This window comes from Cucumis melo, chromosome 8 (genome assembly GCF_025177605.1).
Source record: "Cucumis melo cultivar AY chromosome 8, USDA_Cmelo_AY_1.0, whole genome shotgun sequence".
Taxonomy (NCBI): Eukaryota; Viridiplantae; Streptophyta; class Magnoliopsida; order Cucurbitales; family Cucurbitaceae; genus Cucumis; species Cucumis melo.
In genome coordinates, this window is record NC_066864.1 from 20,084,148 (window position 1) to 20,156,092 (window position 71,945).

Genomic DNA, 71,945 nt, shown 5'->3' on the forward strand with positions numbered 1-71,945 from the left:
TAATCAAAGGAGAAAGTCTCTCCAGACATTTTTTTACAGTGTCATTTTCCATGCTTTATCTTGGTATAAAATGAAGTTTTTCCTCTCTTTTGTTCAATAGGAGATGTTTATTTTAACTCCCTGGGATCGGGGCTCTTATCTCATCTTTTTTTTTTAGGGAAAAGAAGCTATACATCAATGAAATTATTTATTATCGAAAAACAAAATATATTGGCAAAAAGGTCTGAAATGTTCAAGGTATGGGGTATTTTACTGTACTGACCTTGATACCGTTATTAATCGATGGAAGTGGAGAATAGTTGCGAACCTGATGCAAATCAATGATTACAAGCTTAAATGTAAGTATCCGCATAAGCTAGCGATTTATGGCAATCAACATGTTAGCAGAGAAATAACTACAATAAACAAGTTCATTCTTGTACCACCAACCTCCGTAATTTATGAAAAATGGAACTTCCATGCTAGAGATACAAGTACAAGAGATAACAGCATAAGTTAAAAACGACAGAGCAGACAAAATAACAATAATAATAATAATAATAATGAAACAAAGCCTAGAAGAGGGGAGGGGGTAAAAAAGCAAATGAATTAAGCAACCTAAAAATCTAAGCAAAGTCCAATCACAAGAAATCACAAAAGAAATAATCTATAATCCCGTAGCAGTAGAAGTCCAGTAAATGAAAAAAAGGGAATGGAACTCCAATAGCTCGCTGTCCTCCTACCAAATCCGTCTGCTACTGCCTTTTATCCAAAAATCAAACATATGCCAGAACAGAACAATGCTACAAAATGTTTCCCTAGTTATAGATTCAGAAAACAGTAAAAAAAAACTAAGGGCTTTTTCTAGCTATTATTATCATAATGACACATAATAAGGATAAGAGACATTGATGAGGAACCTCATTTGGTGGGGAGGATTTTTCTATGGGAAGGAATCAAGAAGGGTGGGAGATCTCATTCACATAGGTGAGAAGTGGTTTCAAAACCAGTGGAGCCTGGAGGATTAGGCATAAAGAACCTGAGATTACAGAATGAAGCTATGCCCACTAAATGGTTCTAGCGGTTCTTCGGAGAACCACATGTTCATTATTACAAAATCATAGCAGTTGCGGACCACACCCTTTTGAGTGGGTTCCAAGTGGTGGTTTGGAAGGGCTTGAGCAAAAACCTTTAAACTGCTATTCTTGTGAGCTTCCATTGTTTTTACTGCATTCATCAAATGTTCTATTGAGGAAGAGTCTGAGACCTATTTTGAGAGGATTGTTGTGTGGGCGAGAAGCCCTATGTGTGTTGTTCCCACAACTTTACCACTTTTCTGAAAAGAGGTTGTACCTCGCGGCCAATATTTTGGCTTCCTCATTGTTGTCTTCTTCACCTTCTGTGGGCCCTCGTCATCCTCTTGCTAATGGAGAGACTCTATTGGTGGTAGGTCTTTGAAAGGCATCCTTTACTATTCTCTACTGCAAAAATAAGTTCTGCCACCTACTAATTACTTGTCCCTCATGTACAAACACAAACACCTTCCACTGACTAACGAGTGAATTCTCACTTTTACCTTCTTGCATAAGTCTTCACAATAGAGGCCTCACAACCTTCTCTCTTATTTTGGGTTAAAGACTCAAGATTGAGTGCTTTCTTTTAAGGAGATTTATTGCCGTTAACATTTCATATTTTTTGTTCCCCTTTTCTTGACCAAGGGAACTTTGTTAACTTCTCTCATTGGAAGGTTAAAAGCCCAAGCATTGGAAGTAAAAACTCATGACCGTATCCAGCAGCACTCTTCCCTTGTGTCGCACCTGCAATGGTGTGTTCTATGTAGATATCATGAGAACAATCCAAATCATATTTTGTGAAGCTCTCAGCTACCTCGTTTTCTTTGGAGTCATTGCTTCAGTGTGTTTGAGGATTTGGGTGTGGATCAAGAATTGTTGTTCTATAATTGAGGGGAGATCCAAATGAACTCTCCCAAAAAGAGGAGTGTTGTGGCGAAGCTTTTTCCTTCCCTGTTTTGTGGGAGTGGCTAGAGAGGAATAGTAGAATCTTTAGAGTTAGAGGTTTTTGGAGATGTGAGAGGTGGTGAGGTTAAAAGTTGCTTTATGGGTGTCAGCAATTTGAACGTCTTGTAATTATCAATTTATCAGTTGGGAATTATTCTTTTTCTATTTGAGTCTTTTCTTGTAGGTAGTGAATTAAGGACTCCTTTTGCGGCCTTATTCTTTTTATTCCCTTCTACATCCTTTCATGTTCCTCAGTAAAATAAAAACTTGGTTTCATATTAAAAATAACAATAATAGTAATAAACCAAAGAAAATCCAGTACATATACTGAATGAGGAAAATAAAACAATGTCCAACATTCTGACATCTTTTATTATGCCACAAGCAGGTTTTTTTGTGTAGTTGAAATGTCCAGAAATGGTCTTTATAGTTTAAAGGTCCTATACACTGCATACAACGATGAACATGTTCTTGAGATAGTTGATGAAAGCACCATAACAGCGTTTCAAAGAGTACTTCTGCTAGAACTCTATAAACACTTGAGACCAAATTAAATGGACAGAAATATCCTTAACACTTGAGAATTTAGGTATGAGGCACACAAACATTTTATCAATGCGTAAGCTAATGATGCCATTTCCAAAATAATAATAGTAACAAATAAACTGAAACGTTTTTTTTCTTGAACTTCAAAATGGTCTTATGAATTTTTGGGAATTCAATGAACATGTTCGTGCATGATCAACCTGTCCATCCAGTGCCATTACTAAAACCAGTATGCTATGCAAAGGAAATAGTGGTTAGTGTTACCACAAAGTCTTGATATTCCACAATGCTACCAGCATACCCACGACTGATGGTAACTTTGAGAACATACCTAGGGAAGGAAATTCAGAAAACAATGGATCAAAAAAATCGTAGTTGACAAAAATTGAAATATTAAAAGTAGAAAATGTTCTAATATCATGATCCACCGTTTAACAAATGACCATAATGTATAAATAACAATCAAATAAATAATTGTGCATCAATATCAATAACAAGAAATGGATTAGAAGTGTGAAGCTGCAAACAATTTACACGAGTCACATGCAGGAAAGACGATAGCCACATTATTAAAAAAAAATATTTTAATTGCAAACGCCTATGTACCTCAGCCTCACATTCACCCCATTATATGTCTCATAAGGCATTTCAACTGTAGAAAATTCGAATGGGTATGTTTTCCTTTCATATATTTCTCCCGGAACATCCAATTCACGAACTGGACAAAATTAAAAAAAGTTAAATACTGAAGAACATGTCCCACATGCACAATAACAATTCAGCGGAAAACATCATAATGAACGCGTCAAAGATTACGAAAATTTCATTTGCCTCCCCTTGCAGTCTCATAATATTTTTTCACCGTAGCAAGTCAATTTCAAACAGTGACAAGGATGAGACACATATAATACTTACCAAGAGAAGTAAAGTCGTAAAAGTTGCCTCTATCAAAATACATCTCTGCAAAAATAAATAAATAAATAATAAAGATTATAAAAAAAACTTAATATAAGATACTCATAGTAAGAGCGATGGTATCAACGTAACAAAGTTTGATGGATAGAAAGCAAGGTTTTTGAATTGGATGGTTAAAAGGACAAGAAAGCAAAAAAAAAAAAAAAAAAAAAAAACATGTGTATACATGTACACACACACACAATAACATATGTATAGTATTGAGACCATAAGTAAAGTATGCATGTATACACACAAATCTGAAGCCAATAAGAATAACCTACAAGCTAGAAGATAAAAGAGAATGATTTGGTGCTAAAGAGACAAATTTGCTGATATTATAAATGTATATATTGAGAAATACAAGAAAGTTATCATGATGTGAAAGAAGAAGTGCAAACCGATTTGACCAAGAAGCTCAATTTTAACACCATTGTGATCAACCTTTTTTCCTTGTAGAGGATCTATTGTTATCTGAAGCACAATATAAAAAATGAAAATTGGAATCTAACAGTCTCCAGTGAATAAACAAATTTCATAAAAATTGATGAAGAAAATGGTAACATCACAAAATAAATATACCTTCCCAGTAATATTCTCTTGACTTTGGAAGAGGGGAACCAAAACTGTTTGACCATTTTCCTTCTTTAGTGGAACCTAAAGAACAAATGTTTTAAAAAACTGCCAATTAAAACAACTATATTCTGTAAAGTATTAAGTCTAAGCAAAAAGCATTACAATACTCACTAGCTTACAAAGGCAGTAAGCTTATATTGATACTACCTGTTGTTTTAAAAACCCATTTGAAATGATAATTGGAATGAACTTTTTCTTCATTCATCCAATATCTAATTACTGTAAATAGGATACCTGCTTGCGTGTTTTTCCATCTGAAAATGCAATTGATACATTGCACGATGGCTTAAAAGCTCCAAGCAGGTAATTCTGAAAATAAAAAATAATGTTATTAAAAAATACGACACATCACATCTTGATACCCATGCAAGACATATTTTGAATAAAATAAAATAAATATCAGTAAACTTCACGTGTGATAAATGCCAAGTGGTGCACTTTTCTGCAACTCCTTTTGGCAGTTTAGTCAATGCCTTCTTTTATACTTTTTTCTTAACAAGAAACAAAACACATTATAAATAGAAATAGGTCTTTTATACTTCTCATATGCAAACACGGAATAATTTCCTCAGAAAATAATAAAAAAACTAGCATATGCAGTCAACATAAGTACTTTAATATATATTACCATAATGGTCGGCAGTGAAATTTAGCTCCCAAACCTGGCGCAATCAGCCTGCATACGTCAAGTACAACATCATGACAAGAGATATACGTTCAAACTCATACATGGCCAACAAAAAGCATCAAAGTTCTAAAATGAATTGCTAGTGTCTGTGGAAGTTCAATTGTTCCTCTCCAACCGTAGTTTCCAATTGAAAGCTCCACTGTCATAGTCCAAAGTGTTCATTTTTCTTTGTTTAATGGATGACCCACTGAGATAAGTATTGAAAGCAATAAACACGAAACCGGCTTACGTGGAAACCCGAGAACCAAGAGAAAAACCACGACTTTTTTAGTTTTATTATTTTCTGATAATCATACAATAGATACAAGAGGGAATAAATAGAAAAGTACAAAAGAGATAAAAAAAAGGAAAGAATATTTAGGGTAAATCTTCTCAATGAGCTAAGCCCACTAATTCTAACACCCCCTCAAATTGGGACGTAAATATCAATGAGGCCCAACTTGCTAATACAAAAGTCGAAGTTTGGTATGAGAAACCCCTTGGTGAGGACATCAGCAACCTGTCGACTTGAAAGGATGTACGGAAAGCATATGCTTCCACTATCAAGTTTTTCTTTGATGAAATATCGATCAATCTCAACATGTTTAGTTCTATCATTCTGAACTGGGTTGTTAGCAATACTAATAGCAGCTTTATTATCACAAAAGAGCTTTAATGGAGTCTCACATTCCTGATGAAGATCAGACAGGACTTTCTAGAGCCAAATTTCCTCACATATTCCCAAACTCATAGCTCTATATTCGACCTTAACACTGCTCCTAGCCACAACACTTTGCTACTTACTGCTCCAAGTTACAAGATTGCCCCAAACAAAGGTACACATAACCAAAGGTAGACTTTCTGTCAACAACAGATCCTGCTCAATCCAAGTCGATATATGCCTCAATGGTCTTTGTGTCAGTCTTTCTAAACATCAATCCTTTACCAGGTGTCATTTTTAAGTATCTCAGAATTCTTTTGACAACTTCCATGTGTTCCTCAAAGGGAGCCTACATAAACTGGCTGACAACACTTACAGCAAAGGAAATATCAGGACGAGTATGAGATAAGTAAATCAATTTACCCAAAAGGCGATGATATTGTTCTTTATCAACTGGAACTTGATCATCAGAGTTTCCTAGTTTACAATTGAATTCAATAGGAGTGTCAGCAGGACGACATCCCAACGCACCTGTCTCGGTTAGCAGATCAAGGGTGTATTTTCTCTAAGACACGGAGATGCCTTTTTTAGATCTAGCCACCTCCATATTTCAAATTTCCCAAATCCTTGATTTCAAATTCATTACCCATTCTCCGCTTAAGTTGACTGATTTCTGCTTGATTATCTCCAGACAAAACAATATCATCCACATAAACTATCAGAACTGCAATCTTCCCTATCTCGGAAACTTTTGTAAATAAAATATGATCAGAGTGTCCCTAACTGTATCCTTGGGACTTGACAAAAGTAGTGAATCTGTCAAACCATGCTCTAGGTGACTGTTTTAGACCATATAAGGATTTCTGGAGTTTACAAACCTATTGACCAAACTGGGCTTCAGAGCCAGGCGGGGGCCATGTAAACCTCCTCTACTAGATCTCCATTCAGAAAAGCATTTTTAACATCCAGCTGATATAGAGGCCAATCTTTGTTTACAGCAACAGAAAGAATGACTCTGACATTATTCAACTTAGCAACAGGACAAAAAGTTTTTGAATAATCAACACCATAGGTCTGAGTAAATCCTTTTGCAACTAACCTTGTCTTGTGTCTGTCAAGTGTTCGATCTACTTTGTATTTGAGAGTGAACACCCATTTGCATCCCACAGGCTTGTGTCCCTTGGGTAGAGAAAAGATCTCCCAAGTGTTATTCTTTTCAAGAGCTTTCATCTCTTCCATGACAACATTCTTCCATTCAGGACACTCTAAAGCAATATGAATATTTTCGGTATTGTGGTAGAGTCAAGGATGGCTGTAAAAGTTCTGAACTGTAGTGAGAGATTCTCGTATAACACATAATTAGATATGGAGTGCTTTGTATAGAACCTAGTACCTTTTCTCAGTGCAATAGGAAGATCAAGAGAAGAATCATACTTGTTAAGTTTTCCTGTATAACCTGTTCAGCTTCATTGTTACTGGTTTCTGTTCTAACCTCAGTCTCATCACCACTGTTCTTTTCTTCCACATTTTCAAGAACAACATCAGAATTGTCATCCTCATTCATTGTATTATTAGTACAAGGTTCAGTAGGATTTTTCATACCTTGATCTCGAGGAGGTTCGAAGTCCTGGACTGGAGCCGGCTGTTGACTAATAGAGGACCCAACTTCCTTTTTGAGATTCCTCCTGTAATACGTTTTCCAAGGGACTTGGTTTGTAGGTAGGATTATAGGGTGAGGATCAATGTCAGACACAGTACTAGGAGTAGGTTCAATAAATTCAATGGTGATGTTAGACTCTTCACTCACACTCTCCCCCTGAAGATGGCTAACAGGAAAATAGGGTCGGTCCTCACAGAAAGTAACATCCATAGTAACAAAGTATTTCCTGGATGACGGGTGAAAACATTTATAACCGCGCTAGTGAAGGGGATACCCAACAAACACACAAGCTTGAGCCTGAGGGGTAAATTTGGTCTGATTAGGGCCAAAATTAAGAAAATAAGCGGTACACCCAAACCACAAAGAGGAACCTCTGAAACAAGACAAGTAAAGGGGTAGGACTCCTTAAGACATTCTAAAGGATTCTGAAGGTGGAGGATATGAGAAGGCATTCTATTGATTAAATGAACTGCTGTAAGAATAGCATCACCCCACAGGTATGAAGGGAGGAAAGTGGAAAGCATAAGGGAACGGGCTACTTCCAGAAGGTGACGATTTTTTCGCTTGACCACTCCATTTTGTTGAGGAGTGTAGGCGCACGAGTTTTGGTGAAAAATCCCCTTGTAGGCTAGAAATTCACTAAGGTTATGGTTTTGGAATTCCCAACCATTATCACTCCGAAGACAATTTTTTTATGGAATAGTGTTTCAATGGTGTGATAGAAGTTTTGGAAAATAGCGAAAACCTCAGATTTATCAGTGATAAGATAAACCCAGGTAAGACGGGTATGATCATCAATGAAAGTTACAAACCACCTTTTCCCAAATGAGGTAGTGACCTTGGAGGGACCCCAAACATCACTATGGATAAGGGTAAACGGTTGTGTGGGTTTATATGGTTGTGAAGGAAAAGAAACTTGATGTTGTTTTGCGAAAATGCACACATCACAAAATAACGAGGAGACATCTATTTTAGAAAAGAGATGGGGAAACAAATATTTCATATACGTAAAGTTCGGGTGACCTAACAGAAAATGCCACAACATAAAGTCATGTTCAGAGGTGCTAAAATAGAAAGACAGTAAACTAGTCGTATAGATACTACTATCGGAGGTATCATCATTAAGGATGTAAAGTCCCCTGCTAGGCCGGGCAGTCCCAATCATCCTCCCCAAACTCAAGTCCTGAAAGCAAATAGACTCAGGTAAGAAAATAGCTTTACAGTGCAGCTCACAGGTGATCTTACTGATAGATAACAAATTGTTAGAAAGCTTAGGCACATGCAAAACATTCTAGAGGGAGAAACCGTCAAAGAGGACTATTTGTCCTTTCCCAGCAATCGGGGCTAAAGAGTCATCGACTATCTGGATTTTCTCATTACCGACACAGGGTGTATAAGAGACAAAGTGCTCCGAGAAACCTGTCAAGTGATCTGTGGCCCCCGAGTCCAAAATCCAGGGATTCTTCCCATCAACACTAATAAGGCCAAGGGACTGAGACATACCTGACTGAGCAATGGCGCTTAGAGTAGGAGAGCTAGTCTGGCTAGTAGTAGGGATAGTTGACTGAGAGGTGCTGGCTGTCTCCCTAACATCGATACGCTCTGAATTCTGTTGCTCGTTGGAGGAGCGTTGTTACCTCTTCGGGGCCGACCATGGAGTTTCCAACATTGATCCTTGGTATGTCGTTGTTTCTTGCAGTGCTCACAAACGAGAATTGGTTTCCCATTATCATGGACCAGGGATCGAGCACTAAAGGCAACAACGTTAGTTATATAATTTGAAGGCACGTTAGGAAGCGAAATTACCGAGTTCTTGGAATACATCGGTAGATCGGTCTGTGACAAGGATGCACCAACTTCGAAAACAGCTCTCCTGTAGGTTTGGTTAATCCCAAGACCACAAACATGTGGTTGTCCAGCCGGAGGGTGCCGATGACTCAGTCGCTTCAATCCCCGATCTGTTATGGTGTTGGTCAGCCCCATTCTTATAGAAGAAAGGTTACTGTAAAGGGTTGACGAACATATTTGCACTGTTGTATAGATTTGACAGTTTTAAAGGTTGTTGTCCAGCGGCGATGGGCGATACGTGCGGCGGCAGATGACCGGAAAGGTGAGACGGTTAGACAGGCGACGATGCGTAGAAGTGGATGGGACGAGCAGTAAGATTAACGAACGACAACGCGTGAAGTTGTTTCTGGCCGGAAGGTTGCACGGACGGCGGCGAGGTTTGGCCCATTGGATAGATTGGCGGCGTCTGAATCTGTTGGAGTAGTTTTTCATGGTGGTGTCCACGGCGGCGACTTCTGTTTTGGTCTGGGTGTTTCCTAAACTTTTTTTCTAAGGTTTCGTTGTTGCTTCGCTCTAATACCATATCGAAAGCAATAAACACGAAACCGGCTTACGTGGAAACCCAAGAACTGGGAGAAAAACCACGATTTTTTTAGTTTTATTATTTTCTGATAATCATACAATAGGTACAAGAGGAAATAAATAGAAAAGTACAAAGAGATAAAAAGGAAAAGAATATTTAGGATAAATCTTCCCAATGGGTGAAGCCCACTAATTCTAACAAAGTCATTTATTCAAATAGGCAAGACATTACTCTTAGTGAAAGTCGTCGAGCTGAGGAACCTTGTGCAAAAGGAAAGAGGATCAATATTGATGTGTAAAAGAAAAGAGCAGAAAAAGTTAACTTCGTAGTTTATTCTACTTGTAGCACATTTCACACCAGTTTGGCAAAAGAACAAGGGAATAGGGATCTAGATCACGCCCTATCACTTTATCTAGAACCCCCTCACACCTGCATGACTCAGCTTCCACATAAAAAACCATCTTTTTATGAAGTGGCAACCCTCAAAATCAAGAAAGATGAGAGAACAGTTTCGAAGTTTAAACCTACAAATATTGAAAATTTAGGAATTTTATGGTTCATACGCACAGATACAATCATATAAAACAAAGATCTCTATATACCCATGTCATAATTCATTAGTATATGAATAATACAAATAACTTGCTTGCCCAACCTCTACACAGTTTAAGAAGACAAGGTCGCATAAGCAATTTCTCTCCTGCACTCCTCATCGATTCAATTGTAAACTCTAGACCAAATGGAGTCCTCCCATGACTAGGAGTAGTTTCCATGTTCCACTGGAGGTAATGAAATAGATGGGAGCTAAGACAGCCGGGAAAAAAAGAGTTTGAGCCATTTTTCTTATTGTTGGAGGCAACAAGCTAATAGCTCATTAGGGCAATAGAATTACTTTCCTGAAGGCTGAAGTTTGAAAGTAGATATTAATTGATTGCTCAGGTTTTAAAACGTATACTTTTAGTTCCTAAGGTTTGAAAATAGTTTTAAATGGTCACCACACCCATTTGACTGTTAGTTGAATTGACAGATTGTTGACTGAGCTATTAAATGCTAAAGTCGACTCTGCTTACATGTCATTTTTACTCTAATATTAGATGAACTAAAAATTATTAAGTTAAAAATTAAAATAGAAAAATGTTATAAACATCAAAGGAACTCCCTTTTTTCTCTCCCCATCCCTCCTTCCCGTCTTGTAAACCCATGAAGACACTCTAGACAACTCTTCCCTCCTTCCTGTCCTGTAAACCCATGAAGACACTTTAGACTAATCTTTCGTGATAACTAGACAAAAATTTCCAATGACTAAAAGCACTTTGGACCAATTTTCAATGATCACTTTCGGCGATACCAGGTCATGCCAGTAGCTAGATCACCATGTTACACTCCAAATTCTTGGATTGGGTCAACTTAGAGCTTGTTTGGTAACATTCTCGTTCCCTATTTCTTCCTTGTTTCTTTTTTTTTAGAACAAGAAACAAGAATATGTTTGATAACTGTTACAACTGTTACTTGTTTCTTGAAAAAATGAAACAGAAAACGTGTTTGATAATTGTTTCTTATTTACTGTTTCTTATTTCTTTGTTTTCTTAATAATGTCCTCTATTAAACATATGTCAACTCACATCTAAATCAATTAAACATTAAACAAAAATATATATATCGATAAAAACTCTTTCTCTAAAATCTACCTCACTAACTTGAACGATATTTATCAACCATGAATCATTTTTGCACTTTAACGATATTTTGTCATTTGTATAAGTTCTTGTTCTAAACATTTTACACATTACCTTGAATATGAGAATGGAATTGGAAGAACGAAACTTTCTATAAAATTTGAGATGGAGAAGATCTTTAATCCATTTTTGTTCTGTATAATCCTTACAATTATATTTATATGAAAAATACTTAACACCACCATTCAATTCCTCTGTTTCCCCCTTTTCGAACATTACAATGAAAGCTTCAACTCTTTCATTCAATTCCTCTTTTGATAACCCAATTTCTTCTTCTTTTTTGGCCTCCTTGAACTCTATGTTTTCAATTTTCTTCTGCTTTGTTTTACCACTTGTCTCTTATTTTTGGGTTTCACTATAATTTGCGGGATTTGAAGTGAAGAATATTGCAACATGAATAAGATTTAAAACAAGGAAATCCCAGATCCGCCATTGCTCCACTAAGAACATAACAACAGCTTTCTTCAAGCAAGTTGCCATTAACAATGCTGTTCCAACTGATAATAAAGCATTTCTTATTGAATCTTTATCTTCAAATTCTCCTCCTTGCTTTAATTCTCTTAATTTCTTCTACCCTCCATGTGTTTGATGAAATTACTCACAGAAAAATTTTAACTATTGAAAGGAGACGTACCTAGCCGGAGAGAAACGGAGAACAAAGAGAAAACCTAGCCGGAGAAGAGAGAAACTTTTTCAGAAGAGACACGGAGAAGACCTAGCCGGAGAAACTTTTTCGGAAGAGAGAAGATGGAGAAACCACGAAAAGAGAAAGAAAATCTGAGAACGAAGAGAAAAATCTTTTTTTTTATTCCCACAGATTCCTTAATTCTCGAATTCCTTACTCCTTGCCTAACTATGCTAATCTCAAATGCTCGCCATTATCGGTTTCAATCATCATCACGTACTTCGACGAATCGCATTCCTTTGTTTGTAGCATTCCAAACGTTTGATCCTATCTTTAAAATCTTCACTGTCCTTCAAGAACTCTCCCGGCTTATCTTGGCTGACAATCTTTTCATGACCATTATGGTTTCAAGCACCTTCTCATTCCCCAACCTAATACCTCTGTTTCCTTTCAACATTTGCGGTTTCCAAAGAAGAACCTTGATAGTAATATACCCAGTTGCGGTTTCTTCATTAAAATTGTATCAGGAAATTGATCGTGAATTTGGGCAAATTTTGAGAATCGAACAGGTTGGGGCTCCTCTCTGAAGTTTAGGGATTTCATTATCAATAATCGTTCTAGTTTTAGAAACACAATGAATTCCTTCATTTGGATGGAAGCAAGGACGAGTGATCGAACAAAAAACAAATCTCAGATATAAAATGAAAAGTAAATCCTAAATAGCATTTGGACTAAATTTTCAAACCCTTCAATTCAATTTGTACCTGAATCCAGCAGCTATTGCCCCGAGTCTGGCGTTGCCGGAAGTCGCCGGAAGTGATTGATGGTTGCCAGAGATGGTTGTTCACCTGGCGCTGACGATTTAGTCTGAATAGTCTATCGAAGCCGCGAGATTCAGAAGACAAAAAAAAGACTTATTTACATTTTTGTCTATATTAATTTTAAAGCACTAATTTTCTAATTCATCTATTATAAAATTAATAGTAAAATTTTCATAAATAAAACAAGCTAATAAAATATTTACAACACATAACAAAATAAAAAATGGACGAAGTTTGTTACTTTTTAAATATTTCATATTTGGTCTTCCCTCTTATTATCCTTGTGTGATTTTTTTTATTTTCATCCTCTTTCTTCTCTTCTTTTTTTTAAACGGTTATTTGGTTCAAGTTCGTGTATCAAATATAGATCTAAATAATCATATAGCCAAATCTAAATCAATAATCTTCAAAAAAAAAAAAAAAAATCGTTTAGCCCAAATCAAAACGATCCTATACTAAAGAATCTTGAAAAAAAATCGTCAAATGTAAATAATCGTGTATCAAATATATTTCGCATGTGATTGACGGGTTTTTTTTTGTATTTTTCATTATGGATCTGTGGATTTTTTTCGTTTTTGGAATTATTCTATACATTGTAAATGTTTTATCGCTTTGTTATATTTTTGAAATGGCTCCAAATTAATAAGTAAGCAAAACTATATGACATCCCAATTACTACTTTTTTATTATTATTATTAGCTTTAGTTAAATGGTAATTATAATAGGTAGAACTTTAAAAATAATAATTAATTGTATGGCAATGGTTAAAAAACATTGCAAAAGTATAGCAAAACTTATTGGCCATAAACCTTATCGATGTGGTCTATCAGTAATATACCAATATTTTCAACATATATTAGTGATGGATTTCTATCATTGATAGACTTTGACAGATTTTGCTATATTTGCAATTTTTTAAGTGTTTTATGTATATATGCTAATATTTTGAATCTAATTGTTATATTTGCAAATATTCTTTAGTAATAATAAGGATTAGGCTAAATTATAAAAAAAATGACCCTCTAATTTGCATTTATGTCAAAAATACCCCTAAATTTTAAAAAAATTTAAAAATATCCTCAAACTTTAAAAAAAAAAAAGAATAAAAATGTGGAGTCTTTTAAAAATTATAACAAAGCACCAAAATATTTGAACAATTTCGATAATGGAAAAAGTCTACGGGCTCACAATAGGAAATACAAAAAATGCTCATGATTAATTGGCACCCAACATACCTAATATATTTGGTAAACAATCGTTTAGATTTAGGTATTCCTTCCTACACGATCGTTTAGATTTTATCTCTAGACGATTTTTTATAAGATTCTTTGGTACACAATCATTTATATTTGGTTATTATTTGGTACACGATCCTTTATCTTTAACCGTTTAAATTTGGGTAGCCAAATTTAAACTATTTTTTTCAAGATTTTTTTGGTACAGATCATTTAGATTTGATCGTTTAAATTTAACTAGTCAAATCTCAACGATTTTTTTCAAGACTTTTTGGTACAGGATCATTTAGATTTTTTTCATGATCTTTTATATTTGGTACACGATTGTTTAAATTTGGTTTTCCAAATCTAAACGATTTTTTTAAGATTCTTTAGTACGTTTAGATTTGGCTATTTTTTGTACGCGGTCGTTTATATTTGACTATCCAATATCAAAATGATTTTTTTTCACGATCTTAAACAACCAAATAACTATTTGAAAAAAATTAAAAAAAATAAATCTTTTATATTTGGTACACGATCTTGAACCAAATAACGGTTTCAAAAAATTGCAGAAGAAGAGAAAACGAAGATGGAAAGGAAAAGGAAAATTGCAGAAGAAAAAAGATGGAAAGGAAAGGCAAATAAATATATTTAAAAAAATTGCAGAAGAAGAAGAGAAAAAAACGATGGAAAAAAAATTGCAGAGAGGAAAAGAAGAAAGATAATAAAAAGGAAGGGCAAACCTGAAATATTTTAAAAAAATGGTTAGCTTCATGGGCTTTTTCATTTTGTTATATGGTTAGTAAATATTTTGACAGTTCGTTATATTTATGAAAATTTGCCTAAAAAGTATCCATACCTTTAGTTTTGGAGGGAAACCATTAAACTTTTGTGTTCAAAAATACTCTTGAGCTAAAACAAAAGTTAAAAAATAACTCTCGCAATTAGTATATGAACTAAAATTGTTAATATCTCGTTAAAAAAATAACTTCGATTTAAAAATGTCTCTATCATTAGTATAGTGATAAATTAATTTGAAGTTGTTAGATTTTATTAGATAAACAATATTTTTTATGGCTTCAAATATTGGAAATGTCATTGTATGTTGTTGTTTTGGAAAAGGGATTGTTAATTTTGAAAGATACTTTTCTTATTAGCGATTGTTTTTTTTTTCTTCTGCCAACATCTTCCTTTATTTAATGTCTAATTGCTATGAAAGCTAGGTTGCTCATTGTGATTCCACTATGCATATTTAAAAGGCTCTTAGTCCTCCGATTAGTGTTGGTTATTCAGTTTGTCTTATGAACAACATTTCTATTATCTTGTTGTAGTTGTTTCGACTTGTGTTAGAAGAAGGAAATATTACATGTATTGGAGATACTTCATTCTTCTTACTTATGATTTATTGTACAACAGAAAGATACAACATTGTGAGAGAGAGTCTAAAAATTTGGGAAGCTCAAGTTCTTCAGAGATGGAGTGTCTCTCTTAGAAGGAGCCTAAGACCATTTTCACTAAAAAGTAGATAACAATGAAGAAATTTGGATGTGGAAGTTGTCACTCCCCCTCCCTAACATCCTCTCTAGCTACAATAAGAGGTGTGAAGTCAACATATGCTGACTCTCTAACGACACATACCAGCCCTTTACACTTAAATACCTTTTGTTATTATAATTCACGTTAACATGTTAAGGGAAAACTTCCTTAATAAAATGCAACAGAAAAACTTATCACACATTCAGTAATAAAATTTTCATTGAAAACAATTTAACTACACCAAACTCTTTACAAAACATTTAAATGTTCCATTAGGTCACATTGGAACATCACAAGTCCACCGAGGACAATAAGAACCTAAATCTATTTGACAAATTGGACGACTAGCAGCGGTAAGCTCAACTTTGGGATCACAATTATTACTTGGAAAATAAAACATTTTGAACGAGTGACTAGTTTTAAGGAAACATGAATAAACTTAACTTAAACTTTATTTCCTAGATTTAAAGAAACCTTCATATACAGTTCTTGAAATAAAGCTCTTAAAATGATATCTCTTAATTTTACTCTTTGCGGTGAGCTGGAAGGTTCGGTAAGTGACTACTTACTTGTTCTGCTACTAACTCAGTAACTCATTTAACTTCATTGTGGTGGAGATTACTCGACACAAACAATGATAATCTCGATGACTTGTGGTTTCTAGCTGACTTTGTTGTGGTAGGGATTACTCGATACAAACAACGATGATCGCCCTACTGGAAATAAGGTAACACCTAACTACCTCGAAATACATGCTTCTACTATGTCTCAAGATAAATTCTTTAGCAAAGAAACTTCTATCTAAAAGTAACTAGCATGTCTTTTCTACGTTGTAGTAGGGAACGTCAAGTACTCCCAACGTTTGCAACTAAACAATAATCTATACGATGTAGTAGGGCACTGTTGGGTTTTATGTCTTATCGTAGATAGTAAATGTAATTCATTGACTGTTATTAATAAAGTGTTATCATTATAAGTTCAATGAGTGATATTAATTATATTATTAGTTTTGTCTTAATAACCTAAATCCAATAAACTAGCATCTTAACATGTTTGATGAGTCTTGAACAATATATAGAGATATATAGGAATCTATGTTTGAGATATAAGTGGCCAAAGAGTTTGTTTAACAACGGATACGTGGACTTCTGTGCAAAATATTAATTATATGGTTATAACGGCTCATTTCATTGATGATGATTGGAACTTGCACAAAAGAATTTTGAACTTTTGTCAAGTAGCTAATCATAAAGGAGATACCATAGGTAGAGCCATTGAAAAGTGCTTAGAAGGTTGGGGTATTGATAGGCTCTTTACTGTAACGGTTGATAATGCGAGTTCAAATGATGTAGTCATTGCCTACTTGGTTAAAAAGTTTAAAGGCAGAAATGGGTTGGTGTTGGATGGTGAATTTATTCACATTAGATGTTGTGCCCATATTCTTAATTTAATTGTTAGTGATGCCTTAAAAGATTTGCATGTGTCTATCATTCGAATCAGAAATGCTGTGAAGTATGTTAGGTCATCTCCTGCTAGATTGCAAATATTTAAAGATTTTTCTAAAGAAGATAAGATGTCAACAAAAAATTGTCTTACAATGGATGTCACGATGGAATTCTACATTTACTCTGTTGGATGGAGAAATTAAGTGTCAAAAGACTTTTGAAAGATTGGAGGAGCATGACCATAGTTATTTGCCAAAGGATGATATTCCTACTACTGAAGATTGGGATAATGCAAAGTGTTTGTAAAGTTCCTAAAGACTTTTTCAGAGGTAACAATGAAGTTTTCTGCATCTATGTTTGTGACTTCAAACATATTTTTTCATGAACTTTGTTTGATCCAAGAAATAATTCGTGAATACTCATCGTATGAGAATGCATTATTGAGTCAAATGACATTAAGCATGCAGACAAAATTCAACAAGTATTGGGGTATAACTACAAGTGAGAAGACCAATTTATTATTGTATGTTTCTGTAGTTCTTGACCCTAGGTACAAGCTAGCTTATGTGAATTATTGTTTTATTGAATTTTTTGAGGAAGATTGTGCTAAAATATGGACGAATAAAGTTGAAGAAGCATTTTGTCAATTGTGTGATGATTATTATATGAGAATGTCAAAAGAAAAATATTCACAAACACAATCATGAACACCTATCGAAGGATTTGGCTTTCAAAGTCAAAGTGAAATACCTTCTATCTCATCTAGTGGATCTTATAAGGCACGTGCTATTGTTCATGATAGATTTAAACAAAGTAACAAAACATGTCTAGATGATGCTAAAACATAGGTGACTCATTATCTGGATGAGGCTCGTATAGATTGTATGGGCAATGAATATTTAGATTTGCTAACTTGGTGGAAGGTGAATTCCTCTCGATTTAAGATCATTAGCCAAGTAGCTAGGGACATCTACAGTATTCCTATATCAACTGTGCCTTCTGAGTCCGTCTTTAGCACTGGAGGACGGGTGTTAGATTCTTTTTGAAGTTCTTTAACTCCTCAAACTGCAGAGGCACTCATTTGTGCTCAGAATTGGATTCAGTCTAAACCTTTTGATGACATGATTGAAGAAATTGACGGGGCTGAAGAAATTGATGAAGGTAATATTCTTTTTGAAGTACGCATTTAAAATTTTCAATTATCCCATATAAGCTAACTGTTTGTCATTTTGATCTAGAATTCATAAACATAGGAAAGGAGATGGAAGTTGCATTTGAGAATTTGAATAATGACTCTATGGTTTAAATCCCTACTCTCAAATCTTTATTTACATTTTTTTAAAATTATTAACTTGTTAAATATCGAATCTTGTCTTTTTAGAGTCTTGAAGCTCAGTGATGGAAGCACTTTGGGTTATACGAACAAGGTGGTCTCTTGAAGATGTTCATTAATTCATACCTTCACAATTGTATACTCTGTTCATTTTAAGATAAATAATTAGTTGGATCTTTGTGATTGATTCTAATGTTGCAGTATTATTTTGAACCCTCAAGTCAAATGAGATTTAATTCTAGGGCAGAGGTGTTTAGATACCTGAAAACTGCAGCAATCTGTCATCCTAAATCTGAAGAAAGCAGAACCGTCAAGGAACCAAGGAACAATGTCTGTCAAAAAAATCTACCCTCTACTCTAATTTTTGTGTTCCAATTTGCTGGTCTTTTGGATTATGAACTTTATTGATTTTTCTTTAAAAACTTCTATTATTCAAGCAATCTAGGTGGAAGTTAAGAAGACTATAGCAAAAGATTTATCTACTGGATGGATCGGAGAAATCAGAGAAATGAAGACTGCTAACAGAATAAGAAGAGATTCAGTAATTTATCATCTATTTCTATTTGTTGTGTCGTTTGGAATTTGGATATACTATCTAACCGTGCACTTTGTTTCATTTATCTATTTAGTGCCTTAAAGCTAGTGACATGCTAAACAACATGAATATTAACAAATGAACTTCTGTTTGCAGTCTTACATTAATCCAGTAAATGGACATGCACTTCGTTCAATAAGGGATGTACATCAGTATCTAACAAGTGGCAAGGTGAGCCGATTAGCACATAAATCAAGGAACCAGAGAGATAGCACCATTGACCTTCAACATGATGAAATCTCTGTAAGTGTTCTTGAGGTACTCGAAGTTAAAAATGATTATAGTCCCAAGAGTGTTCATCAATTGGTCCAACTATCACTTTATGAATTGAATGTAGTATTTTGGAGTGGTGCCCCTCTTCGATTCCCTCTCTCCAATGTGGGCCCTTGCTAATCACACAATTCAATATTTATGCCCCTCATTGATTCCCTCTATGTATCATGGGTGAATTCATCTCGTCTAAAATATGTAATCAAGATTACGTTGAAATGTTAAAACCAATATTGAAATAGGATTGTGAAACATGATAGCAGTGGAGAATAGGGCTGGGGGGTTGGTTTGAAAACGGTAGGAAGGAAATGTAATGGAGATTATTGCAGGTTTGTAAGTATAGTTGTATTACAATATTGCAGGGTCTCTTTCTCTCTCAAGAATTACACTTTAGAGTTGAGATTTTAAGGTTTCAGAAACAATTTGGTTACTTGTTTACCCCTAAACATAGATAGATAAGTAAATGACCTCATTTCCTTCTTAATTATTCTGTTTCTTTGACTAGTTGCACTAAACATTCCCTGCTTCTGAAGTATTTGAAATCCGAAAAGAAAACTGTTGCAAACTTAAGTTTGATTGTTCTTACCTTAACACTAAATTTCTTATTTCCTTCTCTATTAGTCACATGTTGTCTCCAAGAAAGAGGTGCTAACTATTGGCAAAGCAAGGAGACAGATTATATGGAGTGAGAACTCATCAGAACCCAGTGAAATAGTGGATGATGAAGCTATGTTTCCAAGTGCTACAAGTGTTGGAGAAATTGTGCCGTTTCAAAAACCTGATTCAAGCCTTGGTATTGTTCTGAACATGCAGCTTTAGTGTGACATACTTAATTTGACAAACACCCCATTCTTTCCTATCTCCATCACTTATCTCTGAGTTAAGTAGAGGTTTGTTTAGAGTGGAAGTTCATGCTTTTTAAACAATCTAGCTAAAGATTTCAGTTTCTGTTGTAGAAGAGGGGTTTTTCTTCCTTTTCTTAATTTTTCTAAAAAAATTGAAATGAAAATGTTGAATGCTTCTGCCAAATGAAGATTATTATCTAATGTGAATTTTTAAATTACCGCAGAGGAGATAAGTGCTAAGAAAGAAAGAGAAATAAAAAAAGACCTGACCCGACCCGAATGTGGGTCGGGTCGGATTTCAGAATTAACCGTACATTTTAGGTCGAGTCGGTTTTGAAGAAAACCCGATCCGTCCCGACCCAATTACACCCCTAGTTTGTATATCAACCAAGAATACAATAAGGAGTTGTGTACAGGATGGTCTTCTCAAAGGAAGAGCGTATTTAATTAAGCTTACCACTATCTCGACCCGGGAACCTGTTGGGAGTTGAAGTAATAATTAAATCACTAAGTTGATATTCAAACAAGGAAGAACTTTAAAACGCTTATAGAATTCCTTCATCTTTTAACCCTCTTTTAAGTGTTTGAGGAACGAAGGAGCTTAGAAGGGAAGTGGTGCGAGAAAAAAACAAAGGATTTGGAAAATTAAAAGACTAATGAGGTGATAAGAATGCGACCACATCAATTTAAATTCTGATATTAAAGTAGTGTGATGCTTAGTATTAGTGGTATATAATTAATTTTGCTTTCAACCTCTAGCTTCCTTTCAAATATCTCAAATCCACAAGTAAGGTAAGTGTTAATGATATATAATTAAATTTTTCTTCAACCACCAGCTTACACAAGCCCAACGTACAGCATGTAATGCTATATTGAAGAGATGAAAAAATGAAATTAGATTGGGGGACGTTTGATAGCATTGTAACGCTATGTTACAATGTTTGTGGCAATTATCGAAAACTCTTCTCCACACCACAACACCATGATGTTGGACATTGTGAATACCCTGTAGTACTGGGACGGATGTTAGTCCTATTTTCTGTTTTGCTACCTCGGATGGGTTTCTAGTTCTGACCCTACCACTAAGACATCACTTCCATGCATTTTTCAACTCATTTGTGCTTATATTAGTTTGTTTTTGTCTTTGGACCATTTAGCCTTTCCTAAACATATTTTTTCAATGTTAAAATATAATTTCATTTTAGTTTCTGCAAATTCAATTTTGGTTCTTTTACTCTGAATAAAACTTAAATAGTTTCTAACTATTAAATTGAAATTGAAAAAAAAAAAAAAAAAAAAGAACTGTAACTTAAAAAGTCATAGTTTTACTTGCCATTTTCTCTCTCCGTTCTCCTCCCATCTTTGTAGGAACAATGTGTGTTAGCTTATATTTTCTGTAAAAGCCATTTTCTTGGAATTTTCACCATATAGTTATATTGAAGAACCATACTTCTTAGTTTTGTGGAGAAACAACCGCTAAACAAAGCATGCTTTTCACTAATATTGGTCCTCAACAATAACAGAAAACATTTTTGTTGAAAAGACCAACTTTTAAAGGAATTTTGATGGTTTGTTGGGTAACCAAAGCTTGGACATCCATGGCGAAGATGATGAAAAGAAAAAAGAGAGATAGATTAAAAAGTCTTAAATCACCAATTCATCCAGAAAATTAGGCTCGTGAGTGATTAAACAATCCAAGACGACTTTTCTGGACTGTCTATTTTGATACTCTCCTAAATCACAAATTGACCAATTAATATAATATCAAAAAGAAAAAAAAAATTGTTTGATTACATTTATGGTTTCTTATTACTTATTTTATTGCAAGTAATAATAGTTAGGGACTACTTTTAAACTTTATTCCAAGTACATGGACCAAAAATTAATATCTAAATGTACAGAGACTAAAAAGAAAAAAATTATCAAAAAACAGAGATCAAAATAATATTAAAACTCCAAATTTTTGGAATTTTGTCCAATACTGATTTCTTATATCTCAATATAAAAGTACATCAAAGAACGGATTTAAATTATGAAACAAACAAAAAGAAAAGGAAATGAAAGCCAAATAAAGCAGTTGCCTTTCCGAGTTCTTTCCACTTTCCAGCTTGTGCATACGTTAGGGCAGCCTTGCATGGGAGAGTGAAAGGGTGATTGGGGGGATAGTCTTAATTTATTTATTTTATTTTTCTTTCAGAAAAGATAATTAAATCCCATCAAGGGAAATTGAAATTAAAGCTCTAAACGAAAATACTTTTTCTCATAATTTTTCATTGGTTTAATTTGACTACCTTCAAACTTCTTACAACTAACACGATTCCAAAAATCTATGAATAATCCATACAAGGGGATTTACATTAAAGAAAATACTCGAGTTTTTTAACTTTGTTCCAATGTTCTAAAAGTTTCAATTAACTTTTAAACTTTAAAAATAAAAAATAAAAGATACCCTTATGTTAGTAAAATCGAGATAGAAATAAAGAGTTGTTCTCAACTGTGATGCTGAAAATCAATTTTGGGTCATAGCTTCAACTTATTATGGGATCCCCATCCCCTTCAGTACAAGAAATCTTTAAACGCAACGCCACAACCATAGCCAAAAGACAGACTGAAGCATATTTGAAAGCCAATGCCTACATTTACATTGAAAATGAATTCTCTCATAAAACAAGCAATGATGAAGAAGAGGACAAAAGAAACAGTAACTTTTTCTGATGAATGAAAGCAGCCCTACCTTGTTATACACAAATGCACCAATGTGATGGCGCTGAACAGTTTTTTCTTTTTTTACATCTCACACACACACTCTTCTTTCTCACTCTCACACACATACACACAAACCAGCAACATCCTTGAGCATTCACCTATGATGTTTGCAGTTACTTCATATCAACCTGTCATCATCAAGCCGCAACGTGTCTAGAGTGGAGTGGTCATCAGTGTCATTTCCATGTGATTTTTTCAATTTTGCAACTAGAACCCACATGTTGGCAAGTTCATTTTCTAGATAAGCTTCTCTCTGCTTTGATTCCTCAACCCTCCGATGAAGTTCGGCCTCTCTATGATCCTTTTCGAGAAGAGCAGCTTCATAGGATAGTTCTCTTTCCTTACTAATGGCCAGATCTCTCTTCAGTTCTGCAGCAGATGGACCAATGTCAGTGCGCTTTGAAATAACTTCTCTCCGACCATTCCGCATTCCAATAGTAGATTTTCTCTGCGAAGGGGAGCTCTTGGATGCAGCAAGTTCGGATGATAGTCTCTCATTTTCATTCATGAGCTTCGCAACTTCTTCTGATAAGGCTTTGAGCTCAACAGCTGCAGCTGAGGCTAGACCCTTAGCATATGAACTCTCCTCTGCAAGTTTCTGGTTTCTTAGCTCAAGCTGCTCTTTTGACTCCGTTAGTTCAGCCAGTTTATGCTTCAGATCATCAACCTCCTGTCATAGGGGAAAGAATAAAATTAATCTTTTCATTATTTATTTACTTTTACTTTTTAATATGAATTGACTACTAAGGTAGATCAAATAGATTTAGATCATTCGGAGATAATAATAATCACAAAACTCAGTTCAGAATCAATTGGCAAGAGGTCAAGGATTACTTGAGAATCCCACACAGTAGAAAACAGGAGTTTGGCATATTGGTTCTTTTATTTGAAAATGCAATAAAAAAAAACATCGGAAAAACGTTCTTAATACAGAAATAACCCGTAATATTTCCTCTGAACCTGCTAGAAAGTGAGTTGTGATGATCACTCAACGATGGAGATGTTGGGACTATAAAAGATACCTGTGCTAATCTTTCATCCTTTGGTGTATTTCGCAATTCAAGTGTATCAGCTAGCTGTTGCTTTAAGGAGGCTACAGTTTCCTGTAGCCCTTCACATTCAGAGATCTGATAGAAGAATGTTAGTCACAACCAGTAAAAGAAATCATGACTCTTGGAGAAGCTATCTTAATAAGATTTGCCAAAGTAGTTATTTACCTTTTGGTTTAGCTGCTCCTGAATGATCCGATTATCTGCAGCTTTAACCTGTAGAATTGAACAGAAAGAGAAAGTTCAATATTCATACTAACGAGAGAAGCATTACTATACTTGAGAAACACCTCGGAGAAATTGATGCCTGTTTTTTTCATGCTTCCATCTTTAAAACTCTTTTTGTAACCATGAGCCAATTTATCGATATGAATGCAAAAAAGAAGTTGGACTGAACTAAAGACTTGTAGATACGGAAAACCCACTGTGACCACCAAATCAGAAAGCAAGCACCAACAACAGTGCACTTCGATTTTTTTTGTTTTTCTCTTATGGTCCGCAGACAGGAAAACAATAACAGTTGATGAGAAGCTCCTTGCATTATTTTTTTAAAAAAATAATTCATGATGCTGACCATAAATTCAAATCTAAAACAAAAGTTCGAGATTATTCATAATATCCAATTCATCAATCACCTCAAGTTCAAACGACTTCTCATTCAACTGTGCAGTCAGTTCGTCAATTTCCTGCAGCAGTAAGACAAGCACGCAGGCTTCCATAAGAAAAACTGAGGTTGCACTTAAAAGAAAATTGAATATATAAAAACTATCGAAGACCTTACTTGCATTATCTCCAGGTCCGTCATTTTATTTGGTGAAGCATCTGCAATTTTCTTTTCGAGAAAAGCTATCTGCTGATTCTTTTCGTTGATATCATCTTTCAACCTTTTCATCTCAAACTTAATAGCAAAAGAACCATAAGACTAAAGTGCTTTGACAAATTGATAGAGCGTAAACATTTAGCTCTAGGATAATAAGCTCTTACATGAATTTGGTCTTTCTGGGGGTTTCTTGCAGCCTCATCAGACAAACGCTTCAAAGCACTTGAATGAAGTGCCACCTCTCCGGACAAAATCTTTTGCTGTTCCCTTAGAAGATCAATCCGATCGCTTGATTTTATGCTAGTCTGGCAAAACGGATGAATCAATTTTGACATAAGAAAAACATTCTTATATCACAGTATGGAGAATAATAAACATCTTTTTATTTTATTTTATAATTTATTTTATTTTTTAAAAAAGTATATGGTGAAGCAATTACGAATATCTTGCAAAAAAATGGTAATTACATTTATTTTCAAAATAAGAAAGGAATTTGAACTTGTAATTCTTAGATATATAATAATACACTAAAGAAAAAAAAAATTATTGGTTTCATGCAGGAGAAAGAAAAATCAAGAAGAAAATGCACGCAAGAAGAAATGATATACATGGTTTGATTTATTTTAACAAAGAAAGTAGAATAAGAATATCAATTGTCCTTCTACTTCTGCATCATTCACGTCTACACCTCTTTACTTCTAACAATCTAGCTAATTTGACTCTCTTGATCACAAAAGTTGTAATTCCAAGGAAGAAATTCAACTCAAACGAGAAACAATTAAGTTTGTATACTAAAACAGTTTCTTAATAACATTAAAACTTTTGGGGAAGAGTCATGGGCAATGCTGGTGTCTAAGGATTGCACTACTTTCATTTGTTTCACCAATGAGAGGTTGAATTACTCCATTGTGGATATCAACAAAGGCAACAACTATCTCGGATCTAATAGAACTTTCAACATAAAATGCAATCACATGCATACCAAAGGTGTCTCTGGATCAAAAATATTTTCCTCAGGAGCTTCTTTCTCCTCTCTGGCGTCGGATAAGAGATCTGCAGATGGGGAGCTTTCTGTTTGTAAAGAATGGGATAATCTGGATTCTGTCGGAACATTATTCTGATCAGCTCGAGGTGTGGAAGGAATGCTTGTTGACTTCATTCCACTTGACCTATCACTTGTGTTTGTCAAAGTTCCCAAACCACTATCTCGTTTCTGATCAAGAGAAGTAAATAGAAAACTTGTAAACTTCTACACAATAAAATATCATCATGGATACCATAAAGAAAATCCATAAAAAATAGCATACTTAGGCAAGTTATATATATTTTCAATTTAAGCGTACTCAAAGACATTTTGTAGGTTGAAATATATATATATATGGGAAATTATCAAAAATAGAAAATTTGACAAACTATTTACAAAATATAACAAAATTTTAGATTATATCAATAATAAACATTGATAGATACTGATATGCTTCTACTAGTGATAATGATAGAAGTTTATCGATTTCTATCATTGATAGAATCCAAAATTTTGTCATATGTTGTAAATATTTTAGTTTATTTTATTATATTTGAAAATGTCTCTCTCTCTCTCTATATATATAAAGGATATCATACTTCTCATTAAGAAAATGAAGAGTCCGATGCTCCAAAATACAAGGTGCGAAAGAACAAAAAGAACCAAAAAAAGAAGTAACACAAAGGAGCATAAAATAGACAAAGTACAAAGTAGAGATATTAAAAAGGGAGCTATGAACATGTAGAGGAATACCCAAACTTCAAACAACCTTGCTGGTTGAGAATATAATCAGGACATAAAGGAATACACAAACTTCAAGTAGCAGTAGATTCAAAAGAAAGAATCAAGAACCAAACAAATGAACTTTTAGAAGTTTTAGAAGGATCCGTAAGCTAAAATGAAGTAGGAGTCATGCAGGCTGTAAGAGAGTACTTGGGAAATTCCAAGGAAAGAGAAAACCAGAGTCTACAATAAATTTTCTGATACCACTTTAATTAATTCTAAAAAGCACCTTGTATTAATATGATTGATATCATAAATAATTTGCACCTGATGTTTCTGCAAGACCTCCTATTATTAATGTGTATAAGAGGAAGGGCAAGAAAGGAATTACACAAGACAGCATGGAGGAAAGAAAGAATTGAAATGGGATAGTGGAACAGCAAGTGGGCCCTACAAGATAGTATCATTTGTCCTATTAAGACACTTGTCTTATAAATAGCAAGGGGAGGGTAGTAAGGTAGGTATGAGAAATATATGGAGAATGTATTGGTAAGGAGGGACATTGGCGGCTGAGGGAGCCTGCCCTAGCCTAGAGAAAGAGGTTGGTTTGTTCTTTGTTGTTTTTTTCCTTGTTATTTCTATTCTGAATCTTGTAGCTACTGTTTTGGCAATATAAATATGTAAATACAGAGTGCTGCCTCTGTTTTTGCCATTGATCTAGTATAAATAGTATATAAAAAAGTGAGAAACCTCACAATTGGTATCAGAGCTTTGTCAAACTGGGAGTAATCACGAGACTAATGGCGCAACGACAAATGGAAGAAAGGTTGGAAGGAACGGAAAAGGAGGTGTTGAGCCTCAAGGAAATGATGCTTGAAATGAAGAAAAGCATGGACAGGCTGGCTGATGAGTTGAGAGAAAACCAATCATATAAGAAGAAGGAAGAATCCGGCACGTCCGACGGGTCCATCATGAAAATGAAAGGAAAAATGGAAGAGACAGACATAACCGGGGAAGTGAACACCCACCTGGTCGATCGAAGTAAGTATAAAAAGTTGGAAATGCCCATGTTTTTGGGAGAAAATCCAGAATCTTGGGTTTACCGTGCAGAGCACTTCTTTGAGATCAATAACTTGCCGGAAGCTGAAAAGGTTAAGGTGGCTGTGGTGAGCTTTGGACAAGATGAAGTGGACTGGTACCGGTGGAGCCACAACAGGAAAAAGGTAGAATCGTGGGAGGATTTGAAGACCCGAATGTTTGAATTTTTTAGAGACACCAGACAGAAAAGTTTGGGGGCCAGACTTATACGCATTCAGCAAGAAGGTTCCTACAATGATTATGTCAAGAAATTCGTGAACTACTCGGCACCTCTCCCACACATGGCAGAAAGCGTACTTCGTGTTGCCTTCTTGACTGGCTTAGAACCGGCGCTGCAAGCTGAAGTGATGAGTCGCCACCCTCAAACGCTAAAAGAATGTATGATGGCAGCCCAGTTGGTTAACAACCGTAACTTAGCCCTCAAATTGGCACAAGCAGAGATGGGGATTATGGAGCCGAAGAGAAACGAAGCCACTACTACTAAGGTTCCATGGAACAACGATAAAGGAAGCATGAGGAAAAATGAGTTCCAAATGAAACAAATAACGATACCCCTCAAAGGAAGTTATCACAAAGGAGAACCTCCTGTTAAAAGACTTTCTGACGCCGAGTTTAGAGCACGTTTAGACAAGGGTCTTTGTTTTAGGTGTAATGAGAAATATTCTCATGGACATCGCTGCAAAATCAAAGAGAAAAGGGAGCTCATGCTCTTTATCTTGAATGAAGAAGAAAGTACCGAGGAAGGGGAAAGTTCAAATACGCAAAAAACAGAGCCAGTGGAGATCAATCAGTTGGAGGGGTTAGAGAAAGCTGTGATAGAGTATCGGGCCATTACCAGCCTGACAACCAAGGGAACTATGAAACTAAGAGGAGTAGTCAAGGGGAAAGAGATCATCGTCTTAATTGACAGTGGGGCAACCCACAATTTCATTCAATGTGAGCTGGTCACGGAGAGGAAAATCCCTATAGACAGAAACACTCAGTTTGGGGTTACCATTGGGGATGGCACCAGTTGTAAAGGAAAGGGCATCTGCAGCCAAGTGGAAATCCAGCTTGAAGGGCTAAAAGTTGTGACTGACCTGTTGGTAGTGGAACTAGGGAAAGTAGACATGGTATTGGGAATGCAATGGTTGGATACGACAGGTACCATGACGATACATTGGCCATCGTTGACAATGGTTTTCTGAAAGGAAGGAAATAAGGTAGTTCTAAAGGGAGACCCGGCCTTGATACGAGCAGAATGTTCACTAAAGACTTTAGAGAAGACATGGGAAGCGGAAGATCAAGGTTTTCTGATTGACTGGCAAGGTTATGAGATCGAAAATGATTACAAAGAAAGTAAGAAAACAGGTCAGCAAGGCGATGAGGAAGGATTACCAATGATTCAGTTCTTACTTAATCAGTATTCGGATGTGTTTGACATCCTTACCACTTTGCCACCAAAGAGAGCTGTCGATCATCGCATATTCACCATGCCAGGGCGGAAGCCAATCAATGTCCGGCCATGTAAATACGGCCATCAACAAAAGGAAGAGATAGAGAAACTGGTCACCGAAATGCTGCAGACCGGAATCATTAGACCAAGTCACAGCCCTTTCTCAAGTCTAGTGTTGTTAGTCAAGAAAAAAGATGGGGGCTGGAGGTTTTGCGTGGATTACAGGAAGCTGAACAAAATTACAATAGCCGATAAATTCCCCATTCCAGTTATTGAAGAACTCTTGGATGAATTACATGGGGCAACGGTGTTCTCCAAGCTAGACTTAAAATCAGGCTATCGTCAAATCCGAATGAAAGAAGAAGATATCGAGAAGACTGCGTTTATGACACATGAAGGCCATTATGAATTCATGGTAATGCCATTTGGATTAACAAACGCACCCGCCACTTTCCAATCCCTCATGAATCAGGTATTTAAGCCTTTCCTCCGACGTTGTGTATTGGTTTTCTTTGATGATATACTGGTTTATAGTTCGGACATAACGAAGCATGAGAGACACTTAGGGATGGTGTTTGCAATACTAAGAGATAACCAATTATATGCTAATCGCAACAAATGTGTTTTCGCTCATTCGCAAATACACTACTTGGGCCATATTATTTCAAAACATGGGGTAGAAGCAGACCAAGATAAGGTTAGATGTATGCTACAATGGCCACAACCTAAAGATATAACAGGCTTAAGAGGGTTTTTAGGGCTGACGGGCTATTATAGACGCTTTGTCAAAAGTTATGGTGAGATTGCAGCACCCTTGACCAAACTACTGCAGAAGAATGCTTTCAAATGGGATGAGAACGCCACCCTTGCATTTGAAAGTCTGAAATCAGCTATGACTACCATACCCGTACTCGCACTACCCGATTGGTCTTTGCCTTTTATGATAGAGACCGATGCCTCAGGCAGTGGATTGGGAGCAGTACTGTCTCAGAACGGCCATCCCATCGCATTCTTCAGCCAGAAGTTGTCTCCAAGGGCCCAATCCAAATCTATCTATGAAAGAGAATTGATGGCTGTAGTACTATCAGTGTAGAAGTGGCGGCATTATCTCTTAGAAAGAAGGTTCACCATTATATCGGACCAAAAAGCTCTAAAGTTTCTATTGGAGCAGAGAGAGGTTCAACCACAGTTCCAAAAGTGGTTAACCAAGCTGTTGGGATATGACTTTGAGATTTTATATCAACCGGGACTCCAAAATAAAGCAGCTGATGCACTTTCAAGAATGGATCACCAGTTGGAATTGAAACAGTTACAAAGGAAGTTGCGAAGGATGAAGAACTTCAACTCATAGCACAACAGCTGCAGACTGACCCGTCACTGGAGGGAAAATATTCCTTGCTGAATGGCAAGTTAATGTATAAAGGAAGAGTGGTACTGTCCAAATCCTCTTCACTTATACCCAGCCTCTTACACACCTTTCACGACTCTATATTTGGAGGACATTCAGGGTTTTTGAGGACCTACAAGCGGATGAGTGGTGAGCTGTTTCGGAAGGGTATGAAGACAGATATTAAGAAATATGTCGAACAGTGTGAAATCTGCCAAAGAAATAAAAGTGAAGCAACCAAACCGGTAGGAGTTCTTCAACCATTACCCATACCCGACCGCATATTGGAAGATTGGACTATGGACTTCATAGAAGGGTTGCCTAAAGCACGGGGTATGAATGTGATTATGGTTGTGGTTGACCGGCTGAGCAAATATGCTTACTTTGTCACCATGAAACGCCCGTTCTCAGCAAAGCAAGTAGCCATAGAATTCATTGATAAGATAGTTCGAAGACATGGCATCCCTAAGTCAATCATATCAGATAGGGATAAAATCTTTCTAAGCAACTTTTGGAAAGAATTATTCTATGCTATGGATACTATTCTTAAACGAAGCACCGCCTTTCATCCTCAAACCGACGGCCAGACAGAAAGGGTCAACCAGTGTTTAGAAACCTACTTAAGATGTTTCTGTAACGAGCAACCGAACAAATGGCATCAGTTCATACCATAGGCGGAGTTATGGTACAATACCACCTTCCATTCTTCAACACGCACGACCCCCTTCCAAGCCGTGTATGGTAGACCTCTACCACCCTTAATATCCTATGGAGATAAGAAGACACCTAATGATGAAGTTGAAACAATGCTGAAAGAGAGGGACTTGGCCATTAGCGCGCTCAAGGAAAACCTTACTATTGCTCAAAACAGAATGAAGAAGTTTGCGGACTCAAAGAGGAGAGAACTTAAGTTTAAAGTGGGAGATGAAGTCTATCTCAAGCTGAGGCCTTACCGTCAACGCTCCTTAGCAAAGAAAAGGGCCGAAAAACTAGCTCCTAAGTATTATGGCCCATATCGCATCACTGAGACCATAGGGGAGGTGGCCTATCGACTTGATCTGCCCCCATAAGCCTCAATTCACAACGTTTTCCATATTTCGCAACTCAAACTTAAACTTGGCAAACATTACACAATTCAAACCCAACAGCCAAAGCTCACAGCCGAATTTGAGTTACAACTTTGGCCGGAAACAGTACTAGGCATTCGTTGGAGTCCAGAGTTGGGAGCAAATGAATGGCTGGTGAAATGGAAAGGATTACCCGACACTGAAGCCACCTGGGAATCCGTTTACTCAATGAACCAACAGTTTCCCTCATTCCACCTTGAGGACAAGGTGATTTTGGAACCCGGGGTATTGTAAGACCTGCTATTATTAATGTGTATAAGAGGAAGGGCAAGAAAGGAATTACACAAGACAGCATGGAGGAAAGAAAGAATTGAAATGGGATAGTGGGATAGTGGAACAGCAAGTGGGCCCTACAAGATAGTATCATTTGTCCTATTCGGACACTTGTCTTATAAATAGCAAGGGGAGGGTAGTAAGGTAGGTATGAGAAATATATGGAGAATGTATTGGTAAGGAGGGACATTGGCGGCTGAGGGAGCCTGCCCTAGCCTAGAGAAAGAGGTTGGTTTGTTCTTTGTTGTTTTTTTCCTTGTTATTTCTATTCTGAATCTTGTAGCTACTGTTTTGGCAATATAAATATATAAATACAGAGTGCTGCCTCTGTTTTTGCCATTGATCTAGTATAAATAGTATATAAAAAGGTGAGAAACCTCACGGTTTCACTCGGTTTTTCTTTTGATCTTTTATTCTGGTGAATACACCTTTTTAATATTTAGGAGTGACTGGATGAATAAATACATCTCCAGCTAGTTAGATCTTGAGGCTTAAAGTCAACGGCAGAAGCTAAAAGATAAAGATATTAAGAACCAAGTTTACTTTAAATTTATTTATAACAATTATGCAAACAAATGTCAGAGCAGTGAAACAAGTTGATAGCCTTTTCACTAAATGGCCTAAGAAACTCCCTATAATATCATCATATATGCCTGACATCAAGTATGTCTACAAAACATGTTTTATTGAAACAGATAGGATGCGGATCTATCACAACAATCATTAGTTTCAATATCAATGCTTGAGAACTAAAACACTTACAATATAATCTTAAGCAAAAAACTACTAATAGTGATGATACAGCAGAACTCGTGTATCCAAATACTACATACCCGCAATTTTAACCAGTTTAGTAGACCGTGCTTTCGGGTCTTCTTCTCCTCCTTAACCGTATCCTCATTGGCTTCACTATTGGGCTCAACGGAAGCATACATGTCGATGTTTTCATCATCTAAAATTAGGTCCCGCCTCTTGTATGGCAGGTAGGCTAGCTGTCCACATGTAGATAAGCACTTAGAGACAATAGATGCACTAAGTATTAAGTTCAGAACTCCATAACATTTAAATGATATTGAGAGTAATAACCAATAAAGTACTCATATAAATCGCTAATTAACAATCATCTTAAGGCAATAACTATAAGGTACATACTTCCTCCTCCCCAAAAGAATGTCTTCTCCTAAGACCAGGCCGGTGAGGAAACCGTGATGATTGCGATGCCTTTGTGGAGACCAAAATTAACTTCGTTAGACGTTGAATTCTGCCCAATAAAGCAGCTTTTGCTTCTTCCTCCTGTTCCAATCTTGACTGTAGTTTGAATTGACCATCTTCTAACTTTATGCATAGGGTCACACCAAAAGAAATATTTAAAGTCAAACACCATATGTTGCAAGAGAAATGGAAGTAAATACATATTCTGCCATCAAACATCTTGGCACCAAAGCATGTATAACCATGTACAATCAAATGACTCAGAATACTCTTGAAATCTTTTATTAGTAGTACATAATCTTTTATTAGTACATACACACCTACATATATATTTTTATTTATTGATATCCATGATATCATGCCACACCTCACTCCTCCACAGGAAGACTAAAGCCCCAAGTCATCAATCAATAGTTTTTTATTTTATTTATTTTTAAAATTATGAAAAAGTTATCAATCAAAAGTAATTGCCCCATTATTAAGAGCACTTTCAGTTTATTTCATCTTCGTGTAATTTTATTTTGGGTTTCCATTGGCTGGAGTAGTTTAGTTATTATGTGTTTTATGTTACTGCTTAGTTGGGCGTGTTTATTACTATTTATGCTGCTGATTACTGATTCTTTAGGTTATAGGTAACTAGTCTTAGTCCTTTAAATACTGGATATTTGGATGTTAACTGCATTTGAAAAAAAATTGTCTTTGATCTCTGACTCTACAGCATGAAGAAAACAACTAATGTTTATATCAAAATAAAATTACAACTTTTATTATAATCCACAAAACTCAAGGACACAATTGTACAACCAATAGAACAGATCCTGCTCCATTAATGTCATAATTTTTATTATAATTCTCATTTTGCAATTCCAGCTTTTTTCTCTCCCCTCCAACCCTCTGTACAGCATATTTCACTTATCACTGAAATAGTAATTTATAATCTAATGAGGTAGGTAGACAATTGATTTGTTTTTTAGTACCAAGAACTTAAATATACAATAAAAGAGAAACAAAGTCCTAAAGAAATCCAAATTTATATTTTTTCAGGAATTGGTTGGAATGTGTTTTCATCTATTAACAGGGTTACGAATCAACACTTCAAATGTGATAGTACCTTCTGCTTCAGGAGCACAATGTCGTCTTCAGAATCTCTCAGTTGAGGAACAGTCACAATACCCCTCTTTAGTTGATCTAACTCCTCCTTTAAACATCGAATCTCATTCTGATATTTCTTGATAAGTGATTTCTCGTCAATAATCTGCAGGTATGATAAATCAGCTACATTTTTTCCCAAATTAATCAGCTGGTTTAACAAGCAAACATGAAGAAAATAACTTTTCTATTAAAGAAAACACTCCTGCCTTATTTTGTGCTGCTTGAATTTCAATGTGTTTCGCTCGATGTGCAAATTTCAATGTATTATGCGTCTCTTCTGAACTACTTGATGCTGGAGTAACTGTGCATATAAGCTGTGAATACAAATACAGAAGATTGAACAAACTAATGTTTTTTTAAGGCTAATTAAATCAATGAAACATCTTTGAGTGTTAAAACGAAATTCATTCAATAATAAGGCATAAAAAGCCTTACAGACACACGCCCATGACCGCTAAGTGAAGACTGAAGAAGTCTGGTAAGTTTAGAGTCACGGTATGGTATATGATTCGCCTTTCCGTCTGTTAGCTTTGATATTACCTGACACAAGAAATCAGCATCAACCAAGTTATGTCCTTTACAACAAATGACAACTCATCATTGGTGGTAGAGTTAAGTAAATCCAACATGGCAACCAGTGCTGTGAGAGAGTGCTATCGGTGGGTACCAATTGACTAAATTTGATATGATATAGTGCTCATAAGAAAATTAACGAGTGATTACTAAAATTATTTTCCACCATGGTTACTTTATGAACTTCCTCCAGTATAGAGAACAAAAATAAGTACATGGAAGACTAACCTTAGGGGAAATATTTAATATTAGTTTCTTCACAGGAAAGGGTATCAAGTACATAAGATGCTTAAAAATATTTTTAAAAAAACAAGTAAATAAGAACCCATGTCATCTGCGATTACTCTATAACATTCCTTAGTTCTAAGGTGGGTTTCCTTCTTTTAATCCTCTTGATATTTGATAGGGATGTAAGCAAATTGGTTCAACTTGATATTTGATTGTCAGCATTTTTGTTTAGGTTATCGAGATTCTCGTTCCACTCGAAAGATTCTTGTGTGGTATGTAAAACTGGAATTCCACTGCCTTCTTTCTTCTTTCTTTTTTTCCTTTTAATATTGAGAAAATTTCCTTTTATATCCACATCCTAAAAATGAACTACCTTCCCTTCCTTTGTAATTAGAGATTTGGTAAAAGTCCCAGGGACTTGAATTTAAGGTGCTAGCATCCACCAAAACAATGGTTACCGAAGCTATTATTTCTCCAGTTGTAACTCTATAGTAAGATGATTAGAGCAAAATTATAGTAAGAAAACAGACCTCCAAGAAGAAATTCTTCTCATTTTCTTTTGATTGCTAGTACACAAACCGTAAGCATTCAACCTGTATTTGTTTTCAATAAAAGAGTTCCAAAGAGAATTTCCTCCAAGGGAAAAACTCCAAATCCATTGGAGACCAAAGCAATATTTTATCTTTGAGATTGCCAACTTCAAAGTCTCCCATTAATGTGATTGACCACTGTCTTCTAATTTACTAAATTGCTTCCTTTCCCATTACCTTCATGTGCTCATAAGAAATCTCTCATTTTCATTTCAAGAATTTTGATAGTTTTGGCCTGCATCTTGAGAAGATACATAAAGTAAATAGGCGTACAGTAAGCAAAAGTTGAGGAATAGCGAGCCTTCATTGCTTGCGAAGTAGCAGTCTTCCATTGGTCATTTACTCGAGCAACTCCCTCTACCCCCAGGTCTGACAAGACCAAAGCATTGAAATTTCCTCCCACTGAAGAGCAGAAGCTCGAAATACCATACTACACCTCACATCAAGGGGTTCTGAAGTTCAAAGACAGGTTAGCGCTTTCAAGTTCCTCTTCCTTACTACCAACGATTATGCACACGTATCACGATTTAGTCTTTGGGGGACACTCGGGCTTCCTAAGAACCTATAAGAGAATGACCAATGAGCTATATTGGAAGGGAATGTGAAGAAGGATATAAAAAAGTATTGTGATCAATGTGTGATCTGCCAATGAAACAAGACTTCTGCTTTGTCTCCAGCCGGGTTGTTGATGCTGTTAGAATTAGTAGGGTTTTGTCCATAGAGTATTTTTGGAAAGAATAATATAGAAGATTTTATTTCCTAAATTTTTTCCTTTCTTACTCCTATTGTATTCTATTTATTCTCTCCCTTTGTACCTATTGTATTCATTCATAAGAAAAATAATAAAACCTAAAGTATTATGGTTTTTCTCCTGGTTCTCGGGTTTTCACGTAAGCCTCGTGTTGGTGTTAATTGCTTTCAATATGGTATCAGAGCAAAGTAATAACGAAAACCTAGAAACTAACCTAGGAGAAACCCAGATCGAAACTGAACCTGTCACTGCCGCCGCCGCCATGGAGAAATTGCTCCAAAACCTACAGAAACCGCTGATCTACCCAATGGGGGTGGTTTCGCAGCCGTACGCGCCGCCGTCTGACCAAAAACTACCTCACGCGCCACTCCTGTCTGGCGCGTGGGCCCAAGCACCGACGTCTTTTCATCTCTCTGCCCAACCCATTCCCCTCTACGCGCCATCAGATGTCCAACCATCATACCTAGCCATCCGCATCCTCACGTGCCACCTATGAACTCCGGACAGCAACCCTCAACTATAAATCTGTCAAATCTGTACAATAAGCATCTGCTGTATGTTGACTCTTTACAGCAGCCGTTGTTTTCTGGTAATGGGATTGATCAATCCCAGAACAGATCGGACATTAAAGTGGGCGAGTCTTCGACACAGTCCAAACCAACCGAGTTGCCGATGTATTCCAAGAACCCGGTAACTACATTTCCTAATTTACTGTCAAATTATATAACTGGCTCTTTGGGTTCGTCTACAGGGAATTTTTCAGGTGAAAAATTAAATGGGCAAAATTATTTCTCTTGGTCTCAATCAATAAAGATGTTCCTCGAAGGTCGCCACCAGTTCGGCTTCTGAACTGAAGAGACTATACGTCCTCCACCAGGAACGACTCTGGAAAGGGAGGACTCACTTATTCGGTCCATGCTGATTAATAGTATGGAACCACAGATCGGCAAGCCTCTACTATATGCAGCCACAAAAGATTTGTGGGATGCAACTTAGACCCTTTACTCGAAATGACAGAATGCCTCTCAGTTGTATACACTGCGAAAACAGGTCCATAATTGCAAACAAGGGACCCTGGACGTGACTACCTATTTTAACAAGCTCTCTCTCCTCTGGCAAAAGATGGATTTGTGCAGAGAGACTGTTTGGGACACACCAAATGACGGTACACAATATGCTAAACTTGAAAAGGTTGACCGTGTTTATGACTTCCTTACCGGAATTAATCCCAAATTTGATATTGTTTGTGGTCATATACTCAGACAAAAACTTCTTCCCTCCCTAATCGAAGTATGTTTTGAAGTCCGCTTGGAAGAGAATCGCACTAATACCATGGGTGTACTGACCACCCCTACCATTGACTCCGCTGCCTTTAGCGCTCGGTCCTTAAATCATGATAGTGACAAGAATAGTGGGAAGTCAATCTCTGTGTGTGAGCACTGCAAGAAACAATGGCACACCAAGGATCAGTGTTGGAAACTCCACGGTCCCCTAGGAGGTAAGAAACAATCCTCCAACGAGAAACAGAACTCAGGACATGCCTACATTAGTGAGACTACCCCTGCCAGCACTTCTCAATCAACTGGTCCTACTACAAGCCAGACCAAGACTCCGACTTTGGGTGCCATTGCTCAGTCAAGTATGTCTCTGTCCCTTGGGCTTATTAGCGTTGATGGGAAGAATCCCTGGATCTTAGACTCGGGGGCAACAGATCACTTGACAGGTTCTTCGAAACACTTTATCTCGTATGCCCCGTGTGCCGGTAATGAAAAATCCGAATAGCCGACGACTCTCTAGCTCCGATCGCTAGCAAAGGACAAATAGTTCCCTTTGACGGTTTTGCTCTCCAGAATGTTTTGCATGTCCCTAAACTGTTTTACAATTTGTTATCTATAAGCAAGATCACTTATGAGTTGCATTGTAAAGCTATCTTCTTACCTGAATCGGTTTATTTTCAGGACATGAGCTCGGGGAGGACGATTGGCACTACCCGGCATAGCAGGGGACTTTACACCCTTGATGATGATACCTCCTATAGTAGTTTCTCTAGGGTTAGTTTACTGTCGTCCTACTTTAGCACTTCTGAACAAGATTGTGTTGTGGCATTTTCGACTACCTAAACTTTACATATATGCAATATTTATTTTCCCACCTTTTTTCTAAACTTGATGTCTCTTCTCTATCTTGTGATGTGTGTATCCGGGCTAAACAACGTTAGGTCTCTTTTCCCTCACAACCATATAAACCTACACAATCGTTTACCCTCATCCATAGTGATGTTTGGGGTCCTTCCAAGGTCACCACCTCATCGGGAAAGCAGTGGTTTGTAACTTTCATCGATGACCATACCCGTCTTACCTAGGTCTACCTTATCACAGATAAATCCAAGGTTTCATCCATTTTCCAAAACTTTTATCATACTATTGAAACACAATACCATATAAAAATTGCATTTCTTCGAAGTGATAATGGTCGGGAATTCCAAAACCATAACCTTAGTGACTTTCTAGCCTCCAAGGGGATTGTTCACCAAACCTCGTGTGCCTACACTCCTCAACAAAATGGAGTGACCAAACGAAAAAATCGTCACCTTATGGAAGTAGCATGTTCCCTTATGCTTTCAATTTCCCTTCCATCATACCTGTGGGGAAATGCTATTCTTACATCCGCTCACTTAATCAATGGAATGTCTTCTCGTATCCTCCACCTTCAGACTCCCTTAGATTGTCTTAAGGAGTCTTACCCCCCTACTCGTCTTGTTTCGGAAGTTTCTCTTCGTGTGTTTGGGTGTACGGCTTATGTCCATAATTTTGGCCCTAATCAGACCAAATTTACCCCTTAGGCTCAGGCTTGTGTGTTTGTTGGGTATCCCCTTCACCAGCGCGGTTATAAATGTTTTCACCTGTCGTCTAGGAAATACTTTATCACTATGGATATTACTTTCTGTGAGAACCGACCCTACTTTCCCGTTAGCCATCTTCAGGGAGAGAGCGTGAGTGAAGAGTCTAACAGCAGCTTTGAATTTATTGAACCTACTCCTAGTACCGTATCTGACGTTGATCCTCATCCCATAATCCTACCCACAAACCAAGTTCCCAGGAAAACATATTATAGGAGGAATCTCACAAAGGAAGTTGGGTCCCCTACTAGTCAATCGCCAGCTCCAGTTCAAGACTTCGAACCTCCTCGAGACCAAGGTATGGAAAACCCTACAAAACCTTGTACTAATAATACGATGAGTGAGAATGACAGGTCTGATGTTGCTGCTCTTTAAAATGTGGAAGAAAAGAACCATGGTGATGAGACTGAGGTTAGAATAGAAACCAGTAATAATGAAGCTGAACAGGGTCATACAAGGAAACTTGATGAGTATGATCCCTCTTGACATTCACATTGCTTTGAGAAAAGGTACCAGGTCCTGCACTAAACATCCCATTTGCAATTATGTTTCCTATGATAATCTCTCTCCACAGTTTAGAGCATTTACAGCAAGCCTGGACTCTTTCATAATACCGAAAAATATCTACACTGCTCTAGAGTGTCCTGAATGGAAAAATGTTGTTATGAAAGAGATGAAGACTCTTGAAAAAAATAGAACTTGGGAGATTTGTGCTCTACCCAAGGGACATAAAACTGTCGGATGCAAATGGGTGTTCTCTCTCAAATACAAAGCAGATGGTACGCTTGATAGACACAAGGCAAGGTTAGTTGCAAAGGGATTTACTCAGACCTATGGTGTTGACTATTCAGAAACTTTTTCTCCAATTGCTAAGTTGAATACTGTTAGAGTCCTGCTATATGTTGTTGTGAACAAAAATTGGTCTCTATACCAGCTGGATGTTAAGAATGCTTTTTGGAATGGAGACCTTGTGGAGGAAGTCTACATGAGCCCCCGCCAGGATTTGAAGCCCAATTTGATCAGTAGGTGTGTAAACTCCAGAAATCCCTATATGGTCTGAAACAATCTCCGAGAGCATGGTTTGACAGATTCACTACCTTTGTCAAGTCCCAAGGGTACAGTCAAGGGCACTGTGACCATACTTTATTTACAAAGGTTTCCAAGACAAGGAAGATTGTTGTCCTAATAGTTTATGTGGATGACATTGTTTTAATTGGAGATGATCAAACAGAAATCAATCAACTAAAGCAAAAAATGGGTGATGAATTTGAAATCAAGGATTTGGGAAATCTGAAATATTTCCTTGGAATGGAGGTGGCCAGATCTAAAGAAGGTATCTCCGTGTCTCAAAGAAAATACACCCTTGATTTGCTAACCGAGACAGGTATGTTGGGATGTCGTCCTGCTGATACTCCTATTGAATTCAACTGTAAATTAGGAAACTCTGATGATCAAGTTCCAGTTGATAAAGAACAATATCAGCGTCCTGTAGGTAAATTAATTTATTTATCCCATACTCGTCCTGATATTTCCTTTGCTGTGAGTGTTGTCAGCCAGTTTATGCAGACTCCCTATGAGAAACATATGGAAGCTGTTAACAGAATTTTGAGATACTTGAAAAATACCCCTGGTAAAGGGTTGATGTTTAGAAAAACAAATAGAAAGACCTTGAGGCATATACTGACTCAAATTGGGTAGGATCTGTTGTTGACAGAAAGTCGACCTCCGGTTATTGTACCTTTGTTTGGGGCAATCTTGTAACTTGGAGGAGTAAGAAGCAAAGTGTTGTGGCCAGAAGCAGTGCTGAGGCTGAATATAGAGCTATAAGTTTGGGAATATATGAGGAAATTTGGCTCCAAAAAGTCTTGTTAGATCTTCATCAGGAATGTGAGACACCATTAAAGCTTTTTTGTGACAATAAAGCCACTTGAGGGGGAGTGATGTTCTCACCAGGGGCTTCTCAGACCACACTTCGACTTTTGTGTTAGCAAGTTGGGACTCATTGATATTTACGTCCCAACTTGAGGGGGAGTGTTAGAATTAGTAGGGCTTTGCCCTTAAAGTATTTTTGGAAAAAATAATATAGAAGATTTTATTTCCTAAATCTTTCCTAAATTTTTTCCTTTCTTACTCCTATTGTATTCTATTTATTCTATCCCTTTGTACCTATTGTATTCATTCATAAGAAAAATAATAAAAACTAAAGTATCGTGGTTTTTCTCCCGGTTCTCGGGTTTCCACGTAAGCCTCGTGTTGGTGTTAATTGCTTTCAACAGATGCCTTTAGAAATTCCTGATGCTATTTGAAGTGATGTCTCAATGGACTTTATTGAAGGCTTGCCAAAGTCAGGAGGGTGGGATGTAATTTTAGTAATGGTCGATAGACTGAGCAAGTATGCACACTTCCTACTGTTGAAACACCCTTATACAGCCAAGACTGTGGCTAAAGTTTTTGTCAAGGAAGTTGTCAAACTCCACGAGTATCCCAAGTCCATAGTCTCAGACAAAGACAGTCTTTCTCAGCCACTTTTGGAAAGAGATATTTAGATTAGCCGGCACTAAATTGAATCGAAGCTCCTCTTATCACCCCCAATCGGATGGGCAGACAGAGGTGGTGAACAAGAGCGTGGAGGCCTACTTGAGATGCTTTTGCAGGGAGAAGTCGAGAGAATGGAGTCAACGGCTACATTGGGCCAAATACTGGTACAACACCACTTACCACAGTTCGATCTGAATCACCCCCTTCCAGGCTGTTTATGGCAGACTACCCCCACCCTTGATTCAATATGGGATATGGAGAAACCTAACTCCACACTGGATCAACAACTGAAAGAGAGGGATGTGATCTTAGGGGCACTTAAAGAGCATCTGAAATTAGCTCAAGAAAGAATGAAGAAGCAAGCGGATTTAAAGAGAAAAGACGAGTTTCAGGAAGGGGATTATGTATTTCTCAAAATCAGACCTTATAGACAAGTGTCCTTGAGAAACGAAATAAAAAGTTGTCACCAAAGTACTTCGGGCCATACCATATATTGGAAAGATTGGGGAGGTTGCTTATAAGCTGGAACTCCCAAGTTCAGCAGTCATCCATCATGTTTTCACGTTTCGCAGCTAAAGAAGGCAGTGGGGAATCGGGAGCCAGTACAACAAATTGATCCTTATGTGAATGAAAACCATGAGTGGATTACACAACCAGAAGATCTATACGACTATCACAAAAACCCAGCGACAAAGGAAAGGGAAGCACTAATTAGCTGGAAAGGACTGCCGCCGCATGAAGCCACATGGGAAGATTGTTCAGACATGAAGCAACAATTCCCTGAGTTCCACATTGGGACAAGGTGGATTTAGAAGAGGAGAGTGATGCTAGGCCCCCAATACTGTTCACGTATAATAGGAGAAATAAGAAAATACATGAAGCCAATGAGGGGGTAGCACGTGGGAGCGGAGAGAATTACCATGAAACCAATGGGGAAGCTACACATAGTAAGTGGGAAGGAAAGCAAGGAGATCGTGGACCATCAGGTGGGGACCACTAGTTAGTTGGTAGTGGGAATTAAAAGGACCAGTGGAAAGCAGCAGGAGGGACGGAAATTTTGGGTGGAGAAGAGAGAGGCTGGTTTCTTCCTCGAAGGGGAGAGAGCAGAAGTCCAGGTTCCTTTGTTCCGGCCATAGTTTTGTTATTTGTTCTGTATCTTTATTTTCCGGATTGTCGCAAGTGTTCTGGTTTTGTTGTTTGGAATTCTGTTGGTTAATTACTGTTGAACATTGAGTTGTTTGTCTTAAGAGTTTTGTTAGTCTTTTGCTTGTAATTTTGTTGAAAAGCTTAATAGAAGTTAAGGAACCAGTTGGTATCCTAACAGTAATCCAATTCACTCACAGCAAAAAGGTTTTCTTGATCCATAAAGTTAAAGAGGTCAATGTTGAGTTCCAGCCAAAAGAGCTTTCCTACACTCAGTCATGGCTATTAAGATGTATATCCAAGAAACACTCATACCGGAGGCGTCCTGTCTCCAGTAAATGAATTTAATTCCACTTATTTCTCTTCTTTTTTCTTTTTTTCTTTAATAAATATATACGTATATTGAGAAAAATGATAGAATGTACAAAACCATGCAAAAGAAACAAACCCAACAAGAAAACAGAACTCCAATCCAAAAGAATTAGCTCATAGTTCAAAGGAAGCTTCCAAGTCAATCACTCTCGGCCTCAAATTGTCCTCTTTGTTTGGCTGATAATGAAGACCCTCCACATATTTTCTTTGAATGTTGTTTCTCATCAGAACTTTGGATGAGCTTTTCTCCTTTTCTAATCTTCTTTGGGCTTCAAGTGTTGTTTTCAATTCCATTATTATCTAGATTTTAGTGGGTTTTGTCTTACATTTCTTGTTCTTATGGGCACTTCTGAGTTTCATGCTTTATTTCCTCTTTGTATTTCGAGAATTAGTCTCATTTCATTAATTCAAATGTAACTATTTTTTCTATATAAAAGAATACAAAAAAGGTCAGATAATCAATGCCCATGAAATAGCATCAAACCTGACAACCTCTCAAACCTCTTTAAAGGTACTATTATTCCTCACAAATGATATGTCCCACAATACATAAAAAAGATAGCATGCTAAATAATCTGTATAAGTATCTCTAGTAGCATTCAGAAGATTATAACAGAATAAGACGGTAATTAGAAATGAGAATCACGTACAAATGGCAGTAAGAAGATACTAAAAGTTTGATTTAAAAAGTTAATGTTTGAGAGGCCTCACTGTTCCAAGAGTTAGAAGGCTTTTATTAATATATGATCCCTCTTTTCGCCTTATACCAGTAGTTTCAGCTTTTGAGCTCTCAGAACCTGCCAGATCGATGAGGTTCTGCAGGTATAAGTAATGTAGGAAAAGTTACAAAAAAATCGCAGATAATTGACGTACACTACAAGATAATCACGTAAATAGTCAATTTATAATTAAATGTTGAAAGGTTTGGTGTCTTTTACCAATTGAGACAGGTTCACAGCTTCTCCTTCACCGGTTTCACCACATGGACTGCTCTCTATAGTCTGTTTACAAGATTGAAATTACTATTTCAACAATAAATGAACGATGTCTTCTATTCTTGTTACAAATAGAAAATAAAAAAGATTAAAAAAATGTCACCTATCAAACAAATAAATAAATCAAAAATCAAAAATAAAATTAAAAAATTAATAAAACCAAAATCAATGAGGTGTCATGACCACAAGAAGAACAAGGAAAAGAAAAGTAACTTAAAGTGAAAGTTTAATCAATGATATTACTTATTTGCCTATATGCTATTAAATTCTGTACTTCGAATAAAAAAATATTCAATTCAATAAATTTCGATAAAACATATCAAGTTTAAAATCTCAAATACTATAATTTTTAGGTTGGTTAATTCACATTAGTTACTGAAATTTCTCTCACATTTAGACTCACATTTTTATTTAATTAACAGAAATAAATACAGTGAACAATAATTTTCGTATCCCTAGGTAGCTAGCCCCCTGACTAAAAAATACCTATAGAAGATACACCACACATTTCTACTCCATGCCAAAGCCCTAAGAAAGTCGGTATTTCTTTTAAGCTCAAAAAGGGGTCCAACAAGTGACCATGATTTTTTTTCTCTTATTCATTTTCATAAGAATAATTAATGAAAGAACAAAAGAAAGCCACTAAAACAATGGACGACCCTGTTTGGGAATACAAAATGAAAACAATTACTAGAAAGTGCCCCTTATTGGTAATAAAAAAAATACAAGAATAACTACAAAAATGTTGCGAAACCAAGGTATTCATATATGAAACCTACAACTTCTGATCAAATATATGAAACCTACAACTTCTGATCAAATATATGAAACCTACAACTTTTGATCAATTAGGCTGCCCCATTGAACAAATACATGACCCATCAATCTTTATTCTTAAGATATAGGAAGTAAACACTACGTTTCTGAATTGACACGTCTCTCTCTAGATTACCATTTACCAAACAAGTAAAACAGATCTAAGTATTCTTATTGGCCGCTATCACTCCATGCCTGAGGAGGCTACGCGTATTCAAAGGCATTACTATTCTTTCAGCCTCTTCGACATCATGCGATCCTTTAAAAACCAGATGTAGAGAAATACTTATAGCGAATAAGGCACAAACCAAAAATTGGATAGTGAAAAGATGAATTGGAACAAAAAATTTAATATGTAAGTGGTCCGACATTTCTTGGGACTTTAACAGAAGAAAAATCCATTGAAAAAATAAAGCTAGGAATTTAAAGTGCCTAAGGATTGAATTAAAGGCCAACAAAATGCTGTTCAGATAGCCATTTTAAACTTGATACTCTTGGATATGCCTATGTGTGTTCAATAACAAGAAAGTATTACAATTCTTGCATAAAACAAGCACTGAAATAAAAATGATACGTATAACACGATAAGAATGCATAAACAAGAAAGAAGACCAGACATTCTTTAATAATAATAGAAGCATCTACAGGAAGGAGGTCCCAACGCCCAATTGAAAACGCTTTACCAAGAGATTAATAACTAACTACTATTAGAAAGCCTTCACCGATGGAGAAAAAAGGAAAAGGGTAACACTCAATACAGGAATGATATTCACCATCATAATATATCACTCAATGCACGTGTACTTCTGCAAGCAATAATAAGAGAGTGGCAAAATCAGGTCTAAATTCATAAAGTAAAAGTTGGTGAAGAATGACACGTGATTAGCCAACCAAAAAAGAGACTACAATCAATCAAGATAGTGTTATGCTTTTGTTAAGATATAGATTTACCAACGTAAATATTGTGTGGCTTCTGCTGCTTAACAAATTGAAATTTGTCGACCCAACATGCCTGTGTTCTGTTCGCAACAATTGAAATCTTATCGCAAAGTGAAACTTTTATGAATGTAATATTGAATAATAACAAACAGATGCAACAACAATATACAACTTTATTAGCGAAAAAATGAATAGTCATGCTAATGAGACAATAGATTAAAAAGATTAAAAGGATTAGCCTTTACAAAATAAACATATACTAACAACAAAATGCCTGAAGTAAAATCTGTAATCATTAGCAAACTATAAAATGGTAGATCTATTCAATAGTCATCCATAATACAGAAGAGTGGGGCTGGTAAGTAACGTTACAAAAGAAATTTTAAGAAACGAGATCAAGTACTGTAAAAGTAAGATTATTGATTGCCTCCTGTAGATTTGTATATAGCTTAGTTGCATTTAAATATATCATTTACATCTTTTAATTATTTCTCATAGTTAGAACTTCTCTTGTATTATATCTACCCATTATTGGGTCCTTTTTGGATAATTTCAGATTTTTTTTTTTTTTTTTTTTGAAAGGAAACTAATCTATTAATATAAATTTAATAATGAGACAAAAACACATGATACAAAGAGAATTATACCAGAGGTGTAGAAAATCAGACATCTCAACTAAGTTGACACCCCATAGCACCATCATCATCCTCCACAATTACGAAAGGACATTCTAGGTCAAGCTAAGCCTTTACAACCATATCCACCGAAAGCATAGAATGAAATGGGAAACAGAGTACAGGATCAAGAACAAAACTTCACGAAGGATAAACTTCACTAAAGGATTCGATTAAGCTGGAAAAATAAATGCTCTCCAATTCAAGTTGAACTCCTGAATGCTATAGCTAGAAAAACACTTCAAAAAGATCGATGAAGCATTCCGACAGGTAACTTCATATCAATCTACCCAATTGTGGGATTTGTCATGAAAGACCCTTGGTTTCTCTCAAAACCAAAACTCCACCAACATAGCCTTTCTTGCATTTAGCCAAAGAATTTGAGAAGTTTTGTTGAAATGAGGTCCAATAAGAAGATGTTGAACGTTGCCCCTAAAGTCATTACAGTGCACCCAAGACAAGTCGAAGACAGAGAATAATTTTGCCTAACACCAAGCTGAATCGGGGCACAGAAAGAAAAAATGAAGAGTGTCTTCACCATGTTGAACAAGTAGAGGGAGAAGGACAGCTTGAGGGCATTTTGTGCTGCAAAACTGAGGAGACATTCAAAGAGTAAATCCAAGACAGAAAATCCAAAATTCCATTTAGCAGCACCTTAGGATGTCACCAAAAGATGAACTTCTACTTGTTAAGATGCTGAGAATCCCACGTTGGAAAAACCAAGGAGACTCACACTCCTTAAAAGATAGATGGGTTACTCCTCTCCTTGCCATTTGGTTTTGAGATGAACCCCGTGCTATCAAATGCTCCTCAGCCATAACCCAAAAAAGACGTTTCCATCGAGCTCATTCAAACCTGTAGTTATAGGACCAATAAAAAAAATTAATCTTATGAAGATATCCCTTCAAGCACCACCTCTTCTTCACCGTTCGCTTCACATTCTTTGACATTGCGGTAATCAATTTCCAACGAAATCCATGGGTCGTCCTTGCTCAGTTTGCATTGTCTTCGTTCTTGCTTAGTTTGCGGTAGTCAATTCACAAGCATTGTCTTCGTTCTTGCTCAGTTTGCAGTAATCAATTCACAAGCATTGTCTATGTTCCTTCTTTTTCTTCAACTTCGTTTGCATGATTATTACCCCAATCACCTTCATCAACTACATAGATCTCAACAAGATTTTCCCCGATTTTATCTTCCAGATTTTCTATTTGAAAAGTTTACAACCATGATTCCTTTGTTTTATCTTATATGAAATCAATTTTTGTTGAACTTTTCAAATGAATTGATAATTGATCTATACTTGAGACATTTTTCCCAAATAACTTTGGAGTTCTTTTGTTCTTTTTTTATTTTCTCTAATGCAACATGATCAATGTAGTCATTTTGTCGTATTTCAATGTCATAGGTATAATATTTATTCATTGAATTTTTTGAATAGGAATCGGCCTTTCTTGGTTGAAGTTCATAATCAAAAGAATAATTTTGAGCCTTGAACTTTTTTCTTAGCTTGTAAAAATCCTTTTTTTCAAGCAATAAAAATCCATTCATTAATTCTTTTCTTTCTTTCTTGAGTTTTAAAGGGTTCCCCTAAATATTTATGGGTTGTTTGCCGATGAACACAACACTCAGAGCTCCCTTATGAGATTAGCGTCATCAAGAGTTCCTGGTCTTGTACCAAATGGTTGTTTTAATACCAATTATATGTAACCTAAGTAGCCTAAAGGAGTAATCCCTCCAAGAACCAAGATCGTAAATCTTTTATTTTTTGATTGAAAATGTGTATCATACAAAAACGGAAAACTCCTAGTCATAGAGTTTATTAACCTATAATATTACCAAATTAACTCCATTCTTCCTACATCAAAAAGAGTGAAAGACTTCACACGTAAATGCATAAGGAGTTAGAGTAGAGAGAAGTTTTACTGTTTATTGGTTCAACTAATTAGTTATTTATAAAATAAATAAATAAATAGTAAATCTTTTAGAGAAAATAGTAATTTATGAATATTTGTATCACTTAAATAGATTATTACTTTGTTTAGATTAGATATTAGTCTTATATTTTTAATTATAACTCGATAATTTCCTTTCCTTGTTAGCTTCCTTTTTTGTATCATTGTATATAATATATATTACATATGCCCATTATTGGGTCCTCTGAAAATAAGAAATTAATTACTCCAAAAACCAAATTTAATTGACAAAGAGACAGTTAAGAATTAAAAAGAATTATGACTGTAGGTTTGAATTCAAGGCCATAATTGGGTCCAGAAACCGGAAAAAAATTATCCATCCTTATTCCTCGAGTTGAATTGCACGAAATTTTTCTCAACTCTCAAACTCATCCTCATTTCAAATGAAGATTTCCCACCATCATTCCTACCCTTAAAGTAAACGTATTAGATAACACTTTTGAGCAACTGCAAATCTAATAAAAAAATGTTATTTTGACTCATTATGAAATGACAATAAGCATTTAAAACGAATGTTGCAAGAGAAATAAATCGTCGTAGAAATATTCAAATCCTTTTTTTTTCCATGAAACCAAAGCACCTCTCGAGTATTCTTACCTTCTCCCGCTGCAATAAGTGAAAGTGCATGAGCTGGAGATAAAACAACTTCTTCCTTAATTCCTTCCACAAATGTGCCCTAAAAACGTCAACACAAAAATAAATGCACATAGTTTCAACAGTCTTATAATGATTTATCTCTTTATAGCTGGAATAAATATCATGGCTGCAAGCAAGTAGAATATGAATATAATGAAAATCGGCAAAGCTAAGATCCATAATTAGTCCTCCTTGATTCATTATACAAAAGCTAAATGAATGCAGAAGTGTAAAAGATTAGCCATATGGTAAAGAAAACAATCACATATTTCGCCCAGTTTTCTTTTCTTTTCTTTTCTTTTTTTTTTTTTTTTTTCCTTAATAAAACCAAAGCCTTCACTGAGAAAACATGCAAGAGAACAAAGGTGCGTATGGAAGCAATTAACCATACAGAAAAGGGCTCTAATTGAGGATTGTACCTAACCAAAAGAAAAAAAGAAACCTTTAGAAGTTGAAGCTCAAAGAGAAACAGAGAAACATTGAACCTCACTAAAAATCAAACCTCTCACCAAGACCTTTCAGCCCCACTAGAACTCTAATTATTTCTTTCAAAATAAACACCTCATAACACTGCCAAAAACCGACATGCCAAAGAAACCGTGCCATGTCACAAAACAGTGGATGCAGAGAAGAACCTCCTGCCAAATGGAACACTCTCTATTACAAGCCAAACAAACCCCAAAAACTTCGAAGAAGCTATCTCAACTTGATCAAGCAAACTGACAGCTTCAAAGGATATGAATGAGATCCTTAGATGCACTTCTTCAAAGAATGCACTATTTGGAAAGAAAGAAATAGAAATATAAGGATCATCGAAGATAAATCAAATTCTTATGTTGATATTCGTAACCTTGTACAAATTACATCCCCTTCTTGGACTCTCAGACACAAGGTTTTCATTTGGCATTACAACCTCAACTACATTCTCCAAAATTGGGAGGCGTTGACGGTTCTTTTGGGGATTGGGGCCTTGCTACTCTGCCCTTAAGTAGTTCTTTTCGAGATTAATATAGTCCCTTGTTCCAATTTCAAGGATTTTTCAAGATTTTGAACTTTATTGCTTGCTTTAGTTGAAGTCAGAGAGCAGAGTTCTACTGTAAACACCTCTATTTTTGGTCTTGTTGTTAAAAGTGTCTTAAAGTTAAAAGTGTCTTTTTGTTACCCCTATGTTGGCTGCCATCTAAAAAAGCACATGACGAGAATCAATTCCTCCGGAAAATGGAAGATTATCTCTCGAAATAAATCACACAGAAAACCCAAATTCCAATCTGGGTAAAATAAATTGGAATACAGAGTGCAAGAGAGTGATTCATTGAAATGGGTTTCCAAGAAAAGGGAACGGGACAAGTACATTGGAGTTTTAGTGGTGGGAAAAACACTAGCAGTGATGGCCAATGGGATCTGGCAAAATGGGATTGAAAGTGGCGAGACGAGTAAAGGGATTAGGGATGCAAGTGATAGCACACGATGCTTACAAAGCCGCTGGACAAAGCAAGAGCCATTTGAGTTTAATTGGTGTCGTTGAATCAAGCAATATCCACCACAAACTTTATTTTGCTTCATATGATGCTCGCTCCCACAACCTCAAAGGTTTTCAATGACGATACATTTGGTATGATGAAGAAAGGGCCTTGGTTATCAAACGATGCTAGAGAATGTGTTAATCATGAAGATGCCCTTATTACTGAACTAGTTGTCTATCTTTTACTGCTTTGGAAAGCTCTTCCTAGCCATGCTGCCATATTGGCAACCGAGCCCATGGGCGTTTGTATTCAAACCACCTTATGCCATAATTAGTTAAACTCCCTAAAGAATTTCATCCCCAATTTGCCAAAAAGGTATAGTTTTTAAATTTTAGACCATCAATTCCTAAAATTCCTCCTTCTAAAGGTTATGGTGATCCTTGAGACTTCCATCCCCATGTCCCTTCCCATTGCCTATGAGAAGATTCGCTTTTTTCCACTTATCAGTAGACAAATCTTTATTGGCATCAGAAATTAGGATGTATAGTAGATTGGACCGTTAGATAAAACTGAATTACACAACGCAGCCTCCCTTTTAAAAGTTGAAAAGTATTCCACCATCTCACCTTTTTAACCATCTTTTCTATGACTGGAAGCCAAGAAAAACCCCAAGGTACAAGTCAGTGGCAAGTACGGGGAACTTGGGACCAGCATCCAAGTACTTCTTTGTTTTTTTTTTCTATTTCTTTTTCTTTTTTTTTTTTTTAAATCAACAACTTTCTTTAAGAAAAAAATGAAAGAAAACAAGGGCATACACCAGCATCCAAGTACTATGAACAATTCCAAAATAGAAAAACGGGTGGGGAAAGTAGCATATAGACTCCAACCAACTGCAAAAAGAGTCAGGTATTCATCCTCAATTCCATCTGTGGTACCCTAGATAGATGCTATCCTAGCCCCAGCGGCGATGTGAGTGTACACCCAGCCATGGATTCATCTTTGGATGAAGAAGAGTTTCCACTTTAGTAGAAAGGGGAAAATTGTAGAAGAAATTTCCTGAGAAGTGTGATAGAGTCACATTGAGCGATGTAGTGACATCTTGGTGTTCTTGGCATTTCTTGCCATTATTCTTTGTTTCTCTTTATTCTTGTAAAGTCTTAGTTGGGTAGTTTTATTACTTTAAGTTTGGTGAAGTTTTTGTATTTGGGTGGGTGCTTTTAAACCACCAACCAGCTACCTTTACTGCCAGTTCATTCCTTGTTTTACCGATTCGTTTCTACCATGTCTATAAATGTGGCAGCGCTGTACATTTCGAGGTATTGAATAAAACTTTGAGGTATTTCATTAACAATTCAAACCTTTGGGCCAAGGGTATTTCAAGGAGTGGAAAGCATTCGTAGTACCTCAGGTTTGTCAGGAGGAATAACTGTGAGTCTAAGCAGAAGTAGGGGAGTGATTTTGTGCGAGACTTGAGGAATTATATGAGCAAGTGCTCAGTCTATGATATTATCTATAAGAACAATAGAGATAAAAGGGTGAGCTTAAATTACCTAGGAGCTTCCCAAGGAGAAAATCAAACCTCTTGAAAGTCTAAATGGTTTTGGTGTAATTAATATACTACAGCAAAAGGAGTTCTGTCACCTGAGAATCCTCTCTGATTCTCCTAGCAAGGAGGGACTCGACCTCTTGAACTGGCATTAGATGACATATAAGCATTGAATAAAGAATAAGAAAACAAGTGCATTACCTGCGCATCCTCTCTGATTCTTAGATTTTGTCCAGCAGGATTCAACAAATCATTAACAACCTGGAATGAAGGAAACATTTTAGTGCCATTAATACCACCCAACTTAAGTAGACACCTGATTTTGAATTATTTAACTTTGATTTTTACATCAGATATCTAAAAGCTCACAAAATTTCACTAAAAAACCTAAATGGAAAGGATCATACCTCATTGTAGATTTCTAGGTATGACACCCGAAGAAGAAACTCCCGATTTGGAGTCTGGATGTAGAAAGACATCAAACAAAGTATTACTTTCAAGATGATGTATTTAAACCCTAGATAGTTTCCTCGCATTTACCTCTTGGATGATGCTAAATGCATCCTTCACAGCCAGTGGTATTATTCCTGGCGACCTCTGATCACCCTACAAATGGGGTATAAACTATATAAGTTCATTGGCAATGTTATCTAATCATTTTATGTATCTATATAAATCACATTTTTCATAGTCTAATAAGAAGCACACTAGGTCTAGTTATGTTTATAACAGCCTGCCAGCCTCCTTTGAATATAGATTCATAAAATAGTGCCCTCTTACATGACAAGTTAAATGTACGTCCCTGAAATGTCTCTAGACCATAAACAAGCCATCAAAAGTTCATCCAAGAATATGTAATATCTTTTTTTATAGAAACAACTTTCATTGAGAAAGAATGAAAGAATACAAGGGCATACAGAAAAACAAACCCCACAAAAAACCTCCCACTAAAGAAGGGAATCCAACTAAGAGAAAGGCATCCAAGTCAAAGACATCCTTTTCTTAACTCCAAGTCAAAGGCATCCTTTCCTATTTAACCTTAGAACTTATGAGTACTGAAATACTTAAATGAAAGAAATAATAATGTTCGTGTTATTTTGTAAGAAACCAAGTTTCATTGAGAGAAATGAAAGACCATCCAAGAGAGTACAAAAGAACAAGCCCAATAACAAAAAAGACCCCTAGACTAGGTTTGAGAAAACCAGATCTCAATCCAATAGAACGATGCCAAGCTAATAATTACAAGAAACCTAATTAACGGAACCCACAAAGAAGAGTTAAATCTAGTCACCTTCCAAGGCTCTTCACCAAATCTCTCCACCGCTTTAAAGATTCTGCTATTATTTCTCTCAACCCAAATACCCCACATGCAAATAATAATGTACTAATGTATTAAACTGTGAATAACTACCAGTTTGTTTTATGTTTAAAAATAGCCTATGAAAGGTGAATGGCTTTACACTAACATTGAATGAAATACGACAGCTACCTCAATATTCCAGCTATTTTTGTTTTAAAGGAAACAACTTTTCATTGATAAAATAAAAAGCCTAGTGCTCAAAGTATAAGGAAACCAGAAGCAATAGTATCCAAAATTTCCAAGACAAATACATAGAGAAAAAGGATAAAAGGGCTAAAGCAAGAGAAAAAAAAGATCAATCTAGATCTAATGTGAAGAGGCTAGAACTCACACTAAACCAAAGCGAGCAATCCAATGAAGGAGGTTTAGTCTATAAAGACTGTTGAAATCTCCCAAAGCAAAGTGAACCCCAACTAAACTCGAGAACAAGCACACGAAGAGAAAGGCTACAATACTGTACAAACAACCAAACAAAGAGGGCACGACAGTGGAGAAAGAACATAGCATTTGCAGCAGCAACCTTTGACCATCTCTACAAAAGAGTTAGGCTTGGTGAATGTATCTTCAACCCAAAGGATACCATGAAACAAAGTGCAGCGGAGCATTCCGTAAGATCGGGGACGAATTTAAACCATTTCACACAATTGATAACCACAAGTTTCTAAAATTGAAGAAAATGTGGACGGTATCTGAGAGGGAGATAAAGAAGTACTCAACCTGTATCTTGAACACCACAAAAGAGATAAATATGCTACTTTTGATTCTTTATAGGTTGTTGAACAACATACAGCCTCTTGGTGGTGCACAAACCACACCAAATTCTTGTGTAACTATCGCCTTTTGATGATTTCAAACAATAGGAAGGCTTTTCTTCACTAGACTTAGGTTCTCTATTGGAATATACAAGTTTGTCTCCTATAAAAAAAAAGAAAAACAAAAAAAAAAAAAAACCATTGTACCTTGAACACATTGCTTTTCCTCATTCCTATGGAACAATAAATCAAAAACTTTCCCTATATGTTCTACTAAAGTCTAAAACGATTCCTCAGGAACTGGGTCCAAATAATGAAAATCAGATTCTTCATAAATCATGCTAACAACCGAGTTCTCATCGAAATCATAGGACCGAGAGAGATCCTTGGAAGGAGAGGAACAGGCAACACCTCTTGTAAATTGAATCTTCGATAAGGGGATCAAAAGAGTCAATTGACTAAAAACCATTGAAGAACAATGCCTCCTTGGCAAACTGTGTACACATTCCTTAGACAAGGAATGAACTTGAGATCGTACACAATTGTCCTCTAGGCTTTAATGAGTCACAAATAACATTTAGAAACTTGGAAGAAAAATGAATAACAACTATCCAGTATCCGGGTATAATCAAAGGAACAGCTGGAACAAACCTCCCAGAAGCAGGAGATTCTTCTTCCAACAATCCGTCTTTAAAATACCATTACTTCCTTATTAAAAAAATAATAATACACTAGTGCTCCTATTTTTTTTATAACAAACAGAGAAACAAAGAAGGGTTGGAATTGTCTTCTTCAAAAACCCAAACGTCACAGACACCGCAATCGGATTGGCTTCCAACCAACTTAGGACCACCTAAAATATGATATTCTCTCTCTTTGTTGATAAAGATGGGTGAGTATCATTTATTGAGACCATTTTATAGCCATTCATTAAATAAATCGTATGCTTCCTACATGCTGAGGTCAAATTTTCCCTATCTCCTGTTCAATAAAACAGTCTTGTTCATACAAAAATACTGTTTATAAGAAATGCTGAGGAAAATCAATTTTGCATCTTACATGCATGGTGTGAGTCTTCCCACTGCTCGTCACCCCATATGCAAATATTGTACCTGGGAAGGGGGCGACAAGATTAGAAAATAAATAGCATAACATACTTTTCTTTTATGAAACGGAGACAAGCCTCTTTAAATTATTATTGATAAATGAGAGTAAAGCACAAAGTACAAGAGTGTTATACTAAGAGCAAGAGAAAAGAGAAGAATTCAGTCAACGACAACAACAAAAGCTAAACTTAGGTAGCAAGAGGAGATGACAATCTAAAAACGAATTCCAACAGAAAATAATCAAGCTAAACAGAACCAAAGCCGTGGAATGCTAAATACAAAGCATAACGAAAATCTCTCTCATAAGGAACCCATTTGAATCTAGAAACTTGCGAGAAGATGCAATCAGCTGCCCCGTAACTGTCTTGCCATAGTAATCCCAAATTCAGAGGAAGCTCGAAAAAGTCTTTCAAAACATCAGAATCAGCATAGAGTCTTCACTTGCCACCCATAGAGAGAAATCCAAGAAAGACTGAAGTTGGTCCAACATCTGAGAGGAATACATTTAAGGGCTGAAGAGTCAAATTAGAATAAGTCCACAATCAACAACTATTGACTTTAAATGTTCTGGTATTTCGCAAGATTGGAGACGAGCAAGTTGAAGAAGGAAAAATTTGAAGATTTTGGCTCTTCCTCGCATTGAAACAGGGCATTGAGATCTGGTTCTAGTGGCTCAAAAAGTTTTTGTCTCTCAAGCTCAGTTGACCTATCCAAATGCTCCAATTCCTCACTACTGATATTGAAAAGAGAGTCTCAGAAGAAGACTCATGCTTCTTGCTAGAGTGATTGAGAGGGATTTTGCTTAGAGAGCCTATCAGAAATTTAACCTTCAAGTTAAGCATAGGGAAATCAGAGTACTTAAACTGGATAAGGTGAGAATGATGAGAAAGTAACTTAGAAGGATGGGTTGGGGCTTGAATTAGGGTGCAACTAACTTCCAATAAATTTGGATTAGCCTCTAAAAACAGCTTGGAGTTGCTGGAATGCATTGATGATTGAGAATGAGCACATTTTCCCTCAAGCAAATCAGGTACTTGATCTTCAATTATCTGAGCATAACAAATATTTTTCAAACAGCAAATCATGGTCATATGACAAAAACAGTATTAGTCAGCAGTTTTAATGCTCAGATCACTCATAGTAAAGCCAGCAGATACCAAGTGTAGCGATCAGGAACATTCTTACCAATGGCATTCAGAGCCGAGCATGAATATGTACAGCGAAAAAATGAATGTAAGCTATGTTGCAGACACAAGGGAACTCTTTTCCTAAATGATCCGACTGGGAAAAGTACCCCCCAGCCCAAGTCTAATTAGGAAATAGTGAAGGTGTCAAAGGGCCAGCAGAAGTTATACTTGTTGTAAATTATCCTTAGTAAAATGTGGGTGGGGGGTTGTGAACCAGTTTTTGGGGAGCGGAGAGAATACAGGGCTCTAGTTTTGTAGTGCTTTTCCATACTCAGTAATGTAATTGATAATTCTTATAAAGACTCCATTGGCGCACTTTCTTGGGCACGCTATGAGAAGAGAAAATGAACCATCCCAAACCGGCTTACCTTTGGACCTTAGTAACAGCTGAGCTTGGACAAAGTTCAATTACCATGTGCTTTTTCCAAATGACCCCTCCACCCTTCCAAGAAGGAAAAGGAGATCTTGTGGACCTTTGGCTCATTTGGAACAAGAGGAATCATCGCATATTTGAAGATAGAAATTCAGATTTCCCTCACTTTATTGATAGTCTTTTGTATATTTCACTTTCATGGTGTATATTCACGTTCCATTTTTTATTGTTATCTCATTTTCTTTTATTTCACAATGGAATAGCATTATGTAATCCCACACGGCACATTTTGCCTTTTTGTAATTTCACATAATTAATGAAATATGATTATATGTCTCATATTTTAAAATTCCAAAAAAACAAAAGAGAGAAGCAGCTGAACTTTTGGTTGCAGCTTTAAGGAATCGGGTATTAATATAATGTTATACATTGTTTTTGTTCCCTACTCTTAGACGACTGGTCCTTCATCACAACTTATCCTTCTCACTTTTCACGTTTAAAACAAAGCAAAATGAAGGCAAATATTGTAACCAGAAAGAACTTAATAAATCAATTAGTTATCGAGATATAACTCAACTATTTACTCGAACTTAACTTTGATGCAAAATATCAGTAAAGCTTACCATTAACACCCTCCATAGCGCCACTAACAACATGCTGAGCAGCGATATCATAGACATGACGAGTAGTTGTTGTAGGACCAAAAACTCGATCTAAAAGCACGAAAAGAACATATTTAAAGTGAGACAACACTACTTTTGACATTATAACAAAATTTAGAATCGTGACCTCTTCAAACAGATTATTGATCACAAATTTAAAAGTAATAGAATCAAAGACAACTAATACACCTTATATGATGATTGGATGCATGACCAAATAAGATACAAAGATTTATGGAAAAAGAAGAGAGAAAATAAATCTAAATACTGAATATGATATGCAATGGCATATGAAACATTAAGTACAAGTACACGTTCCAACAAAACTAAAAAACTTTAGATTTTAATGTGCAATTTTGATAATTTAATAGCACCATCAGGAGGACAAAATCGCATTAGATGAAGGAATATAGAAGAGAAGTGTAGCCTTAAGACATTTCATCAATATGGCCTTCAACTTGACAACTGAAATACTATGATAAAGAATGATTTGCAGTAGCGCCATTCTAATTTTTCTCCATTAATAGAGCCTAGGGTTATGATTCATACATATTTGGTGCATATGCATCTTTTAATCTAAGGGGCGAGCACCCTAACAAGTTATTATTGAAATCAGTCTGTTTTAACCAAGTACAAATATCTTACATCATAAGGCATCAAATACCCTCCAAAAAAATTACCATAAGCATATGCTGTAGTCGGATTATGCTCATTCCGCACAATTGTTTCACCATCCGCATACCATGCAATATCCTCCCCTTGACGAATCTCCCTTGGACTTCTCAAAGATAAATCAGTCACGCTCATTAGAACTTGGCCAGAAAACCTACTTGTAGAAGCTATAGATAAATTTGTAAAAAACAAAAATGCACCTGAGCGGACGAAAGCGAACTGTGACTGTAACATTTTCTTTGGATCTTTCCACATCTAAGTGCACATTTTCTGAGTAAAAATACTGAGGCTTACTTCGAGCTGAAGAAGATGCAGGAGAGCTCTGCCCATCAATAGAAGTTTCCAGATACTGTTTTGATGATGAGGTAGTAGAAGATGATGGCGATTTGGCAACCCTTGTACTAACAGGACCCAATTTTTTAGACTTTGGACCTTGCCCGGATGCCATTACCACTTCCAATGGATCCTAAAATGCGATGTAGAACAACATCAAAGATCTTTTAGTAACAATTTTGGTGTCTCAATCTCGTAAGAATTGCAAATGCAATTCCTTAAGCGTGGGATCAGATGGAGAGAAAACCTAGAAGGTTAATTAGCAAAAAAAATGGGAATCATAAATTCCTAATTCAAGGCCATCCTTCAGCGCGATGAGAACTTATAATAACTTCGCAAACAGTCTAAAAATTGAATAAGCTCGCTAGGATAAACAATGCATTCAATAAAGAACTGTAACGCCCCAATTTCCGTTACTAAAAATCTTGAAGGAAAATTTGCATACGTGGGTTCTCATTGCAAAGCCAAATTTCAAGCTCACCGAACTTCAAAACCCCGCCAGTAGGGTTGAATTAAACCAGTCAACACGACATTTTATCAACAACCCCAAAGCAAAGGGGAAGAAGAAGTGAAAAGAGAATAAGAAAACCAGCTAAGAAAAGCCGTACAAAGTCGAATTTTCCCTACTACTTTCTCCTGAAGCTCAATCAGAACACACCCTTTTCCCCTTTGGACCCCAACCCATTTCAGCTAAACCCAACAGGATAAGACTCAAGAAAGTAAACTACCTGGAAGGAAGCAAAATCAGAGAAGCATTGCACAGGTCGAATCGAGCTTTTCAAACAAAAAGGGGGAAATTTGAGCAGGGGGATCTTCTTGGAACAGTGGGAAACACGGATCTAAGAGTGAGGAAGTAAGAGTAAATTAATGAAGCAACAAATAGAGCAAATAAACCATAATCAAAGTCATCATAATCATGCATCAGTAAGAAGAAAGAGAGAGAGAGAGAGAGAGAGAGAGAGAGATTAAAGAGAGAAACATACTATAATTTTGTTAATTGTAATGGTAGCTTAGCTTTCTTTACTTGGCTTGGAAGCGATGCCCTCCATCAAAGGCAAACCACATTTCCAATCCAACTTTAAGAGAGAAATGGAAGCTCATAAACTTGCAATTTCAGGCATAGATATAGAGAGAGAGAGAGAGAGAGAACGGAAAAGTAAGAGAGGGAAAAGGGAAAACAAAAAGGTAGAAAAAAGAAAAAAAAGGGTGTGATAGAAGTCTATGTCTATGGTGGCACTGTGTACAAACTACAAGAGAAAGACTACATAAAATAGTTGTTGGGAGAGAGAGTGATTATTCTCACTGTCCCCTTTTTCACCTGAGTAGAATTACTATTTTGGTCTCCAACTTAATATTTCAATTCTTTTTGTTTAAATACATAATAATATGTTACTCATAGCAAAAAAAAAAAAACTTAGTATTATGATAATACAATTTCATTCATTACATTATTTACTGTTAAGTTCATATAATTTTCATATTATTATGTAATTTTTAAATACAATCAAATTAATATTATTTTATTTTCAGTTAGATAACATATTTTTATCTGATTTTAAAGTTGGGTCCATAAATCATTATGATTAACAATATAAATAATCAAATGGGACTTTTGTTTAATTTTAGTTTATTTATGTTTCAATTTTCCAAGTAATTTTAGTTCGTATTCTTTTAATAAATATAATTTAGTTGTAAAAGTCAATTTTGACCGAAATTGATTAAATGATAATACTGATGAATAGGATGTGGTACAATCTACATGTTTTCAAATTTTTACGGTAAACTATTAATAGATTAAAAAAAGTAGGTAAAAATCAACAAATAAATAAAAGACTAAATTTAAAATTTTGTACGGTCAATCAAGAATAAGTTGACAAAAATTGAAAAACTTTTTTATTTTAAGCCATTTATTGGAGAATAATATAGAATAGTTTAAAAGCTCGACTTCATGAAAAGAAAAATATGTGTATAAATTATGGTTGGGTTCACTTTTGGCCAATTTTAAATTATTTAAATCATAACTCACTTTTGAACTATCCTCATTATTACTTCCAGACTTCCAGATTTAATACTTTTCTTTAAAAAAAAAAAAAGAAAAAAGAAAAATTATTCTATATAGTTGACTTGATTTAAAGCACTTTATAAAAATGTCCTTGTTTGCCTTTTTTAATTGGGCAAGTGTTTCATTGTCAAAATCTACACTCTTTTTCCAACTTCCTATAATTCTTTTTTACAACTTATACGTAATTATCTAAACACATTTATACTTACTACAAAAGGAGCTAAATTGCTTATATTTCTACTTGTTTATGGTTAATGTCATTTATTGTACTAAAATAAATAAAAAGATCAAATTCAAATCTACCTTATTTAGTAATTAATTATTCATTTTTGCAATTCTTTTTTAATAATGTACACACATGTATATAATTTTGAAAATTTATCGTAAATATTAAAATGGTTGAAAATATTTACAAAATATAGCAAAGTTTAGATTTTATCAATGGTAGACACTTATAAAATGATAGACGACCGGTACCTATGAATATTTATCATTAATATAATCTAAAATTTTTGACATTTTTGTTTTAGGTTATGCAGGAAAAGCTAACCAATTTTGTTTGGTAGGTGAAATTATTGATGGTTAACCATGTTCTTTTTATTTAATAATGACATCAACTCACTCTAATGCAAATGCAACATTGATGTTTTGGAATAACCACCCAAAACAAATAAGTATCATCTAAATTTATAACAAAAAATTTTAAAATATGACATTTTTAAAAATAACAAAATATTAAAGGTTAATTTTCATAAATATAACAAAACACTAAAATATTTACTGTTCGTATAACAAAATAAAAAAAAATGTATGATATTTTCAAAAATTTCAGGTTTGTCGTTGAATAATTTGACCATTTTTTTCACTTCTTTTTCTTCTTATTTATGACTTATTCATCTTCTCTCATATTATTAATTTTTTTCGTGCTATTACTTCTTCTTCATTTTACAATATTATGGTTATTTATGTAAATATTTACCAACTTCTTCATTTCCTCTTCCATAATTCCTTTCTTCTTATTCATTTCTCATCTTCTATTCTTTTTCTTTTTGGTACAAGAGTACAAGATCGTTTAGACTTGCTATGAGATCGTTTAGTCTAAGTAGAAGAGTATAAGAACATTTAGACTTTGTATAAGGGTACAATATTGTTTAGACTTGCTACGAGTAATGGAGGATCTAGAAATTTTATACAAGGGTACTATATAATAAACACACTAAAAAATGTAAAAATATATATATATATATATATATATATATATATATATATTAATAGCTTCAAAGATTAATTAATTTAATACGTATTACAATTGTTCTATATGAGTTTTCATGTTTTGAAATCGATCCATGATAAGTTTATTATATAACTTATCCAATAAATTTTTCTCAATATAAGCTATAAGACAATCATTCATCAATTGATCTCTCATTCGATTATGCAGTCAAGTCTTTCACAATATTCATAGAATTTGTGCTTCATATTTTTGTTTTGAATTTGATCCACTATCCACAATTGTCTCAAGCACATCAACTAATAAAGAGAACATTGTAACTAAACTCGTTAAAGTGTTGTAATGTGATCCACATCGAGTATCTGCTGATCTATTAATAAGTTGTCTTCCTTTTATGACATTATTGAGATTTGTCAATAAAATTGGCATTTGGATAAATAAAATTATTGAAATTTAGAAAGATATTTGATATTTGGGGAAAGAAAATTAACCATGTTTGGAATAAAATATATTTTGTGACAATTTAGGAAGAAATTTGATATTTGAGAAAAGAAAATTATTAATATTTAAAATAAAAACTATTTTTTATAGAAATAAATTATTGAAATTTGGAAAGATATTTGATATGTGAGTAAAGAAAATCAATGATGTTTGGAATAAAATATATCTTGTGCAAATTTAAGAACAAATTTGATATTTGGAATAAAAATTATAGCAATACACAAGATTCGACTTATTGTTAGAAAGTGGGAGCACAGCTACTAGACCAGAACCAGATTTCAATAAATATAAAGCATTATTTAATATATATTGTAATATGACACTTCAAAATTAATATTAAAATATAAAAATCGATAATGTGAGGGAGAGTATGTGCCTCCGCTGGCCTCTTCATAAATCCGCCTCTGGCTATGAGATCGTTTAAACTTACTACGAGATTGTTGCTAAGGGATCGTAGCTAAGAGATCTTTTAAACTGGACGAGATCACTTAGGCTGGCTATGAGATCGTTTAGACTTGTTAGGAGATTGGTGTTGGGATATTGTTTAGACTGTGTATGAGATCAACTAGACTGGGTACAAGATCACTTGGGCTAGATACGAGATCATTTTTTCACGCGTGTGTGACTAATTAATTGCAGGGTATTTTTGTTATTTCACTTAGTGGACTTGTGAGCTTTTTCCTTTTTAAAAATTGTTGTATACGGTGCTAATATTTTAGTGTTTTGTTTTATTCTTAAAAAAACTCCAATATTAAAATTATTTATTAAATATAACAAAATTTGTCAAACTTTCTATGATTTATTTAACATTTTTGCTATATTTTGTAAATAGATTCAATATTTTGTTATCGGTAACAATTTCCCTCTTAAAATAGTACTTTTATTTTTTAATTTTTGAAAGAATGTTAGTTTTAAAGCTAAAATTGTGTTTTGATCTCCATGTTTTTAGTTTTGTTCAATTGGTATATTTTTAAACCTCTAATTTTAATCAAAAATACTTTCAATAAATAATTTTCTTATTGTTAATCTTTTTTCCAAAACATTTAACATCTATTATCTCTCTCTGACTTGAGTTGTGAAAAATATATTCATTATTTTTTCATGAAAATTAACCATTAAATCTATAATCTATTAGAAGAAAAAAAAAGAAAAAAATTGGATAATTAAGTGGAAAATTTTCGTAAATATAACAAATTTTCATCGCTTTTTTTTTTTTTTGTTTCAAACTGTTATTTGGTTCGAGATCGTGTATCAATATAAAAGATCTATTTTTCAATATCGTGCAGTAAATGTAGAAAAACTTGAAAAAAAAACGTGGTTTAGATTTGGACCCAAATCGTATTCTAAAAATAAAGCGTATTCTAAAAATAGCCAAATCTAAACGTTCGTGTACAAAGAAAATAAATTGTTTTGAAAAAAGTCGTTTAGCGAAATCTAAATGATCATGTAGCCAAATCTAAATGATTGTGTACTAAAATATCTTGAAAAAAAATTGTTTAGATTGTGTTACACAAATCTTAATGATCATGGTTGATAAGACATTTTTTGTATTTTTTTATTATAGTCCTATGAATTTTTTCCGTTTTTGAAATTGTTCTATAGTGTAAATATTTTATCATTTTATTATATTTTTCAAGAGATATGTAATTAAAAGTAAAATAAAATGGGTGTAGAAACCAAATTAAAATAATAGTTTAACATAATTGTAAGTATTTTTATTCGAATGTATTTATTTAGAGCTTAATTATTTGATGACAGTTTCTTAATTTTTGTAGTGGGAGAAGTGGGACCTCAGAAATGAGAGGTGGGCGGGATGAGAATATTTTTTTAATTATTTAATTTAATATTTGTTATTGTTTGTTGGAATTATAATATATTTTAGAAAATGAATGAATGAATAAATAATGCGAATAATAATGAAGTTGGCACACCCAACCCCTTACACCACCAATTTTGACCTATATCACACCTTTCCTGTGCCTTACAACCTCCAATCTATTTTCTAATACTCTACGTATATTTTATCCCAATAATTTCTTTAATTCTTCTATACATTTTTTTTATAGAGAATCTTTCGTAAATGTAACAAAATACCAAATTATTTACATCTCACGTAACAAAGTCCATAAAGTTAGTTATTTTTTAAATATTATAGGTTTGTCATCTCATCTTTCTTCTCTTACTCGCAGTGAAATCTCTTTCTGTTGCGATTTCTTTAATCTTCCTCATCTTCTTCCTACTATTTCTTTCGTCATCTTTCTTCTTTCCTCTATTTTTTTTATGTCATTTACATTTGATTAACCAAATTTAAATGATTGTGTACAAAAAAATAGCAAAATATAAAAGATCGTGTATAAAGAATCTTGAAAAAAAAAACCATTTAGATTTGAGTAGCCAAATGTAAATTATCGTGTAAAAAGGTAAACAATCGTATAAAAAAATAAAAGATCGTGTATAAAGAATCTTGAAAAAAAAATCATTTAGATTGGAGTAGCCAAATATTAACGATTGTGTAAAAAAGTAAACGATCGTGTAAAAAAAATGAAAGATCGTGTATAAAGAAAGTTGAAAAAAAAATCATTTAGATTGAAGTAGTCAAATGTAAATGATCGTTTTAAAAAAGTAAACGATCGTATATAAAAAATAAAAGATAGTGTATAAAGAATCTTAAAAAACAAAATTTGAATTGGAGTAGCCAAATGTAAACGATGGAAAACATAAATCATCGTTCAGAGAAATCTAAAAGATCGTGTACCAAAAAATAAAAAAAAATCGTGTACCAAATTTTGAAAAAAAAAAATAGATTTGGGTCCAAATCTAAACGATGGTGTAACCAAATTAATGATCGTGTAAAAAAAGAATAAAAGATTGTGTATAAAAATCTTGAAAAAAATCATTTGAATTGGAATAAGCAAACGGCAAAAGAATTTTAAAAATCATGTAACAATTTTTTTTTAAAAAAAATCATTTAGATTTGGTAGATTTGGTTGTCCAAATCTAAACGATAACCAAATTAGGCGTTGTTGATGGCGTGGTTAACGGGGCTTTTTTGATATTTTACATGATAAGCCTCTGAACTTTTTCCATTTTCAAAATTGTTCTAAATAATTTACCGTTTTTTTTTATATATTTTTGAGAAAATCCCTTGGTATTTAGTATCAACGAGTTTAAACAAACCGCAAACATAGGTGAAAATATAAAATCAAGTCAATTTTGATGCATGATGTTATGATTAAGCATACCCACGTACAAAGAATAAATAAAAAACCAAAATCATAGGTCATCATTTGATACTACTAAAAACTCATTACTTTCCTATTTATTCTAAAAACAAAAACTCAAAATTTTAAATTTATATATATATTCTCTTTCTAACTAAATGTGAGATAACAAATTCAAAACATCTCAATACGTGAGAATGTGTACAAACTTCTTGATTAAGGAAATATGTTAAGAGTTGATCTACTCGTATCCACAATAGATTAGAAACAATAATTAAAATAGTCGATCTATATAAATCTTGACGTATTTAGTTTGCTTAAATGGTAATTAGTAATTAGTTGTTTACCCAAGTACCATTGAAAAGGTGATAAGTCACACATTTGTTTTGTTATTCTTCTTCTGTGTTAATTCTCCAAGAACACAAATCAATATGCTAAATGAACATAACCAAATTATGTGCTACCAACTTAGAGTTCAAAAGTTTGGGTTTCCTCTTTTATATTATTAAAAGAAAGATAATTAAATTAAGCTATGGTGGTTGATTGCATGCATATGGAAATGTACTGTACAACCAAATATCAAATTTATGAATCATGGAGGCAAGAGATTTTGTGAGAATTATTTGATAGGTGTGACCAAAAAAATATCATATTGCGGATTGCAGAGAACAAAACTGTGTTGAGATAATTAAAGGTAGTTCATCTAAATACATCATTTTGATTAAGGAAAAGTTAAAATTAGTACTACTTTAGTTCTAATATTTGGGGATTTGGTTTATTTTTGTTGCTATATTTTCAAAGTCTTTATTTTGATCTCTGTATTTTCAATTTTGACTTTGATTCGATTTGGTCCCTCTACTTTCAAATTATTCATTTCGATATTTGTACTTTTAATTTTGGTTCATTTTAGTTCTCAGGCTTTTACAACAAATTGACCATTTTAGTTCTTAAAATGAAATGAAAATGAAAATATAGGGAGAAAAGTAGTCCATTTTTCAAAATGAAAGGGCTAAAATTAACATTTTTATAGTATATGAATCAAAATGAACCAAAGTTAAAAATATAGAGACTGAAATGAACCCTTTCAAAGTATATGGACCAAAATGAACAAAAACCCAAAATATAAGAATTAAAATGGTATTTTAAACCTAAAAAATTAATAAAAGTGAAGTTAGTTCATGTTTTCAAATATATATTTAGTAGCAAATTAAAAAAATTAAACTATAATTTCAATGATTTTTGAAAATGTTTTTCATGATAAATTTATAAACTATAAGACTAAATATAGCTGCTTAGCTTATATTATGCTAACATTTTTGTATAATTATTATTTTCAAATATCATATGATATATAATATTATTTATATAATACATGTTTTAATTCAACAAAAATAATGAAGTCTATATCATATTTGTTTTTCTTTCTAAGACAATTCATACATATTGAAAACATAAAATTGTTACGTTCAGAAATAAATGTTTGAATCACAAAATCCATAAACAGTTTATAATAAAGAAACATAAACCACAGTTTAGATTTAACCTATGAAATAAAGGCTGAAATTTTATTTAATTTATGATAATTGTGGAATATTGGTCAAGTAGGCTTAGCTTTTATAGTGTTGGGCATAACTATGGACGACACGCGTGAATAATTATTGAGAATACATGGAATTGGTTTCATAAGATAGCCACTACAATGATTCCTCTACGTGTGAACACAAGAAACACATTTTTTAGCAAAAATACCCATTTATATTAGGGGGCATAGGTCTATTGTCATAAAATTTATATTTTCATTCCCTTATCTTATATTGTCCAAAAAATACAAAATCTAGAGTTGCATGCACAATAATTTTGTCAAATTTAGTTTTGTTTTTTGGATGGATACTACGCTCCACTTATCTTTTTTAATTAAACTTCTACACTTTTCAAAATAGTTTTTATATCAACTATATTATTAATCTAACATTTGAAGGAGTCTATACACATGTAAGTGTTTATCATTTTTTTTTTAATGATAAGCTTATGTAATATTTTAAATTGATTAGTTTATCATATTTTAAGTTTAATTAATCTCATTCAATCTTTTCAAACCAATTTTTGAAGGAAAGTTTAAATCAATTGATATTTTAAGAAATATTTTTTAATATAATAAAATTAACCAAAATATTACAAAAATAACAAAATTCTAGATGTAATCAATAATAGACACTAATAGATTTCTATACATATTTGTTAGTGACATTAATAGGTATTGGTTTGACCAATCTACTTTGTCGAAAATCTTTTTGGTTTGCCCAATCAATCTTATGTCCACCGTTTTATCCCTTTATTAGTGTGATCTTTCCCTCACCAATTGCAACTTTTTTCCTAATACACATATACATTTGAGTTGGAGCTTAAATAAGCATCATTTGCCATATCTTTTAGTTTGTTCAAGCGGGATTTAAAGTATCTACATTCTGGGTCCAGAGTTAATTTAATAAATGAAAGACGAATTGATCCTTTGTCTTTTGTTTGTTACACGACACTAAATGTATAGCTCCAAATGGTTCTTTTAGAAGTTTATTATTGCTTATCAGTATGTTATTGATAAAATTTGAAATTTGTTATATTTTGTAAATATTTTTAATAGCTTTGTCATTTACAATAATTTTTCTTTTTTTTTAATTCATATAACTTATAAATTTGAAGATAGAAACTAATTCCCTCCTAATTTTATTGATAAAAGTTTTAGTGAATTTTCATGATGATAAAGTCTTTATGACATTTCAAGTGTTAGTATCTATAAGGTTTAAATTCTATTTTAGTCTCTAAACTTTGTATCTTATTCTATTTTGGTTCCTTAATTTTTAAAAACGATGACTATGTTGTCAAATAAGATAATTACTCTTAAAAGTCTAGATCTTAATTTATAAATGAAGATAATATGATAAGTTGATGTTTTATTGGATAACTCAAAAAGTCATTTTGCCTTCAAGATTTTGATTGTCACCATTTTAGCGCATCAATATCGTACTCCACTCTGTCAACACAATTTCATCCACATACAAACTTTTTAGTACCTCAAGTTTGAGATATTTTATGATTTATTAATGTATTTTTTTCTCTTCCTCCTAATTCTTTCTTCTTCCTTGTTTTTAGATTTTGTGATTCATTGTGGAAATATATATCTGCAATTTTGTAGAGTTTTATTAAAAATGAATTTTAGATAATATTGCTAGTAGTTCTGAATATACTATGGCGCCCCGAAGATAAAGCAACCACAAAAATATGACAATTTTTGCATAAAAACTGATTGCCTAAACCAACACCATTCTTGAAAAATATGATTTTGCTCAAAACATACATAAATAAATAAGAAGGTAAATGGAAAGCGGAGGAACTTGTCTTAAAATAAGAAAAGATAAAAGATAAAGGGGAGAAACTGAGATGATCTCTGTTGTGCTTTCAAATGGGATGAAGAGATTCATGCTTTTATAGCCTCTGTGAAGCTAACGGTAAAAAAATGTTCCCACATTCTGCCAAAAAAACGTGTGTTCGTTTCCAAGAGAAAGGGGATAAGAACTATTGACACGTGGATGACCATCCAACAATTATTAAACCAATTTTATAAAAATAAAATCAATACTTTTATTTTTAGGCTCTTCTGCGTATGCCACGTGTATCACTATTCAATACCAAATTTGTAACAAATTAGACCCCATTCCCATCAAAATAAAAGTATAATCAATCTTTTATTTTTACCCAAAATAAATAAATAATTTTTAATAACAATAAAATTATTATTGTTTTTCTAGCCTGACCTAACCCCCTTTTCCCCCTTTATTAAACAAATTTCACCACTAAGTACGTACTTGTGAGTACAAGTTGTTGGCCTAATATGTACAAGTGGTGCAACATACAAACTAACATATCTGTATATGTAGGAAACTTACTTCTCATAAACAATGATCTAGTAATTAATTGCAAACGTTTTATGAAAGATTATGCTAAACCATATTGTGTATGAACATGGACTATATGATGTTCAACATTAATCTAAATTGACATACAATAATTATCAAATGCTTGTGATATAAATTCAACAACATTATCAAGTCAAATGTTCTTAATTGTATAGTTAGGAAATTGTGATCTTAACTTTATTATAAATGCAAAGTTTCGACTTGACAATAAGCACATATGTGAGCATTTGCTGGATGCATTCATTAGTACAACAAAATACTTAAATGATCTACTTGGTGGACTAATAGGTCCATGTATACCACCATAAATTCAATTTCCACCTTAGCTAACGATGGTGTAATTATTAATTTGCCTTAAGAGTAAGCATAACATGTTAATTCATTAGATTGAAAAATCTTCTGAATTTCAATGGATGTCCATGTGAATTCTTAATAATTTTTTTTGTTATCGTAAACCCTAGATAACCTAATATGTAATGCCAAATAGAAGATATATATGGATTCATGAACTTCAGTTTTATTATTGCATATGTTTCAATTACTCGTATATGGATATAATAGAATATAAAAGATAAAGTAGGTAACATTTCTAGCATACATTTTTTATTTGAGACAATAGATATAATACAAAGATATTCCATCTCATTTTTTATATCGGTTTCAATATGATGATCATTGCACTGTATATCTTTAAAACTCAGTAGATTTCTCTTTGATTGACTAGAGAGCAATGATTATCAATTGTAAATTTTGTTCCTCTAGGCAAAATAACATTTGCTTTTTCCAAATACTTCAATTAGGTTTGTAGAACTTGACATTGTATTGACTTTATTTCCAGCATTGTTAGTTTGGAAAAATATTTTCTACTTGTAAGTGTTTTGTGCAAAATTGCACTGTCTGCTAGATATATATCTTCATTGCTAGTTTTTTAGTTATTCATCATAAAAAAGCTATTCATGTTTCTTCATTAAACAAAAGAATTACAATGAGAGAGATAAAATTTATAATATAAAAGTTAAAAAAAAATGAGAGATAAAAAAATATTAATCATGGTAAATTCATAAATGAAACATCGCTATTTTATTAAATATGGCAATCTTTCTTTCCAGGAGATTAAATGTAACGACCCAACTTCTTATACTAAGTTGAGGTCATTACTAATTTAAAAAATAAAAATAAAAATAAAAATAAAAATAAATTCTTAATTAAAAAAATTGTAGAGGAAACAAAATCTCGAATACTTAATAAATTCATAAACAAATGTTTTAAAGCAAAAATGTTTAAATAAAATCCTACTCAGGCCCTATCTAGCTTTAAAGTAAAATAAACAAAACAAAATAAAATAGAAGGTGCATCAAATCAAATGTCATAAGGTGGAAGCTAAATGATCCCTATGGCTTATCACAGTCACTTCTTGTCAGTCGCCAACTTCCCTTTGCTCTTACATCTACCTCTACCTGTAAAGATTAAACAAGAAAGAGTGAGTATAAACATATACTCAGTAATAGACCCACTACTAGTCCCGCTAGGTGCCAGTTAGCTTCCTATTAGAGTCCTGTAAAGGTAGTACCCCTGAACTGACACGTTCCCAAACACGTACAATCTGTGGTCATGTAGGAACATATCTGGCCCTCGGTGAACCCAAGGGAACACCTAGGACAAATTGGTCTTTAGTGTACCCGAAGGAAACACTAAGACGATCGGGCTGTGAGTGACCCCGTCGAATCACTCATAATCATGTCTATGTCAATGTCAATGTCATAAAGGACTGATGATCCCGTCAGACTACACAGTCATAAAGGTAGTGATCTCGGGGGACACCCATGTGGGCACGACTCTAATAGGTGAAGCTAACGGTGTACCATATCCATAGCGTGTAACGTGTCATAACATTATCATAAACATGACATAACATAACAATCATAACATACTTATCCAAATATCTTAATTATAAACATAACACAGTCGTCCTCATCAACATACTACTAGTCATAACATAACATCAGTCATCGGCATCAATTATCATTATAATGTCAGTCATTATAAATAATATCGAGTTATGCAATTTAGCTATCATCCATGCATAACCATACACACATGCGATCTCTTGATTTCAGTCGAAAGTCTAGTAGTAGAATCTCTTACCTGAAGATTAGTTAAACCGAGATTTTCCTAATAGTCGTGGTCACGCTTCCCAAGGAAAAAATCCTAAACGATAGGGGTAAAATGCTAAGAAAAAATAACTCACTTTGTAGTTAATTTAAGACCCAAAAATCCAGTTGATTTAACTTACCCAAGAATCGAGGTCGAAATTGATTTAGACTTAGTTGGATAAATTCCCAACTCGGTTTCAGTTAACTCTAGTAAATTTAATCCAACAATTAACTTAGTTAGGGT

At 34.6% G+C, this 71,945-nt stretch overlaps 2 protein-coding genes across 3 annotated transcripts in view; both read right to left on the reverse strand.

The window, feature by feature from the left end:
- LOC103486118 (vacuolar protein sorting-associated protein 26A) overlaps positions 1-12,782 on the reverse strand; it is a 14,845-nt gene extending 2,063 nt beyond the window's left edge. Inside the window, exons 1-9 of the mRNA XM_008443963.3 lie at positions 12,618-12,782; positions 4,762-4,809; positions 4,368-4,442; positions 4,080-4,154; positions 3,899-3,971; positions 3,459-3,503; positions 3,150-3,261; positions 2,808-2,874; positions 263-307 (exon numbers count right to left, since the gene is read on the reverse strand). Of these exons, the coding sequence (XP_008442185.1) occupies positions 263-307; positions 2,808-2,874; positions 3,150-3,261; positions 3,459-3,503; positions 3,899-3,971; positions 4,080-4,154; positions 4,368-4,442; positions 4,762-4,764 (495 nt within the window). The 5' untranslated portion in view covers positions 4,765-4,809; positions 12,618-12,782. The remainder of the gene's footprint in view (positions 1-262; positions 308-2,807; positions 2,875-3,149; positions 3,262-3,458; positions 3,504-3,898; positions 3,972-4,079; positions 4,155-4,367; positions 4,443-4,761; positions 4,810-12,617) is intronic.
- A 9,749-nt stretch (positions 12,783-22,531) lies between these two features.
- LOC103486115 (kinesin-like protein KIN-7K, chloroplastic) lies at positions 22,532-59,742 on the reverse strand. Of its 2 annotated transcripts, XM_008443960.3 has the most exons (25): positions 59,546-59,741; positions 59,291-59,401; positions 58,430-58,695; positions 58,238-58,335; positions 57,519-57,608; positions 55,289-55,341; positions 52,658-52,723; positions 52,525-52,578; positions 52,319-52,378; positions 49,070-49,148; positions 45,838-45,905; positions 44,014-44,076; positions 43,787-43,891; positions 34,417-34,521; positions 34,188-34,295; positions 33,941-34,084; positions 32,770-32,952; positions 32,451-32,609; positions 25,533-25,763; positions 24,715-24,855; positions 24,512-24,628; positions 24,366-24,416; positions 23,899-23,946; positions 23,704-23,808; positions 22,532-23,351 (listed from the first exon to the last, which is right to left on the reverse strand). In XM_008443960.3, exons 3-25 carry the CDS (start codon positions 58,675-58,677, stop codon positions 22,800-22,802), a joined length of 2,928 nt encoding a protein of 975 aa, XP_008442182.1. In that variant the 5' UTR covers positions 58,678-58,695; positions 59,291-59,401; positions 59,546-59,741; the 3' UTR covers positions 22,532-22,799. The 2 variants fall into 2 exon arrangements, with proteins under 2 accessions (XP_008442182.1, XP_008442183.1); XM_008443961.3 differs by lacking the exon at positions 59,291-59,401 and having other exon boundaries at positions 59,546-59,742.
- Between the last annotated feature and the right edge of the window lie 12,203 nt (positions 59,743-71,945).

What these genes read in the sequence shown, in the direction of transcription:
- LOC103486115 (XM_008443961.3), bottom strand. Translation starts at nt 58,677, where the DNA reads ATGGCATCCGGGCAAGGTCCAAAGTCTAAAAAATTGGGTCCTGTTAGT. An exon ending in ACCTAGAAATCTACAATGAG is followed by an intron (nt 52,379 to 52,524) that starts GTATGATCCTTT and finishes CCTTCATTCCAG; the next exon opens with GTTGTTAATGATTTGTTGAA. An exon ending in TTCAAGCAGCACAAAATAAG is followed by an intron (nt 34,085 to 34,187) that starts GCAGGAGTGTTT and finishes TCATACCTGCAG; the next exon opens with ATTATTGACGAGAAATCACT.